This window comes from Cetorhinus maximus, chromosome 11 (genome assembly GCF_964194155.1).
Source record: "Cetorhinus maximus chromosome 11, sCetMax3.hap1.1, whole genome shotgun sequence".
NCBI lineage: Eukaryota > Metazoa > Chordata > Chondrichthyes > Lamniformes > Cetorhinidae > Cetorhinus > Cetorhinus maximus.
In genome coordinates, this window is record NC_135889.1 from 9,312,249 (window position 1) to 9,384,337 (window position 72,089).

General features: G+C 47.4%; 2 protein-coding genes across 2 annotated transcripts; both read left to right on the plus strand.

Moving 5' to 3' along the window:
• The first annotated feature begins 8,039 nt into the window (after positions 1–8,039).
• asb18 (ankyrin repeat and SOCS box containing 18) lies at positions 8,040–33,482 on the plus strand. Its single transcript, XM_078551512.1, has 5 exons — positions 8,040–8,286; positions 22,484–22,751; positions 26,521–27,025; positions 30,478–30,591; positions 32,380–33,482. Exons 1-5 carry the CDS (start codon positions 8,052–8,054, stop codon positions 32,563–32,565), a joined length of 1,308 nt encoding a protein of 435 aa, XP_078407638.1. The 5' UTR covers positions 8,040–8,051; the 3' UTR covers positions 32,566–33,482.
• An 11,076-nt stretch (positions 33,483–44,558) lies between these two features.
• gbx2 (gastrulation brain homeobox 2) lies at positions 44,559–47,600 on the plus strand. Its single transcript, XM_078551342.1, has 2 exons — positions 44,559–45,081; positions 46,448–47,600. The coding sequence occupies exons 1-2, from the start codon at positions 44,559–44,561 to the stop codon at positions 46,978–46,980; spliced, it is 1,056 nt and encodes a 351-aa protein (XP_078407468.1). The 3' UTR covers positions 46,981–47,600.
• Positions 47,601–72,089: the final 24,489 nt, after the last annotated feature.

A 72,089-nucleotide genomic window follows, 5' to 3' on the forward strand; every position in this document is an offset into this window, starting at 1 on the left:
TTAGGGTTTTACTGTTTCTAATGGGGACATTTAAACAATTTCCTCACTTTTCCTTCATGCGTTTTTCCTGTCTGTTTGATCGAAAGATCTCACATTTCTATAGTAGCGTGTTTAGGACGTCCAAAGCTGAAGACGTGTAGCCACTATTATCATGGAGGAAGTGCAGCAGCCAATTTGTGCACAGCAAGCTCCCACAGGCAGCAATATGGTATTTGGTGCTGTTGGTTGAAGCATAAAGGACACCAGGAAATATTCCCCTGGTCGATTTTGAAATGATGCTGTGGGGTCTTTAACATCCACCCAAAAGGACGGCACCTCCAACAGTGCAGCACCCCTATCAGTACTGCACTGGAGTGTCAGACTAGATTTTGGGCTCAAGTTTCTGGAGTGGGGCTTGAACCCACAACCGTCTGACTCTGAGGCAAAAATGTCCACCGGGCAGCCATGGCTGACACCTCTTGGCTCCCAAACCTTTAATCGCTCCGTTTTTCTAACCTGTCCCTAACTTTATCCACTGTTATGGTATTGTTGAGATTCATAACTTGCATGTTTGTGTCTTTGATAAATGTGGGTAAGATATCAGAGCGGTGAGCGAAGGAAGCACAGCTTTGAAATCTCCCCACCTCTCTCTCTCCTCCTTTAAGAAGCTCCTTAAAACCTACCAATCTTTTGGCCACCTGCCCTTATATTCTCCCCATGTGACTCGGTGCTATATTTTGCTCAATAACAACCCTGTGATGTGCCTTGGCATGTTTTACTATGTTAAAGGTGATACATAAATGCAAGTATTTGTTGTAGATCAAGAAGAATTTAAAATGATTAACAGGCGTGTGCTGAGAATTGCTGGTCAGTCAATCCGCTGGGAAACAGTAAACAAAGAATAACCCCTTTATTCGATAGGGGAGATGATGAGCTCTCATCTTCTGCTGAAATCCTCAGCTATGCCTTTGTTACCTCTAGACACGATATAATCAGAGACTGGGAATTCTATGACGAGCAACTCACCTCCTCCAGCCACTGTTATCATGGAGGAAATGCAGCAGCCAATTTGTGCACAGCAAACTCCCACAAGCAGCAATATGACAATGTATCTATTTGGTGCTGTTGGTTGAAGTATAAAGGACACCAGGAAATACTCCCCTGGTTAACTTTGAAATAGTGCTGGGGTCTTTAACATCCACCCAAAATGATGGCACCTCCGACAGTGCAGCACCCCCTCAGTACTGCACTGGAGTGTCAGACTAGATTTTGGGCTCAAATTTCTTGTGGGACTTGAACCCGCAACTGTCTGACTCTGAGGCAAAAATGTCCACCAGTCAGTCATGGCTTTGGGGACCAAAGCCTGTCCACCATCCAGAAGGGACAAGTCAGGAGTGTGGTGGAATACTCCCCACTTGCCTGGATAAGTGCAGCTCCCACAACACTCAAGAAGCTTGACACCATCCAGGACAAAGCAGTCCGCTTGATTGGCTCCCCATCCACAAACATTCACTCCCTCCACCACTGACGCACAATGGCAGTAGTGTGTAGTGTCTACAAGATGCACTGCAGGAACTCACCAAGGCTCATTAGACAGCACCTTCCAAAACCGCAACCTTTACCAACTAGAAGGACAAGGGCAGCAGATAGATGGGAACACCACCAACTGCAAGTTCCCCTCCAAGCCACTCACCATCCTGACTTGGAAATATATTGCCGTTCCTTCACTGTCACTGGCTCAAAATCCTGGAACTCCCTCCCTAACAGCACTGTGGGTGTACCTACACCACATGGACTGCAGCGGTTCAAGAAAGCAGCTCATCGCATCTTCTCAAGGGCAACTCTGTTTTTATTCATTCATGGGATGTGGGCTTCTCTGGCTAGACCAGCATTTATTGCCCGTCCCTAATTGCCCTTGAGAAGGTGGTAGTGAGTTGCCCTCTTGAACCGCTGCAGTCCATGTGCTGTAGGTACACCCACAGTGCTGTTAGGGAGGGAGTTCCAGGATTTTGACCCAGTGATAGTGAAGGAATAATGTCCAGTATGGCTTGTATCAGCAGTGTTTGAACACACTGCGGACACCATTTTGGAGGTAAAGTGGCACCCATAACACTAAAAACACAGGCATGAGTTAAATTCCACAGTCTACATAGTTATTATACTTCCATTGTGGCGGCACCTATATGACAGGAGCTGCAATGGTTCAAGAAGAGGGTCAATCACCTTCTCAAGGGCAACTAGGGATGGTCAGTAAATGCCAAACTTGCCTGAATGCCCGCATTGGGCTGGAAATTCCAAGGAGCAGCAAACACAGTCGGATTGCCAACCCGCTCCATTTTACTTACACTAGAATGCAGCTTGACCTTTCTTGCCCAACCTTTCAGCTCAGACTGGGTGAGAAAGGGGCAGTGCAGTGGGTTCCTGAGGCCGTCACTCAGGCACAGCAGAGTCGTTGGAAAGAAAGCCAAAACCCCTTTTTACATCACTAGCTGCTGTAAAACACCTAGGTTTCAAAGTCCAGCCTCTTTGAGAAGCCAGGAAAAGGCAAGTGTGTAAGGGACGCGGGTAGGATGGGGTAGGATGAGGGTAGGATGGGGGAAGTCGGATGGTCAGTGAGGGGAGGTGGTAGGATGGGTTGGGGGGTCAGGTGGTGAGTGGGGATGGCGGATGGTGAGTGGGGCTGTAAGGTGGATTGGAGGGGGTAGGATAGGGGGTTTGGGTGGTCAGTGGGGTGGTAGGGTGGGTTGGAGGGGGTAGGATAGAGGGTTTGGTGGTCAGTGGGGAGGTAGGATGGGTTGGAGGGGGTATGATAGGGGATTTGGGTGGTCAGTGGGGAGGTAGGGTGGGATGTAGGGCATAGAATAGGGGGTTTGGATGGTTTGTGGGGAGGTAGGGTGGGCTGGAGGGGATAGGATTCGGGGTTTGGGTGGTCAGTGAGGAGGTAGAGTGGGTTGGAGGGGGGTAGGATAGGTGGTTTGGGTGGTCAGTGGGGAGGTAGGGTGGGTTGGAGGGGGTAAGATAGGGGGTTTGGGTGGTCAGTGGGGAGGTAGGGTGGGCTGGAGGGGGTAGGATTGAGGGGTCAGATGGCCACCGTGGGGGCATTAGGTGGTCAGTCGGGCGGGGGGGCAGTTGGGTGATCAATGGGGATGTAGGATGGGTAGGAGGGGGTAGGATGAAGAGTCGGGTGGTCAGTGGAGGGCAGTCAGGTGGCCAGTGGGAGAGGCTTGGGTGGTCATTGTGGGGGAGGGGGCACTGTTGGGTGGTCAGCAGGGGGAGGATGGGTCAGGGAGGTCGGGTGGTCAGTGGGGGTTCAGGTCGTCAGTCAGGGGGTCAGGAGGGGAGTTAGGGGTGTGGGGGTAGTCAGGGGTTTGGGGTTGGGAGTGTAGTCAGAGGGGTGGTGGAGTCGTTGGGGGTTGGAGGGGTGGTTGGGGGCTGGTGGGTAGTCCAGGGTGGGGAGGTGGTAGTCAGGGAGGTGGGGGGTTGGTGTTAGAAGCGGTTTTAATTCTTCTAACTTTTCCTGACTAACTATTCTGGTAAGAGAGTTGGAAGCATCCGAAGTCCCCGATTTAAATTAGAGTTTGGGAGGGTTCTCAGTGTAGGGTAATTGCCCATCGGAAGTTTAAACCTCCCGTGCAATTCTCGTCCTTCCCTGGAGCCTCCCAGGGTGTGCCCCAGCATATCTTCTGGGGTACTACTCTGGTACATCCCCCTGCAGATCAGAGGCTATGGGCCATGTTTTAAAAATCGTGCAGATTATTAGTCACCAGCTCGTTAAGGATCCTCGTTAAGCACCCCTGCTGGAATGTTACCGGCTTAACTCCCAGCCCAAGGTGCTCCACTTCTCCCACTGTTTCTCAGTCCTGGGTTAGAAGTTGCCTGGAGCACAGACATAAACATGTTGAAGACACACACACTTAGTGTTCTATTTCCAGCCCCTTACCACACTGGTATCATGAGACTGGAAATATTATTCAATCTCTGCTGTCAGAGAGATTGAGGGGATCTGGGAATGGCTTGCATGGAAAAAACCACACAAACATTTGAGCGACAGTGCTGATCAAAGTCAGGCCTTGTGACCCACCTCCTGCTTCCAAGTTTGATTGTATCTGGTAAGGTCAGAAAGAAATAGAAGTACCTGTACACAAGCCCAGCTCTGGAGGTACAGGGGCTGCACAGTTCCGTGCTTTTGCGGTATGCTCTGGGGTTTTACTTGCAGCTGAAGTATTTGTTCACTGCCTTTGTCCCTTCGAGCTATGCTTGGCCAGCCTCCCTCCCATGCTCCAACCCACCAACCCTGGGCAGCAGTGTCCACACGTGAATCTGGACATCCTGAGAGCTGAGGGTGCGGGGCTTGGCGTAGGGGTCAGGCTAGAAGATTCACCCGGGATGCGCTCTGAAATATCGCTCACTAAGGAGCTTCCGATGCTCGTGGACTTACAGGAAGTGTCAGGGTGAACCTGCTCTATCGCTATGCATGTTGTTGCGTTTCCGATGTTCTGTCGTCTTGGCATGGTGCCCACCCGCTTGTGCCCAGTGAGTCGCCACATGGTTCATGCATCCTCTAACCTGGCCGCTCAAGTCTGGGGTGACGTCAGTAGAGGAACTGGTGCTTGTGGGGGTGACAGCTGTGCCTTTAGGCCTCCTCTGCCTCCCACTGGCTTGGGGTGTGAAGGCAGAGAGTAGTGTCTGGTGTGAGCGTCTGGTCATACAGAGTGTGTAGGGTGAGAGAGAAGTCAGAATAGACATGAGGTGCAAAGAAACCCTACATGACATCACCTCCTCCAGTATTGCCAGTAGCCAGGGCTATGACTCTCTCCCTGCCCACAATGGCTCGTGGCCTCTTCATTCTCTGATACCAGCCTGCACTCTTGAGTTTCATGCCACCTTCTCCTGCAAAAAAAAACTGAAGCATGTTAGAGTCTTGTGAGATGCTTGGAGTATGTGGCTGCCATGCTGGAGTATGTAGTGCGCAGTGGTTTAATTGTTCTGTGTTTGATTATGAGAGTCTGGTAGCTGATGCTCACTGGATTAGTTAAGCCTAGATGTTGACACAGAAAAGTAAACAGACACAGAGCTTCCATCTCATTGAAAAGGCTTCGGGCACCCTTAACAGACCCCCTTTAACAGTGCTGGCATTGGATTTCTATGGCAAAGCATTTTCATCTTGAATCAATTCAGTATAAGAAATAAGCCCACCACTTGTGATGCATAGGGATCTCAGTAGGAATGCTCCTCAACCTGAGTTTAACAATGGGCTGTTAAACAAGACGTGTTTCAACTCGATTTTAACAGTAACACAATCCCAATTGTAATTGTATATCTACAAAAGGGCACCAAAAGCCCATTTCAAAGTTTCTCTGGTCTTGGCGATTAAGCTACAGCTCATCTCACTGCTCACGAAAGATCACATCAAATCATTAATGAACCACAGGTAAGCAGAACTCCACACAGAGAAGTTAATTAGACATGGATGTTGAGAGAGGCACCAGTGAAAGTGGGTTAGGACAGACACCATCCCGGAGCAGATTTCAAACCTGTTGGTTTGCAGTCAGCAACTAGACCTCTGGAAAATTTAGTTCATCAGCTGCTGCCAGTATTTTGGAACTGTATCCCAATACAGTATTCCAGTATTGTATCTCAATGCCATATTCCAGTACAGTATCATAACACAGTACTGTATCCCAGAACCAAAACTCAGTACTGTATCCCAGTACTTTTTTTTTAATTGATTCATGGGATGTGGGCATCACTGGCTAGGCCAGCATTTATTGCCCATCCCTAATTGCCCTGTTCAGAGGGCATTTAAGAGTCAACCACTTTGCTGAAGTCACAGGGCAGCAGATTTCCTTCCCTAAGGGGCATTAGTGAATCAGCAATGGTTTTATAGTCATCATCAGATTTATCACTTTTAATTCCAGATTTTTATTGAATTCAAATTTCACCATCTGCCGTGGTGGGATTTGAACCCAGGTGCCAAGAGAATTACCCTGGATCTTTTAGAACACTAGTCCTATGACAATACCACTATGCCACCACCTCCCCCAGTACTTATCCTAGTACTGTATCTCAGTACCGTAACTCAGTACTGTAACATAGTACTGTATCCCAATACAGTATTCCAATACTGTATCCATGTACTGCATCCTGGTCCTATAGCTTGGCAATCTACCCAGTACAGTACTCTAATCCTGTATCTAGGACAGTATTCGAGTAGTGCATTTTATTCATTTAATCATGGGATGTTGGCATTCCTGGTTGGGCCAGTATTTATTGCCCATCCCTAATTGCCCTTGAGAAGGTGGTGGGAAGCTGCCTTCTTGAACTACTACAATCCATGTAGTGTAAGTACAACCACAGTGCTGTTAGGGAGAGAGTTCCAGGGTTATGATCCAGTAACAATGAAGGAACGGCGATATAATTCCAAGTCAGGATGGTGAGTGGCTTGGAGGGGAACTTGCATCTCCTGCCCTTGTCTCCATGCATCTGCTGCCCTTGTCCTTTTAGGTGGTTGAGGTCACGGGTTTGGAAGGTGCTATTGAAGGGGCCTTGGCTATCTGCTGCAGTGCATCTTGTATATGGTACACACTGCTGCCATTGTGCACCAGTGGAGGAGGGAGTGAATGTTTAAGGTGGTGGATAGGGTGCGGATCAAGCAGGCTGCTTTGTTCTGGATGTTGTTAAGTGTTGTTGGAGCTGCACTCAAGGCAACTGGGGAGTATTCCATCATAAGACTTGTATCTTGTAGATGGTGGAAAGGCTTTGGGGAGTTAGGAGGTGAGTTATTGCTGCAGAATTCCCGGCCTCTGACCTGCTCTTGTAGCCATTGCATTTATATGGTCCATGCAGTTCAGTTTCTGTTCAATGGTAACCTCCAGGATGTTGACAGTGGGGGTTTCAGCGATGGTAATGCCATTAAATGTCAAGGGAGATGGTTAAATTCTCTCTTGTTAGAAATGGTCATTGCCTGGCACTTGTATGACACGAATGTTATTTGCTGTTTATCAGCTCAAGCCTGAATATTGTCCAGGTCTTGCTGCAGTGGTAGGAGGTAGTGGCATAGTGGTATTGTCACTGGACTAGAATTCCAGAACCCAGGGAAATAGATACAGGATACAGACCCAGGAACCCAGGGACCTGGGTTCAAAACCCACCATGGTAGATGGTGAAATTTGAGTGGAATTAAAAGTCTGATGATGACCATGAAACCATTGCCGATTATCAGGAAAAATCCATCTGGTTCACTAATGTTCTTTAGAGAAGGAAATCTGCCATCCTTACCTGGTCTGGCCTACATGTGACTCCAGACCCACCAGCAATGTGGTTGACTCTTAAATGCCCTCTGAACAAGGACAATTAGGAATTGGTAATAAATGCTGGCCTAGCCAGCGACGCTCAAATCCCATGAACAAATTTTTTTAAAATGCAGACTGCTTCACTGTCTGAGGAATATCCTGGTTCTGCGTCCCAATGTGCTGTATTTTACATGAAAGCCTGGACAGTGAGTGACTATTAAGTGGGAAGGGGAGGACATTGTGTCAGAGCCAGACCACTTCCTCAGCCAACACCCACATCCAGCAGAAAATGGCTGGACAGTGGTCAAGGGTCTAAAGGTCAGTCTCACTAGGTAGATTTAAGACCAATCCCTGCACAACTGACAAAACACAGTTACCCTGTCAAAGTATTTGACCAGAGGAGCTGTCAACATATGAACACTTAACAGATAGAACCTTCTAGTAGCCTTCAGTAAAATCCACTTGACAGTTATAAATCAGTCAATGAAATAAGTCATGCACCATCTCCAACTCTGCCAATAATAACATCGTTGCTTAGCCTTAAAGTATTTATAGAGGCACAATGGATGGTGAGCTCAGTAACTGCTCAACATGGGCATATTTATAGAACAACAATAGCCCGTTGCTTAACCTTAAAGTATTTATAGAGGCACAATGGATGGTGAGCTCAGTAACTGCTCAACATGGGCATATTTATAGAACAACAATAGCCCGTGTTCTTGTGTATATATTAAAGCAGCCAGAGTTAAAATAAACTCCAGGCACAAAGCTCTCCAGGCAATGGACAGGGACATTGTGCAGCGATCGCAGATATTCCTGGACTTTGAACAGAACCAGCATTCTCATGCCAGGAAGCGCCGAGGTCCAGAGGCCTTCCACCAGGCACTGGCACACGGAGACCTGAGCCTCCTCAAGGTCATGGTCAGCGAGTATCGTGAAGATGTCAACCTGGTCTTCGAAATCTGCAGCAAGGAAATGGAGTGGCAGGCGGAACCGGTGGCCCTGGGGATTTCAGGTACCTGCTGTGTGTGTGTGGACCTCTTGATTTGGTAGCACTCAACGGTGAATGCACAACACAAGAGGTAGGCTTCTGACTTGCTGCCTGGGCATAATATTGGCGGTGTGGTTTGATCACCCATTGCAAAATTTTTTTAATCCATTCATGGAACGTGAGCATTTATTGAGCATCCCTAATTGTCCTTTTGGAGGTGTTGTGAGCCATCTTCTTGAACCGCTGCAGTCCATGTGGATTAGGTACACCCACGGTGCTGTTAGAAAGGGAGTTCCAGAATTTCGACCTAGCCACAGTGAAGGAACAGACAGATAGTTCCAAGTCAGGATGATGTATGACTTGGAGAGGAACTTGCAAATGGTGGTGTTCCCATGCATCTGCTGCCCTTGTTATCTAGATGTAGTGGTTGCGGGTTTGAGAGGTGCTGTCAAAGCAGGCTTGCCATGTTGCTGCAGTGCATCTTGTAGATGGTAAAACCTTCTGGCCATAGTGTGCTATTCATAAAATCTGGAATTAAAAGCTAGCCCCAGTAATGATGACCACGAAACCATTCTCGATTGTTGTAAAAACCCATCTGGTTCACTAATGTCCTTTAGAGAAGGAAATCTCTAACTTGCTCTGGTCTGGCCTACATGTAACTCCAGACCATCGTCAGTGTAATTGACCCTTAACTGCCCTGTGAAATGGCCTAGCAAGCCACTCAGTTCAAGGGCAATTAGGGATGGGCAACAAATGTTGATCTTGCTATCGACACCCACATCCCATGAAAGAATAAAACAATTGCCCATGCGCATCCCCTTAGTGCCTGCGTTCTGTGTGCCTTTGCCTGGACTGGTGCTCCTAGACAATGCCCTCCCAATAGCTGACAGAAGGCTCAATGGAGGAGACTGCAGATGGTCTTGCAGGATGACTTCAAGCAGCTCTGACCCTAGAAAGCGCAGCTTTGGAGAATCGCTGCAGCCTGGGCTGGCTGGAGGATGGGCAGCAGTAAGGGCAGAGGTGAAGAGAAAGCTAGGTTGATAGTTTTCGACCGATTGTATTTCATCAATCATGGATCAATAGTAGATCAATAGCATCATTGATAGTGTTATGCTTTTCCGCAGTGTTTTAGAATTTTATACTTCTTTGTGGACATGAATGGAAAGCCTGCGGGTTCAATTTGTAAGCAACAGACCCAACCATCTCCAGTGGATAAAGACTTAAAAACATAGGAATATAGGATTTAGGAGCAGGAGTAGGCCATTCGGCCCTTTGAATGACACTTGTACCTAGGAAACTCAAAACCATGGATAAATGTTATGGAATGTTGAATACATAAAGAAGTGAAAATCCAATGGGGCATTTCTGCCACATGAGGGTAGCTCCAGCAATACTTCATAAGCATTAACAGTGCAAAGTTATACAGCAATATTATGTTAGTTTATTTTGCACTGATCAGTTATTACTAAATCAGTAATGATTCCAAACAACAATTTGTGTTTATTTTGTGCCTTTATCCCAGTAAAACATCTCAAGGCGCTTCACAGGAGCGATTGCCAAGGTAAATTTGACACCAAACTGCATTTTACAGAGATAGTAGGACAGATAAGGTAGGTCTTATAGAGCACCTTAAAGAAGAAGAGAGAGGTGGAGAGGCAGAGATGTTTACGGATGGAATTCCAGATCTTAAGGCCTAGGCAGCTAAGGCCAATTCCACCAATTTGTAGAGCAATGAAAATCAGGGAGGTGCAAAGAAAAATAGGAATTGGAGGAGAACAGAGGTCCCAGAGGGATTTAGGCCTGGAGGAAATTACAGAGACATGGAGGGGCGATTTGAGAACGAGTTCAAGTTGAGGCATCGCTGGTCTGGAATGCAGTAAATGTCAGAGGTAATGGGTGAGTGGGGCGTAGTGCGAGTTAGAATACGGGCAGCAGCGTTTTGGATAAGCTCAAGTCTACGGAGGGTGCAAGGTGGGGATAACCATAGTCTATAATAACTATAATCAGTCACCATGGGCGGAATTTTCCCTTGCGGGGACTAAGTGTGGTGGCGGGCGGGTTTCGCGGCACATTTCCCACTCGGTGTCATGGCAGGAAATCACGGCCAATTTCACGCTCGGAAGCTCATTAATTATGCATCAGCGAGTAGCTCCCCGAGTCACACGGCAGGACAGGTACTGATTCGTCCGCTCTGCTGTTACCTAATGGGGTCAAAGTCCAGGCCACTGGAACACACACATTACTCTCAGCAGGCCAGCTGTGTGCGGGGAAACTCCTTGCTATGGCTCCAGCCCAGAAAAAAGCTGCTCCCTGGTTCAGCAATCACTCCCTCGAGGCCCTCATCCCATGGAGCCCACCCGGATGTCCTCTACCCGAGGGGTGGCTCCAAGAGGCCCACAAGCCTCGCCTCGCCGGCTTGGGAGGCAGTTCCAAGGGAGGTCAGTGCATCGGGCAACTGCCCTTAAAACACCACCCAGCACAGGAAGATGAATGATCGATCTCACCCGCTCCTCCAGGGCAAGCTAGCCTTCAGCTCACTCCAATCTCACACGCTGATAATGGCATCATGCACTCAAAGGGTCTCACTGCTCAGGGGTCTCACACAATATTAGCGGGCGACACATCAGCACTGATTGTCTCGCGGGCACTTTAACATCACCAACATCTCATCTAACAAGCTGCACAAACTCCATCTTCAGCCCTTATTGGGGAGGGCTCAGTACGCACACAGCAAGCATGCATGCCCCCAACCTCTTCTCCATCTCTTCTTATCATATTCCATCCATTATCTTCACGCAGGCCAAGCTCACCCACAACCGGAGGGTGATATCCCAGATGGGAGGAGGGACGGCAAACGTCCGGGATCTGCCCCAGTTTGAGGAGGATGCCACCGATTGGCAGGCGAAGACAAAGCTTGCTCCTGAGGTGAAGGTGAGATCGGCCTCTCCCAGAAAGCCAGTACGCATGAGCCCTCCATGAATTGATCACATCCTGATAATCACAATGAGTGACTTGCAATGTTGTATCCTGCCTGTTTATGACCTAAATCTATCTGCTCTCTCTTAGAGGCACCAGTACACCCAGCCAGAGCTCCAGACCAACCATATGCCCCAGCCCCCAGGACACCTCAGGGAAGGATGCTGAAGATGGAGCAGATGAAGAATCGTCACTGCATTCACCTTCACCCTCCACCAGCACAGACACAGGTGGGTCCTACTTATAGACTAGGCTTGAGGTCACATTCTGGGAAACACTTCACTGACACGTCTCCAGCCGGAGGCAGTGACAGCCCAGGTCTCTGACACTCGGAGGACGGCTGGGGAACAGGCACCCGTTGAGTCTGAGTCTGAGTCTGATGATGAGCCTCTGCAAGCGGCCACCTCTAACATGCTGGAGATGCAACGACAGGCGGTGGAAAATCAGGGAGAGTTGTGAGAGGTAGTCGACAGACTAGAGTGAAGGTGGAGGAGTCCATCCACGGTCTATCTGATGTCATGGCTCCTCCACCGATTCGTCCACTCTGTGGTTACCTAATGGGGTCAAAGTCCGGGCCACTGGAACACACACATGTGAGTGCCTCGAGGTCTCCATGGGAAGGGTAGAGACCACCTTGGAGACCTTGGTCCAGCAGATCCTGCCGGATTTGTGTTCAGAGCTGCACTCTATCGCTATAGGCATTGGTGGAATCCATCAGTGGCTAGGCAGGAGGGGGGTGGGGCACCTTTACCACCCCTCCAATTGCTCCTTCTCAGAGAGTCAGGCAGGGGTCCTCGGGCACCCACAGGGAAGAGGACCAGCAGGTGGAAACCCCGGGGCTATTCATCCAGGTACCTCCGAGAGAGTCCAGCCAATCCCAATCCCCTCTACCTGTGACTCCATCACCTCCATCTGTACAGGCCAAGGAGGGTGCACATGCCCCTCAGCAGGAGATCCAAAGCAGGCTGGGGCACAAACTCACAAATCAAGGTGACCGAGATGCAACCCTGATACTCGACATCTCAATCACACAGAGCTTGGGAGAGGTTTGGACACATTCATGAGATGGGCCACCTTACCACAGGCTCTCCTGCAAACTCTTATCCGGTATACTGATTAAACTCAATTTGCACTTCAGCAATGACTGGATGCCCTTTGGCCCGTTATCCATGCTAAACGGAGAGAGCACATTAGAGGCTTTCTTTGATGATCTGGCTGATATGCAGCAGCTGTGCTTCCCTAACAATTGCCTACATTTTCCGTTCCCACATTCCTCTCTGTTAATGCTCAAATGGAGCAACTGTATTGAGATGCCAATGACTCCTGCAGTCTCTCGTTAAAGCGCGCCAAACGACAGTGGCTCCAATTGCACTTCTCAGGGAAGTCTTCCTCTTTTCTCTCTGCCCTGACTCTATTTCGACGTTGTGACTCTAAGCAGTTTGAGGGTGCCCCCGAAAGAGCCCCTAGTCCAGCCGTGGGCTCCTCCCACACTGCCTCAGATCCCTCCCGAGCAGATTCTTTTCTAGTTTCGATTTTACACTGCGCAATAACTTCAGGCGGTGCTGCATTTCTACTTTGAGAACAGAATCGACCCTCCCCCTGTCAGTATTTGGATCCCTCCAATCTTCCTGGAACTCCACAGTATGCAGGAGGACCTCCCTCCGGTTATTCTCCAGCCTCCCTCAATAACCCATTGTCATTGTGATGGACACTCCAGCCCTCCACCCGAACCCATCACCATTGATGTCTCCATGCCCCATGTGGACCTCACCCCTCCCAATTTTGAGGCTGTGTGCAAGGTGACATACAGAGGAAAGCCCCCCAAGGACAGCTTTCAATCCATCCGCACCTTTTATTCCCTTTTCCCCCTTTACAGGCTGCAGATGTCTCCCCGAACCATGACCATCCCAACTACAGCCCAATAACAAGCCGGACAACCCTATTGCCACCGACTGTAAAACAATGACCACGTGCTGCACTCCAGCTGTGCCTTAACCCAATTGAGCACACAGGCCTTATCCCTCTCTGGAGTGGGACTATGATGTACGTGCTATGCATAGCCCTGAGTATGGCCCACAAAGCCCCAGGACTACCTTTAATCTCTCACCCGACCTCTTGGGCCCAGACCAGGGACTATGGTCTTTCAATAAACTCTCCCTTTCCCCTTCATGATGGATCATAACACAATCTACCTTCCCCCCAACCCCCACTCCATGAGTCTCTGTGCAACCCATCCCTCTTGTGTGCACTAACACAACCCCTTCACCCTTTGATTCCCATTCACCTTCTTCTATGTCTGTATTCTAGTCTTCCATATCAGGCTCCAGCTTCCCTACCCTTGGCCTCCTCTCTACCTACCATCATTTCCACCCTCCCATTGACCCCATGCCTCTATCATCCTTCACCCCCCCACCCAGTTACAACACTGGTCTCTGTCTCAGAGTGCAGTCCTGCCTGAGACACTAAGTACTAGCCTCCCAGAGTACAGAGACACCCACCATAAAGAGACATTCCCTACATCCCCACCTGAGACACTGGAGCAGCACCATTTCAGGTAGGCTTGAATGTCACATTAACCTCAAAGTCACAAGTGAAATGAGGCCACTTATATCTGGTCATTATTTAGACAGGTCTAATTTCCTGCTGGCGCAACATGTAATTGGGAGGGGGGGAACATGATTCCGGTTAGCACCATTTTTAATGAGCATTCATGACATGGTAATTTATGCAAATGAAGTTCCCACCATGGATCGTCAGGAGACCCGACCCACCATCAACCTGCATGAAAGTGGCGAGGGGAAAATTCCGAATTGATTTCCTGCCAGCGGGATTTCAGCTTCTGGCGTCTCTCCGAATTTTCCGCTCCCACCTGCCACCAAAGCCACCGCTGGCAGGACCGGAAAATTCTGCCCCATGTCATTCACTTCTGCATTAGAGGTAAAGCTGGAAAGGTCTATTTTTTTTCCCAAAAATATACTTTATTCATAAAATATCTGAAAGAACATGACAAAACATTTCTAAATGGCCATCACAAAAACTACAAACATTTTCAACTTTTACACATAGATCACGAGGTGCTTCAATACAATCAATGAATATTACAATCATTTCAACATGGTCATTACAGACAGTCAGACAGTGCAATGGGATTGGAGTTATCGACATACATCATGTTGCACTCTGAGGTGCTTCAAAACAATTATAATATAATTAGTATTCAATGCATACATTCATTGTGAGCTGTACAGCCTGAGGGTCTATACAATTCCCAGCCCCTCGGTGCACTATGGCAGAAAGGTCTTAGACAACGACCTTTCCCAATTGCACCTTTGTGGCAGCTGCCCCAAGCTTTAGTGCGTCCCTCAGCACGTAGTCCTGGACCTTGGAATGTGCCAGTCTGCAACACTCAGTCAGGGACAACTCTTTGCACTGGAAGACCAACAAGTTTCGGGCAGACCAAAGAGCATCTTTCACCGAGTTGATGATCCTCCAGCTGCAGCTGATGTTTGTCTCGGTGTATGTCCCTGGGAACAGCCCATAGAGCACAGAGTCCTGTGTCATAGAACTGCTCGGGATGAACCTCGACAGAAACCACTGCATCTCTCTCCAGACCTTCTTTACAAAGGCACATTCCACAAGGAGGTGAACAACGGTCTCATCCCCACCACAGCCAACTCGAGGGCAACATGCGGAGGGGGTGAGACTCCTGGCGTGTTGGAAGGATCTGATGGGGAGGACCTTTCTCACCACCAGCCAAGCTACGTCTTGGTGCTTGTTGGAAAGTTTTGGCGATGAGGCATTCTGCCAAATGACTTTGACAGTCTGCTCGGGGAACCATCCCTCAGGATCCACCCTCTCCTTTTCCCGCAGGGCCTCTAGAACATTACGTGCTGACCACTGCCCGATGGACTTGTGGTCAAAAGTGTTTCTCTGCATAAATTTTTCCACGAGGGACAGGTGGTACGGCACGGTCCAACTACTTGGAGCATTCCGCGGCAGCGTGGCCAGACTCATCCTTTGCAACACCGGGGACAGGTAGAACCTCAGCACGTAGTGACACTTGGTGTTTGCGTACCGAGGGTCTACTCACAGCTTGATGCAGATGCACACAAAGGTGGCCATCAGGATGAGGGCGATGTTGGGCACGTTTTATCCCCCTTTATCTAGAGGCTTGTACATCGCGTCCCTGCGGATACGATCCATTTCCGACCTCCAGATAAAGCGAAAGATGGCTTGGGTGATCACCATCGTGCAAGAGTGAGGAATGGGCCAGACTTGCACCATGTACAGCAACAGCGAGAGTGCCTCACACCTGATGACCAGGTTCTTACCTGCAATGGAGAGGGAGCGTCACTCCCACATGCCCAGTTTTCTTTCCAACACAGACACTCGCTCCTTCCAGTTTCTAATGCATGCCCCGGTCCCTCCAAACCATATCCCCAGCACCTTCAGGCCGTCTGACCTATTTTACCATGTGCACAGGTACATATACTTCAGCAGTGACCAGCAGAAGCAGAGGCTGCAAGAGTCGTAAACATTGGTAACCCTGTTAAGGTCTGGGCGTTATTAATTGCCATACACGCACCTACCAAAAACCCAGTGGCGCAGCTTAACAGGAAGGGCTCAGATTCCATCAAGTGATCGTGGTACTGTGTGTTCATTACATGTCAACCACATTTCCATCTTGTCTTCTAGTTTAGTGCCTCATTAGGTGCTTGCAAAGTATGAAATGGGCTTGGCGATGCACTGTGACTGGCAATTTTTCTAAACCTTCCATTACTGCATTCACATCACACGCAAAACCAGTTGCTATTAAATCAGTAGCACTTCCAGTTTGATTGGGAGTCATGAAAGGCAAAGTTAGGATCAACCGGGGAAAATTTCGAGAATATTTCCCCCAAGTTAATAACCTTTGAGCAGGTTCGATGCCTATGATGCCTCTCTTCAATGTTTGTTCCCTGTCTTGATGTGTTGAAGATGGCTGCAAAAGAAGCAGCAGAAGGATAAGGATCATCAAGAGAGCAAGGGCTAACTTACCATCAACAAAATCACTCTTCCCAAAGCCCATGGAGCACCTACATCAGGGGCTGGAAAATATGTATATCTGAAAAGCCTTTTTTTTTAAAACAAAAACTATTGTGAGCTGCAAATCAAATATTCAAACCAAAACACATGGCAGATGTCTCTGCTAGAATGTGCTTGTATAATAAATAAAATACGAGTGTTGAATTTATCTACCAATAGGAAAGAATTGAAAGTAAAATTGACCTAATTCTGAATTATTGCATTTTTTGCTAGTGTTTTATTTTATGTTTTCCTTTGAATCTCCAGTATATGCATGTTCAGGGTGCTTAGTATTTATTTTATTCTTTCATGGGATGTGGGCATCACTGGCAAGGCCAGCATTTGTTGCCCATCCCTAATTGCCCTTGAAATGAGTGGCTCGCTCAGACATTTCAGGGGGTAGTTAAGATCTGGAGTCACATATAGGCCAGACCAGGTAAAGACTGCAAATTTCCTCCAAAGGATATTAGTGAAGCAGATGGTTTTTTTATGACAATTGATTACAGTTTCACAGTCATCATTACTGAGACTCACTTTCAATTCCAGATTTTATTAATTGAATTTAATTTAAATTCTACCAACTGCTGGGATGGGATTTGAACCCATATCCCCAGAGCATTAGCCTGGGATCTCTGAATTACTAGGCTAGTGATATGACTGCTACACCACCATCCTCCCCTATGGGTTAGCCTTTTATCCCCAAAATAAAAACACCAATCTCATTTTTCTTGACAATATTTTGTTTAGGTTTTTTTCATGATAATGCAGATAAGATGTAAGAGAGTCACATGCAGCTGTGCAGCCACAGGTTGCTGTTCTGTGACCAAGATTGTCAGAAGCCAGTGCATTTATAGGAAGCATGTGTTGGAGAATCAGCACATCAGCTTGATAACCTGACACAGGCCCTAATCTCCATTCCACCTCTGACCCTGCTGGGAGCATGGAATCACTGACTATCCTGTTGTCTCTGACCGACAAGGAAATACTGTCAAGCCATTTAGCAAACCGTGAAGATAAAGTTAAAAGCAAAATACTGTGGATGCTGGAAACCTGAAATAAAAACAGAAAATGCATGATAAACTCAGCAGGTCTGACAGCATCTGTGGAGAGAGAAACAGAGTTAACCTTTGGAGTGAGCAACAGAGTTAACCTTTGGAGTGAGAAACAGAGTTAACCTTTGGAGTCTGTTTGGCTCTTCTTTCTCTCTCCACAGATGCTGCCAAACCTGCTGAGTTTTTCCAGCATTTTCTGTTTTTATATGAAGATAAAGTGTTGTGCGATGGGTTCATTTGGTGTCTCATTGGTGAGATCTTGAGACTTGTATGTTTGAACATGAACCATTTATTGGTAATCCTTAACTAAGTACATAACCCAGTTACTGCCACGTATGGTGCTGATCCCATGCAGGTTCCTTTTAGACTGATCTCTGAGTCTATTACCATGTGACTCTATACATCATACCGTGGGTGGTGTTATTCTCCAGCCCCACGTTAACCCTTGCTCTGCTGAGCACATTTATATTACAATCGCATGCAGGCACATACAGCATAAAGTAAGTCCTGCTTTCTGTACTCACTGTTCTCCACAGACCAGTGGAAATGGAAAGACTTGAAAGAACTGGTATTTATATGTTGCCTTTCACAACCTCAGGATGTACTTTTGAAGTGCTGTCGCAATGTGGGAAACAAAGCAGACAATTTTGTGCACAGCAAGCTCCCACAAACAGCAATGAAACCCTGGATCATCTTTCTTCAGTGATATTGGTTGAGAGCAAATATTGGCCAGGACATTTATCTCTATTATATTGTCGTATTTTTAAAAACTCCGCACAACAGGTTTCCTTATATTCCAGTTATTGACTAGATAGATAAAAGCACTTTTCAACAGGAATAAAACTGCTTGACAACTGACCAAATATAGTGGAACACGCTGGACCACCTGTCCTACCATCCCGAGATAAAGGGATGAAAGTTAAAGATAAGATTTTTTTTTAAAAAGTTAGCAAAAAATGTTTTTAAGCAATAAGCTGAGATACTCACTCTCTGGGCCTATGGGCTGAATGAGATAAATAGAAATAAATGGAAATCCGACCACCAAAACCTTTTGATGAAGTGATTTATTTTATTATCATTCGTCCATGGGCTTTCCCGCCACGGATTTAATCAGGATGGAGGCAGGAAGGTGGCGAGGTCCCCACTCATCTACCCATTCTCCCACCCGATTAAATGACCCCCTCCCCCATCCCACTCCACCCCCACCCCCACCAAACTCGCCAGGGGGGAGGAGGGCACAAGATTCAATCCATGAGGTCAGTGGGGGACATAATGCAGGCAGAGCCACAGGATCCCCCTCCTTGGAGGTCAAATCCCCACCCCCCTCCCCCCCAAGGGTGAGGGTGGTTAGATGTCAGCTTCCCCCACGACTTGCCCCTTGGTGCAAGGCATCGCCCCACCAGGTTTGGCCCAGATTGGTCCGAGGAGCTGTGGAGCTTGCCAACAAACAAACAGGCATTTTCACTCTCGCAGATTTTGCTTTTGCTCTTCATTCCGAAAAGGCCAATTCCCATTCAATAATATAAAAAAATAGCATTTTCATCGCTGAGACGGGATCTGGGTAGCTAAAGAGACATGCGCGTGTCATTGGGGTTTTAATGTGTTGTGAAGCAAAGGTGAAACTCTCTCTGGCAAGTTAAAAGGCCAATTGGCTTAACCTTGTAACCTATTCGACCATTTCCCCCCACCCCCTGCGTCCACCGCTTTTTAACAACAACAATTTCAACCGAATTCAAAGCGTCCCTGTAAACAGGGGGACAAAAGGAACATTTTAGACGCCGAACAATGACCACATCACCCGAACCTGCTGAGGATTTAACTTACAGAGATCAAAACTCCACATTGGCTAAAGGCTGGTTAAAGTTAGGCACTGACCCTTTCGCCCAAGTGCAAATATATTTGCTCGCTTATCAAAACCTGTTACACTGTCCCTTTTATTCCCTGTTTCCAGTGTTATCGGGTCTTCCCCCTGTGTCTTTTGTTAAGGGTGTGAATGCTCAACAGAGCCTCGATTTTCTTGCTGATTTATCCCCGGGGGCGGGATTTTTCCGGCCCCGTCGCGGTGGGGCGGACGGGCGGGCAGGCGGGGCAGTAAAATACGGCGAGCCGTTCAAAAGTCCATCGACTTCGGCGGGACCGTAAAATTCCATCCCAGGGGCTCAGGAACGCACTGATTCCAAACACAAGTGGCTTTCGAAGCCGTCGAAGTTCCACCCAAATACTGTAGGGGGAAGCACGGAGCAGGAATGGGGTGAAGTTAAAGGCACAGGCATCAGGAAGAATTAAAATGTAGATCGCGGGGAGGGGGGAAATAGGGTGCAAAGGTTGAAATCAGATCCTACATTTGACAAATCTACCTTTATTCTCAATTAAGTCTACAACTGTGTAACAATACTACTATATACACCACTGAGCCTTGTATCTCATTCATTTCCACTTTTTAATTGACCCATTTTATCAGCACTATTAATTTACACAAATTGGCTACCACATTTCCTAAATTGCAACAACGCCCGCAAGTCACAAGTTCTTCATTGGCTGTGGAGTGCTTTGGGGCATCCTGAGGTCCTGAAAGACGTATAGAAATGCAAGTTCACTCCTTCCTTCCCCCCCCCACATTTCACTGACTTTTAGGGTTGCCAACCCTCCAGGATTGGCCTGGAGTCCTCCAGGAAATGGAGATCAATCTCCAGGACACTGCTGTGTGCAACCCTGGAGAAATATCATCAGGATATTAAAATAGATTTTAAAAAAATTTTCTTTGGACATTTCTCTTTACCAGATATAAAAATATTGAAAATGGGGTAAAAAAAAAAAAACAGGCTGTTTGGTTGACGGTCAAGCATCATCCATTGGGTAATGAGTTTGCTTTCCAATTGGTGTAGGAAGGCAGTGCATCAGAAGGATGGTTGTGTTGGCCGACTAATGAATATAGCTTGGCAGCAAGTCATGTGATGAAACCTCCAGGAATACATTTAATCACGGTTGGCAACCCTACTGGCTTTTGAAACCCAAGTTACCAGGAGAAGGGACCTGGCCTAACAACTTCTACTCAGCCCTGGTCCAGATCAACAACTGAGAGCAGGCCAAAGCCTGTGGCCTACTCCTGGTCCAAACAGGAACCCATTCTGCGGAGAATCCGAGTCCAGATGGAATCACGGTCGAAAACATAATGGGCTAGAGCTTCCGATCTACTCCTGCTATATCCCTATGTAAAAACAGTGCACAGGCAAGTGCTAAAATTCCAGTATCGACCCTGCCGAACAGAAATCATTAGTCACACAAAATTCCAAAGCAAAATCTCAATTCCACCAGACTCTCAATTAACATTTCTCCAAAGCTCTGCACATTTGCCGGGTATCTCGTGTTTACAACAAGAGCAACAACTAGCATTGAAATAGTGTACGCATGACAGTTCATCCCAATTCGCTTCACAGGAGTGAATATCAAATTTGCCAATGAGCCCCAGGCAATGTTAGGGCATGTGGCTTAAAGTTTGTTCAAAGAGGTAGGTTTTCAGGAGGAGAGAGAAGCAGAGAAGTTTAGGGAAGAATTTCCAGAGCTTAAGGCTCTTAGGGCCATCTATCTTGAGGTGAAAGAGGTTGAAAACACAAGAGGCTAGAATTAGAGGACCACAGATATCTCAGAGGGGGGAAAGGGGTTTAAAAGAGGAGGAATTATCAAAATAGGAAAACCATTGCATTGTGGCCATATCATTGTCACTCTCTGACAGGCCAGGTAAATGCTGGTAATCTAGATTGTTTACATCAGCCATTGTAAAAATACATCTGTACCACATCTCACACCACAACACCCTTTGCTGTTTAGCAAGGAGCCTGTTGTAGTGTTAAATTGCAACGTAATTAATTTACTTAAAATTGGCGAGTGCCCCAGGGCTCTACATCATAATAATTAAAAAGTGTTCATGCTAATGAGCTGGAGGATTATTTGAGGCAGACACTTACACTAATCCTGGTGTGTTTAATTACCATTAGAGCTCACTATCCCATTTTTTATGAGTAAAACAGCAGATCCTCCCATTCACAAAACTAACTGAGCCAAGTACAGCATTAGAGAGGAACTGCCGACTGTAAATGCACAAACTTTATGAGGTAGCTTAAAACTCTTGCAGTTGTGAGATCAGCAACTATTAGTTGCCCATGCAAAAGCTAGTGGAAACCTGGGATTCTCTCCCTCTGCAAGCTGCTGAGGCTCAGGTGACTGGGGGGGTGGTGCATTTGCAGGGGGGCGGCACGGTGGGTTAATTGGAAACTTCGAAACTGAGATTTTTGTTGGGCTAAGGGTATTCAGGGTTCCGGGGCTAAGGCAGGTAAATGAAGTTAATACATAGATGTGCCACAACCTAACTGAATGGCGGAATAGGCATGAGGGGTTGAATGGTCCAGTCCTGGCCACTACAATGGCAACTCTTCCAGGATCAATCTCCAGCCTGTGCTGACTCAGCTAGGACTGGACTACTGGCACTCGAACGAGTTTCATTCTAATTGGGCGGAGCGCAGAGATCTTGGAGGATTATAGGCCTGGAAGAGGCTACCGAGATAAGGGAGGGGGCGAGGCCATGAAGGGATTTGAATGCAAGGGTGAGAGTTTTGAATCAAGGCATTACTGAACCAACCACAATGACTGTCACAAATCAATCAACCTGCTGACGGTCATTGTCCAAACTCACACATGGAGGCACTTGGGTGAGTCAATCATTGGGAGACGGTGGTGTAGTGGACTAGTAATCCAGAGGCCCAGGCTAATGCCTAGGGGCCATGAGTTCAAATCCCACCATGGCACCTGGCAGCAATTACATTCAATTGATAAATCTGACTCCAGAGTCACACAATGTGGTTGACTCTTAACTGCCCTCTGAAATGGCCTCGCAAGCCACTCAATTCAAGGGCAATTAGGGTTGGGGATGGGCAACAAAAGTTGGCCTTGCTGGTGAAGCCCACGTCCCATGAAAGAATAAACATTTTGAAAAAGAGGGCACCTGGTAGCTTGAAATAGTGAGTCCGCATCCTGCTGTGAGTAATCAGGTGAGTGAAGGCAGAGGTGCTATAGGGTTGGTGGCCACTCATTCTCATGAGCATTTACAGTCTCAATCTCTTGTTACGCTGCAGGTCTCTGGTCCCTGGAGTATAAGCAAGAGCTGACCAGCCCTCTGTGCATCGCTGCAAGCCATGGTTACACCGACTGCCTGCAGTACCTGCTCCAACGGGGAGCCAAGCCCAATATGATTGTGGGGACAAAGAGCGCGCTACACACGGCCTGCGAGAACGCGCACACGGACTGCACGGAAGTGCTGCTCGAACACGGGGCCAACCCCAGGCTGCTGACAGAGGAGGGACTGTCCCCCTTGCACCTCTGTGACACCGCACAGTCCTTCTGGTGAGTGACATTGGTCAGAGCTGGTCGCATCGCCATTATGCAATATGGCGGCAGATAAAGGGTTAAAAGAAAAAAAAACATTACATTTAAATGGCACCTTTCACTGCCTCAGGATGTCCCAAAGTCCTTTACAGCCAATGAAATGCTTTTGAAGTGTAGTGATTGTTGGAAGATAGGAAACACAGCAATCAATCTGAGCACAGCAAGTTCCTGCACCCACAGTGTGACCAGATAATCTGTTGGTTGAGAGATGAATGGTGGCCAGGACACTAGGGGGAATTTGCCAACTCTTTTTCGAAATAGTGCTACAGAATCTTTTGCGTGAGAGACCAGCTGGGACCTCAGTTCAACAGGTCATCTGAAAGGCAGGACTTCCAGCAGTGCAGCACTTTCTCAGTACTGTACTGGAAGAGTTGCCCAAGGTTTTGTGCCCTAGTCTCTGGAGTTAACCCTAACCACCTCCATAACTATAATTGCATGCATGGTATGGGTGAGCAGGATGTGGTTCAGTAAAACTTGTGGCTCAATGGAAAGATAGTTATTGGAAAATGCAACATTAAGACACAAAGTCACATGGGATTGGGTGGCACAGTGGGCTAGGGCACTGTTCTTTCACTTGTGGGATATAGGTTGGGTCAGTCCCAACCCAAAACCTAGTAAAAATATGTCCACAGCACAAATAATCTATATAATTCAGCATGAAATGGAAATTGCTATGTGTTCTTGATGTCTTTTGGTTTCCAGATGTTGGTAATAATCACACTTTAAGCTGGGAACGATCAGAACTCTTTATCTCTAACTTGCAATGCTGCCTTGTACAAAAGAAGGACTGGCTTAAACTGGTTCTGCTACATGTCACATCAGTCTCTAGTGCAGCCATGAAATGTGACCCCTTGGAACACTTACACCTAATAATTCCTATCTAATTAGCCCCTAGCTCTTTTACAGATATTTACAGATAATATAACAATATATAACAGAAATTCAACTCTGATAAAAGCAAAATACTGCGGATGCTGGTAATCGGAAACAAAAACAGAAAATGCTGGAAAAACTCAGCAGGTCTAACGGCATCTGTGGAGAGAAAGACACAGTCCATATGACTCTTCATCAGAGCTAAAGAGAAGTGAAAATGTGATGAAATTTATACTGTTTAAGGGGGGTGGAGCAGGTGGAGCTGGATAGAAGGCCTGTGATAGGTGGAGGCAAAGGAGAGATTGACAAAGATGTCAAGAACAAAAGGACAAAAGGGATGTTAATGCTAGTGGTGAGGGTTAAAGGAGGTGCTGATGGTATTATGCTTTTATCAGAGTTCAGCAACTTCAGACCATGAACTCTCGCCTCCATCCTCAACCCCTTTTTTATCCCTTTATTTCAATATTCATTTTTAAATTTTATTTTTTACCCACTTATTTTTATTTTCATTTTTATTCATTGTTTTATCCCCACCTTTTACCCAATTTTCGATCTTTTACCCCCCACCCCACCCCCGCTAGGGCCATCTGTCACTTGTTCATGTTGTTCTTTCCAGAGTGCTTACCCTTGTCCTGCTATTATCATATTCTGCTTTCTGACCTTAATGCCACCATCAGCACCTCCTTTAGCCCTCACCACTACCATCAACACCCCTTTGTCCTTTTGTCCATGACATCTTTGCCAATCTCTCCTTTGCCTCCACCTATCACTGGCCTTCTATCCAGCTTCACCTGCTTCACCACCCCCCCTTAAACAGTATAAATTTCATCACATTTTTACTTCTCTTTAACTCTGAAGAAGAGTCGTACGAACTCGAAATGTTAATTCTGTCTTTCTCTCCACAGATGCTGTTAGACCTGCTGAGTTTTTCCAGCATTTTCTGTTTTTGTTTCAGAAATCCCACTCTGCCTGGCTTGTGAATAGCAATAAATCCCTGGTGCAGTTGTATAATCATGGGGTTAATTATAACTCAGCAAAACAAATGAGTTTGGCTAGGGTGGGACATTAAAGTGTTAAAAATCTGAAACAGGAACACAGCCACCTTGAACTCACCCATTTCCTGTTTTATCAGAGATGGGGCGCGGGCGGGCAAACCAATCTGCTCTCAGGAGGATGTCAGTTGATGAAACCCTGTAAGAAACATAGACACAGGAGGAAGCCATTCATCCCCTCACACCTGTTCCACCGCTCACTGAGGTCATGGTTAATTTGTGACCTAACTCCAGGTATGCACCTTTGCACTATATCCTTTGGTTAACAAAAATCTATCGATCTCAGGTTTAAAATTATCAGTTGTTCTGACATTTACTGCCGTTTGCAGAAGACAGTTCCAAACTTGTACTACCCTTAGTTTGTCGAAGTGTTTCCTCATTTCACCCCTGCAAAGTCTGGCTCTGATTTTTATATTCTGCCCTCTAGCGCTGGACTCCTCAACCAGATAGTCTCTCGCTATATCCCGTACCTTTTCCCCTTAATACTTAAAAACTTTGACCAAATCACCCATTAACCTTTTAAATACCAATGAAAACAATCTCTCCTTGCAATTTAACCCAAGGAGTCCAAGTATCATTCTAGTTAAATCTGCACTGCACTCCCTACAGGACCTTTATAATCTTCCTAAGGCATGATCCCCAGACTTGCTCACAGTAACTCCGGGTATGGTCTAACCAGGGCTTTGTGTAGCAGAAGCATGACTCCAACACCCTTGTATTCTCGTCCTCTAGATATAAAGGCCAGCGTTCTATTCGCAGTTTTGATTACTTTCTGTACTTGTTCATGGCATTTTAATGATTAATGTCCCTGGACCCCCAAGTCTGATTGGACTTCCACTCTTTCTAACTTTTCACCATTCAGAAAGTAACCTGTTCTATTCTTTTTAGGTCCAAGGTGGATGAACTCATACTTGCCAACATTGAAATTCATTTGCCACAGTTTTTCCCACTCTCTTAACCTGTTCGTATCTCTTTGTAATTTCATGCTTCCATCTGCACTATTCACAATGCCACTGTGTCTCTTTCTATCCCATTACCTAGGTCATAAATAAATATGGTGAGTCGCTGAGGCCACAACATTACTCCGACTTTCGAAATTGGACCTGCCTCAGTCATGGAAGCAATGGAAGTATATGCGGCGCTTGTAGTTCATTCGTGCAGTTTAGATACAACGTAAACAATAACAACTTGTATCTCTATAGCATCACTGTCCCACAGAGTGTTATCAAACAAATGTGCTACTGAGTTGCATAAGGGAGATTGTGGTGTAGCAGTAATGTCACTGGACTAGTAACCTCTAAACTCAGGCTAATGCTGTAGTGATTTGGGTTCAAATCCCACCAGAACAGCTGGTGAAATTTAAGTTCTTTTTAAAAACTGGAATTGAAAGCTAGTCTCAGTAATGGTGACCATGGCAACTGTCATCAATTGTTGTAAAAAAAAAACCCTTCTGGTTCACTCATGACCTTTAAGGAAGGAAATCTGCCCTCCTTACCTGATCTGACCTCCATGTGACTCCAGACCCTCAGCAATGTGGTTAATTGCCATCTGGCGGTTCAAGGGTAATTTAGGAATGGGCAACAAATGCTGGCCTTGCCAGTGAACCCCACATCCCGTGAAAGAAAGCGCTAGGATAGGTGACCAAACAATTGGTCAACAAGGTAAGTTTTATGAAGCATCTTAAAGTAAGGAAGGTTTGGTTGGGGGGGTGGGGGGTGGGAGATTTTAGGCAGAAAATTCCAGAGCTTGGTAATATTGAAATATGGGAGTAATCCATTCTCAGTTTCCTACCCTCCATCTAGGTGTGCGAAACTGCTGCTGAAGTTTCGGGCAGATGTCAACCGGTTGACTGAGGAGGATCAGGAGAGTCCCTTGCATGTGGTGGCCAGACGGGGTCTGCACAATCATGTCCACCTCTTCCTAAGATACGGGGCCTCTGTGAACGTCATGAATGTCCACCTGGAATCACCGCTGGGCAGCGCCTGTGCAAGTGCGTGGCGACTGGAGAGCCAGGGGGACTATCTCCAAGTGTGCAAGGTCCTTATTATGAACGGTGCCAACGTGAACTCTGTAGACAACGAGAAGCGGAGTCCGCTCCACAAGGCTTCCAAGAATGCCAGCCTCCAGCTGGTCCAGCTCCTGCTGAGGCACAATGCGGATGTCAACGCCATTGACTACAACGGGTGCTCTCCTCTCGCCAACGTGATCCAGACTGCGCCTTTTAAAGAAGAGCTTAACCCTCAATGGACCGTCCAAACCTTGCTCAACCATGGGTCCCGCAGGGTGTGGCCAGCTGCCTTTCCCAAGGTAACAGTCAGCGCGGTGTTTACCAGAGAGCCATGCAATAGAGCCGACTCAGAAATGGGTGGCCATGATAGAGAAATTTAAATTAGAATGAGCGTAAAGGCTAATTTAGCCTATCAAAGGCCTCTCCCATAATTGTCTCATCATGGCATCTTCACAACAACAATTTCAATTTATATAAGTGCCTTTAACATAGTAAAGTGTCCCAAAGTGCTTTTCAGGCAAAATATCGAACAAAATTTGTCACCAAACTGCATACGAGTTTACAAAATAGGAGCAGGAGTAGGCCATTCGGCCCCTCGAGCCTCCTCCGCCATTCAATAAGATCATGGCTGATCTGTCTGCATTAGGAGATATTAGGTCAGGTGACTGAATGCTTGGCCAAAGAGATAGGTTGTAAGGAGTGTCTTAAAGGAGGGAAGCAGGGTAGAGAGGCAGAGAAGTTTAAGGAGAGAATTCCAGAGCTAAGGACCCAGGCAACTAAAAGCATAGCCACCACTGGTGGAGCAAATTCAAATGGAAGATGCTCAAGAGGCCAGAGTTAGAGGAGCATGGAGATCTCGGACGCTTGCAGGGGCTGGAAAAGATTACAGAGATAGGGAAGGGCGAGGCCATGAGAGATTTGCAAATAAGGGAGGGAATTTTAAGATTGAGGCATTGCCAGGCCAAGAAGTCAATGTAGGTCAGCAAGCATAGAGGCGATGGATCATCAGGACTTGGTGAGAGTTAGATACAGGCAGCAGTACATTTATTTCCAATACACTTCTCCCTATTATCTCGCATTGTAGATTAATCAGAACATTTTTCACTCTTTGATATTATCTCTGTGTCTCAAACTTTACTTTTCACGAATGAGCTAGATAGCTTGGCCCAGTTATCGGCAGTCTACAAGGAAAAGCCTCCATTTTAAGAGGCTGCAGTGCTTGAGTTTAACTCTTCTTATTCCTTGTTACTCCCAAGCACACTGGTTCATGCTGTGGTAACCAGCAGCCTCATACCATTGCTCACGTGCAATCTTCCTGGATAGAAAGGCCGCGACTCATCTTAAGTTTCTCTTAAGAGACCTCATCCAAACTAAAGTAACCAGTTGAGGATTGGTGAGAGAGCTCGGGCTCATCAAGGTAGCTCAGGGCCTGCTGTCAGCTCTAGACCAGAATATGAAGAGCGACCAGGAGAAATAATCCTGGCCTCCTTTCCTTCTCCCTAACAAGGGACGCTAGGGCCTCAACTAGTGCTTCAGCTAAGACTGAGCTACTCAGCATCATTCAAACCCTCTCCTCCCTCGCCCCTCTCCTCAAGTGATAGGCCACTGCTAATTCTGGGGATACACATCAAAGAAATACAGTCAAGGTTCCGAGCTCACTGAGATCCTGGGCTGGATTTGCCAGGGAGGCAGAGACAGGCCAGGAGGTGGGCAAGCCTGAAAATTTGTGCTGGAGCGCAGCATGCCGATTTCCCAATGCGTTGCCCCCTGCGCACGATTTTTCCAGAAGCGGCATCTCAGGGAAGAGGGCCGCCCACCGGGAAGGGTGGGGCATCAATTAAGCTCATTATTAATGCAATGGAGTGGGTCTACTTTCACACATCGGGAATTTCCCCAATGCCGCATGTGCCCCACACTGCGTCAGAGCCTCGTCCAGGAGGTGGTGAGGCGCAGTGGGTACTGCCCCTACCTCTGTGCCAGAAACTCCAGGTTCAAGTCCCACTCGGGGACTTGATGGTCCACGGAAGGTGTGTTCATAACGTGGCCAAACAGGTTGATTATCAGCCTTTAAATCCTTCCGATATGCCCATGTCAGGCGGTAGGAGCAGGATAGCCAAAACCGTGTGGTGGCTGCAGCACTGCAACTTCCCTAAGTTAAAAGGCTCCACAGGCAAGCTCTTGCCACAGGCTGTACTCCATGGCAAGTGCCCCCCTCGCTTCGAGGGATCGCTAGAGGGAAAGCGAGTTGCGTCCAAGCTGATGAGGTAGCTGCGACTGTGGGAGGACATGAGTGAAGCATCGGACGTTGAACATTTTGGTTAAAAGACGGAGAAGAGGCAAAGAGGAACCATGGATGGCGAGAGATGTGCGACTGAGGAAACCGAGCTGCCTTACTGGGGACGCCAAAAGAGAGGGGGTAATTGGGCCTGTGCTTAAGCGTGGTCACAATAAGGTGCCAGGGTATTTCTGTACTTAAGGAGCTGGTGATTGTGGCTGTATTGAGGGGTGGGGCCACCTGCTCAGAACTGGGCTGGAGCAGTGAAGAGGAGCAATGTACCCAGCAACACACACAGTAGCCTGGTGCAGAGGGAGGCAGAGGTACCGCCCTCTCCAGCGACCTCCAGCCGTGCTTCCTCAGTATGCCTGGCCGGCTGTCTCCTGTGACTCCACGGAAAAAAAAAACTTCTCTCTTGGCCCTCGCTATGACCCCCAGGGAGGTGTCGCTGAACCACAGCAGTGCCCTATCTCGATCGGCTCCCATGTTTATGTACTGAAAGTCTGCTCCCTCAGCGCTGACACTCTCAGGCTCGAGCTCCCTTTAAACAGGGCCCACCGCCACCAGCTCCCACCTCCTGATTGTGCCCGCCATCTGTAACTGGACGGACATCATAGAGGCGTCCCAGTAATTGGTTACCTCCCGAAAAATGATGACGCGCCCCACACACCGGCCTCCAGCGGGACCGGGACCAGAAGTGGTCCCAGCATCGGGAGCCCGGCAATCCTGTCAAAACCCAGTCCCATGCCTGGATAATAAAAGAAAGAAAGAGCTGCATTTCTACTGCACAACCTCAGGGCATCCAAAAGTACTCCTGAAGTGTAGTCACTGGAAATGCAGCAGCCAATTTGCACACAGCAAGCTCCCACAAACAGCTATGTGATTGTGATCAGATAATCTGTTTTTTACTTACGTTGGTTGTGGGATGAACATCAGCCAGGGCACGGGGGAGAATTTCATTGCTCTTCTCTTAAATATTGCCTCCGTTTAACATTGCACCCAATAGGCAGCAGCTCCAACAGTGCAGCACTCCCTCACTGCTGCACTGGGAGTGTTAACCTGGATTATGTACCCAAGTTCTTTAGATAGGGATTTGAACCTCCAACATTCTGATTCAGGGGCAAGAGGACTACCCATTCAGCCAGGGCTCCTTTGGGCAAGGATGAGATCAGGCCCTGTGATATTATCTGCCACAGTTAAGTCGTCAATATTCTCTGGCTCAGTTCACATACAAAGAATAACTGCCAGGGCAAGGCAATGAACTGTGACTGATGCCAGTGGAACCCAGGAAGCATAGTTAGAAGAGGGAGGGGTGGAAATCAGAGCTGCTTAGTATAGCACAGTGCCTTGTCCCATATCCCCTGGGTTAGCGAGGTATGAATAATGTCTGCAATTGTCCAAGTTTAGACAAGAAATTGATGAATCTGTGGCTTTAAGGTTGCACGAACCACTTTCAAGAGCTTGCTTCCACCCTAGGTGATGAAGAGTTGTGCTGCCTCTCCCAAGACCATCGAAGTCTTGTTCAATTCATATCAACAAATCCAAGTCACTGAGAAATGGATGGAGGTGGTCCCAGAGGAGATATTTCAGGTACCAACTCATGCAGAGCTCCCCAACTGGTTCTAGTGAAAAAAATCATGGCATTTTACAGCACAGAGGGAGGCCATTCTGCCCGTTGTTCCTGCAACAGCTCTCTCAAGGGACTGCCCAACTTACCTTTTACAAATGTATGCTAGTTACGTGCATAGAATTTACAGTACAGAAACTGACCCTTTGGTCTCACCTTTCTCTGTGGTTATGCTTACAAGCTTCCTTTCAGCCCATCAGCATATCCTTCTATCCCTTTCTCCCCCATGTGTTGGTTATCGAGCTTCTGCTCAAATACTATTCACCTCCACTACTCCTGGAGGCATTGAATTTCATATTCTCACCATACTCTGAATAAAGAGGTTTCCCCTGAATTTCCCATTGCATTTATTAGTGATTACCTTGATATTTACTTGCCTCTAGTTGCAGGCTCTCCTACCAGTGGAAGCGGCTTTGCCACATCGACCATATTCATTTGAAACCCCTCAAGCTCACCTCTCAGCCTCCTCATGAAAGCCATCCTTAACTTATCCATGTCTCTCCGGCACAGATTTAATCTCGTTCCAAATAATGGACTTTAGAAACTTACCCACCAGCAGAGTCATCTATCCTGGCCCAGTCTTTTTCCTCTTTTGCACTCCAGTTCTCGAGGATGACCTCTTATTGCCCTAGCTCCTATAGACATTTAATGAACCAATTAATTAATCGAGGCTCTCCCCCTTCCGTGCACTGTACCCCCACATAGGGAAGCCAAGGACAGTCTGCTTCCACATTGCTGTAAACTTCTCCTTCCTCTACCTCCCCCCTACCCACCCCCCTCCCCCCAGGCAGTTTCCTAAATTCCCTTTATGAGGAATCGTAGCCATTTTTATTTTGCTGTTGCACCAGAATGCATTTTATTTCCCTTCTCTCCGGTCAAACCCCTTTCAGGCTTTCTACCTCCAAGTGCCCACCTTGAACTGGATGGATGCAAAGAAACAGAATTGCAGGTTGCCCTTTGCTCTTTTGAGCATACCATTGAAATGAAGGAGGCTAATTAACAAATTTACTAATTAATTAAATTGACAGCCCCTTAAAGGGGGACTCTAATGACAGGCAAAACTTGAAAGGGAACTTACATAATTAAATTAAACTGTTGTTTCTGGGGCTGATGATGCACTCCAGCCTCTGCGGTGCCCACTGGTCATGTAAGGCCTCAAACGTGCCAGTGGGCACCAAGTGCCCCCTCTCCAGGGACATCCGGGCATTAACATAGCCATGGAAGAGGAGCAGACAGTCGGACCGGACAAGCAGGTTGCTCTGTATGAGGGCTGCACTGTCTTGGGGCTCGCACTGAGACACTGTATTAATGCTGCCCGCATTCTTCTCACACACGACCTTGAGGCAACAGAGTAGGGCAGTTTTTATTCACTGGCCTGGACTAGAAGCCAACTTAAGTCCTGCAAGTCGAAAGACAATGTGCTAACCAATTGCACGGCCTTCCTGTTTCACGTACAATCTGACTTTACCATCGTGAAATCTATTATTGGTGCCATATCAAACATGGTGAAATGGAGAAGGGTCTTAAGGCAGGCTGTTCCTGCCTGATCCTGCAAGTGAAACACCCAAAAACGTCCCTGACGCCCTTCAATAACTATCCAACCTTCTGTGTGTCTAATGTCTAATATCCCATTTGAAGTGAATGTAAGTCAGGTTTGCTGGGATGTGTGATAGGCCGAATGATGATTTCCGTTCTCTAAGGATGTGAGAGCGAATACTAACTCTGCTGGTGTTTCTTTTCTCTGTCCTTAGCTTCACCAGCCATTCTATGAGTCTCTCTTTGCTCTGGCCTGCAGTCCTCGCTCCTTGCAACACCTGTGCCGGTTCGCCGCCAGGAAGCTGTTCGGCAACCAATGCCACACCCTCATCCCCAGGCTGCCAATTCCAAAATGCTTGTGTGGATACCTACTCCTGGAGCCAGAAGGCCTGGTATATTAATCCTTCGCTCTCGTTCTCCCCTCATCCCTTTCACTGCAAAACATACCAAATGCAAAGAACATAGAGGACCATCTGGAGTCTCCAACATTGGAACTTGGACTAAAAGGGTGAAAATAGGAGGACAGGGTTGCACATATCTTTGACTTAATGGAAGACAGGTCCGTGGGAAGAGTATGGTGGTCAGAATATTTCTAATGGTGCAATCGTTATCAGTGGGCCCATCCCAAGTTTTCTGTGGTTTTGACGAATCTGATTTTTGCCCCCCAATTGTCATCCCCACCCACCCCCTAGCCTGACCTCCAACCCTCCTGAAGTTTGAATCTCTTGCTTGGGATCAGTTTCATTCCTGCTGGAAATACTGCGGCATCCAGCTCAAGTAGATGTGTGTCACATAACCCCATCCTCCAATACAGCACCAGGGGCACTAATATAGTGGCTCAGCAATAGAAGTCAATTAGTATGGCTGTAAGGAGAAATCACGGTGAATGTTTTCCCTGAAGCTGAGGTTAAAGTACTATTCAAGTTGATTTGGAGGAAGCTGTGCTCTGGGCGTTCAACTCGCCTGCTGTGGCTGGCATGGGAGGGCTTGATGTGGTCACTCAAGTGACACACCTTTTCATTCAAGTGGAAAGCCGGAAATGTTCTAACCTCAGCACGTTACTTTAGCAAACATGAATGTGCCATGCCAAATCTCACAGTGATGTAGTGACATGTTTGGGAGCGTGTATAATGTATGTGCTTTATGCAATGTCTGTGCATGTATGTAGCATGTGGTTAGGAACTGTCAAAACATCTGTATTGAAATTAATTTCCAATTTGCAATATATGTGTAGAATGTGTGATCACAAACACTGAGATTTTCAACCCATGTGTTGCCTTGGTAAATATAATAAGGGGGAAAGTACATTTTGTCTCCATGTGTATTTGTCTCATTTCTGCTGAATATTTCATTGTTCTTCCTAACCAAAGGGAAAACCTGCCCGATTATAATTTTGTCGTATTGCAAATGAGCTGCTCGGGATCCTCCAGTGACCAAGTTACGCCGTTCGAATGTCCCTTCCGCGGTATCCGTGCCTTGCACTGTCAGCCCTGCAGAGGGCGATGAAGTTACAGGAGTTAGAGTTGCTGCCAGATGACCCTGGAAAAGAAGCGCAGGACAGTGAATGCAGACTGGCACTTTGGTGCGATCAAAGATTTTTCACAACCTTTCTTTTTTTTAAAAAAAAGACAGATTTCCTCCATTCCTGTCATATTGCAATGGCCTGCGACAGTTATCAGGCTATGCATTTAAACCTATGACACTTAAAATCATGTAAACACTTAATTGAAACAAATTTCACTAGATCTTTGAAGAACCGATTGTCTAGGCAGCATATTCCTTATATAGATATGAAAAATATAGATATTTGTACCATATATACAATGTGGTTATACCACTGTTAAGAAATGGACATAAAGGATAGCTGTTAGCTTTTTGTTTTTATAAAGGATAGTGGTTTGGATTAGCTACAGGTTTTGGCTGGGTGGTGTGTGTGTGTGTGTGTGCCTCTTTGCTCCCCCTCCCTCACAGACACGGCTGACTAATACGAGGAAAAGGTAAAGGGTAAAATACTGCGGATGCTGGGAATCTGAAACAAAAAAAACAAAAAAAATGCTGGAAAAACTCAGCATCTGCACAGCTGTCAGACCTGCTGAGTTTTTCCAGCGATTTTGGTTTGGTTTTGTTTTTTGTCACTAACAGGAGGTGTTGGCTGTGCAATTCAAACATGAACCAGTGAGGAGAGGTGGGGGCGGGGGGGAGGTCACAATTTTTGTAAAAAGAAAAAAATCTGTCAAAGTGAGAGAAAAGCTAACGGGTCGAATTCCAATCCCCAGTCTGTATAAACCCTGTTGAAAGGCAGGTGCTGTGTACAATATAGACACGAGGCAGAGACCATAGGGGAGAACCGTGCCCCTCAGTCTAAATGGGGAGGGGAACGATTCTAAACTGGGTGAAAATTCCCTCCTCCAGCTCCTCGGTATTAAATGAGCGTTCGGACGGTTCAGGGAAATCACCGCCTTTGTCCCCTCCGCACACTCGTTTACCCGAAGTGACAAAACTTTACCCCTTAAATGTTTATTTCCCCCCCCCCTCCCCCACCTTATCTGATTTCGAACAGACCACTTTTTTGGGGGGAAAAAAAAAGGATTCCTGCCGGACCACAACTTTCCAAAACGAGCCGGGCAAATTAATCTTCGGGAAACAAGAAACATTAACAAGAGCATGTCTTTAATTGGCAAGGGGGTTGGGAAGGATAATGATACGAATCGACGGACAGTTTCGTATCAAAAAAAAAAGTAATTCTGTTTTACCCGCGCCATCTCATCTTTCTAATAATGCTTAACGCGCCAAGTAAGAAGCAAAACACTTTGTCAATTTAAAATGCATTAGCATTAATATAAATGCGTGGCATTCCACCGAATGCAGCAAATAGCAAATATTTTGAGAGAATTTTTGATGGGGAAAAAAAAAAGCATATTCTCCTTGAACATTTTCTAATGTTATCATAAATCATTAAGACTCCAGTTCCTATATTGATGCGTTTGGGATAATGATTTACAATTTCAGAAGTGTCTGGTATACTATTTGTCTAATGACTGTGCGATTAAATTCACTTTTTAAATGACCCATGACTCATTTCATAGTAATATATCGAGTCTATGTGTTTCAATCCGTCATATCTAATTGAATAACACTACGTTTAAAATGTCTTAGGCTGATGCTACCACAGCTTTTAAAAAGGTAATGCCCAACTTGGGAGTTTGCACTTTGCACAGCTTTAGAATTTGAATTAATTCCACGTCTGATACAACCTGGAACATCGAGAGGGTGGAGGTCGCAGGGGTGAGAGACCCTAGGACCCACTCCACGTGTCTTGCCAACTCTAGAGCCGATGGGACATGTTGTTCTGGAAGGAACCGGCTCTGGAAGTGAACGAAAGCCAGAGCCAACAAGGGAGAAACGTGAACCCACCTCGCAGAGACTGTGAAAGGAAAGATTGTTTATTAAATACTAAATCATTTCCTTTTCTTTAAAAAAAAGGGGGGACCAGGAACTACATATTCTAGACCCCCAGCCTCAAAATCTCCCTTAAATGTGAGGGTTCACTCGGCAGGAAGCGGGTCAGTCCGCACAGGCTCAAAGCCAGGATCCTTCGTGTGTCCCCCGTCACACAGGCAACCCCTTAACAAATAAAAAACATCATCCCGTTTAAACCTCCAATTGCTCATCCGTCCTGGGCAAATGCTCGTTGTATTTTCGATACTCGCTAGCCTGTCCCGCCAAAAGGTTTCATTTTCCCTCCAACTTTAATATCATCACTAATTGACTATAGTTGTCCTGTTTCCCCTCCTTACCCTCCCTCCCCTGCACTCACAGGGGGTGCAGGGATTGTGACCCGGGCGGCCAAGCTCTGGCCAAACTCAGCAAAGACAGGGAGAGAAATGAACACGGTTTCACGCCGTTGGAAGTCACGTTTGTTTGTCCTTTAGAAGTCTCGCCGATTAGAAAGTGTGATTTTTTTTTGGTCCGACAGAGAGCCACCACGACTCGGTTAACAAGGGGGCAGCCCCCGTCTATCCAGAAACGCTGCCTGATTATAAATCTTGGGAAGGGCCTGGGAGCAAAGTGTTCACTTTGAGGTGGAGGTTAGCAACGTGGAAGGTTTGGAAATGGGCTTCTTAATGTCCCGAAGGTGCTCACTCAGACAGCAGGGCGGATAACTGCGCCGCTCGGTGTGTTCCTTACAGGTTAATTCGGCATCCCTACAAGTAACAGGTGACCCTGAGTGACCTGGGCTGGGATGGGGGTGGGGGGGTGACTGGGGCTGGGGGGGGGGGGGGGGTGACTGGGGCTGGGAGGGGAGGTGACTGAGTTTGGGGGGGGGTGACTGGGGCTGGGAGGGGGGGGGTACTGGGGCTGGGGGGGGGTGACTGGGGCTGGGAGTGGTGACTGGGGCTGGGGAGGGGGGGTGACTGGGGCTGGGAGGGGGGGTGACTGGGGCTGGGAGGGGGGAGGGTGACTGGGGTTGGGAGGGGGTGACTGGGGCTGGGGGGTGACTGGGGCTGGGAGGGGGGAGGGTGACTGGGGTTGGGAGAGGGTGACTGGGGCTGGGGGGGTGACTGGGGCTGGGAGGGGGGTGACTGGAGTTGGGGGGGTGACTGGGGTTGGGGGGTGACTGGGGTTGGGAGGGGGGGTGACTGGGGCTAGGAGGGGGGGTGACTGGAGTTGGGGGGGTGACTGGGGTTGGGGGGTGACTGGGGCTGGGAGGGGGGATGACTGGGGCTGGTAGGGGGGTGACTGGGGCTGGGAAGGGGGGTGACTGGGGCTGGGGGGGGTGACTGGGGCTGGGAGGGGGGGTGACTGGGGCTGGGAGGGGTGGGGGTGAGGGACGGCTGACCCGCCTTACGAAACACGACCGGCGTCAAAAAGGTTCAACATGTGCAGGGGGGGATGGTGAGGAGGGAGTGTTCAACTTGCCAGAATGAGGGCGGAAGATGGAACAGCTGGGAAGAAATAGGAGCAGGAGAAGGCCATTCAGCCCTTCGAGCCCGCTCCGCCATCCAATGGGGATCATGACTGATCTTCTACAACCACTGCACTAACCTCCCCCCCCCACCCCGTATCCCTTGATATTTAATATGTAGAAATCTACCGATCTCAGTCTTGAACATGACTGAACTTCCACAGCCCTCTGGGGTAGAGAATTCCAAAGATTCACCACCCCTTGAGTGAAGAAATTGCTCCTTTTCTCAGCCCTAAAATAACCCCTAGTAAACCCATCGCTTCTTACTCTGAGAGAGAGGTTTGAGGTGGGAGTTGTTGGGAATTGTTAATTCGGCAGTACCCGTTGTGTTTCTACACATATAACACTGTCCATAGTCTCAAAACCCAGCCCTATTGGAGGCTGATCCATCGAACAAGGGTGTGGGTGTGTGATAGTGCACAAATTTATCATCAAATATTCACCGCGAAACAGGAGCGGTGTTTAAAATATGTTGAATTCACCATCGTGTCTCTGCAGTACTTTCATACTCGCACTTTGATACCCCTGGGATTTTTTTTTAACAACCAATGTGACATAGGATTGTTTTTGGAATTAGTAAATCCCTCTCATTGATTGCAAATGTTGGTTGTGAGTAACACTAAAGTTACCGCCGTGCGTTTCCCAACGGATTTGAGTGGGAACCGTAGCCTAAATTAAAATGAGGAATTCTCGCTGGCTGAAATGCTGGGAACATCCGCAAACGCGGGAGGGTGCGGACATCACATCTGTTCATAACACCTGTCCCCAGGTAGGGGGACTTACAATTGGCTTCACCCGGAGTGGTGATTTCAACAGCTTCGTTTTGTTAAAGGGCCCCCGCGTTTCTGGTGTCATGAAAACTCGATATTCTTAAACGAGGAGCATTTTATATTAAATTCCACCCCACAACCGCCGTTTAAAGGTTCTTTTTTTCTTCTTTCCAAAAAAAATAAAATAGGAGGGGGTCTGCTGCCGGGGTCGATGGCCCTGGTTTCTGTATTCTGCCCAATAAAATATCAGGGCTGGTGGGCGGTTTCAGTAAAACCTCACGTTTGGTTTAAGGGCAGCGAGATAAATGGAGTGGGATTCGATTGGTGTGCAACAAATTATTGACTTAATTGTATCTTAAATGTGTTTTTTTTTGGGAGGGCGGGGGGGCTGGTGGGTGGGTAGGTGGGTCTCTGAGTCTCCCCCCATCTCCGGATCCTCATCTTTTAACCTGGTAATTGTCCCTTTTACATCTGTTTGCCTGATCTGCATATCTCTGATCTTTCAGAAGAATAGAATTAGATAAAGGTAAACCCACAATTGCAAACCCCCAGGTTTAAAGGCTTCAAAGGGGACATGAAAGGCCGTGCGGCCGGCGGGTGAGGAGATTAAACAGGGCTCTTTATTTTTATATATTGCCCTGCTCCCTGGTACATCCACAGCTTTTGCGGCGGCTGCTTTCTTTCTACCTCGGACATGCCCTGTCCATCCACCCACAGCAGGGCGGACCCTTCCCCATAAGATCTAGTAAAAGCAGTAAGGACACCCTCTCTCTCTCTCTCTCTCTCTCTCCCCTCCGCCCACCACATTTAGTAGTTTACCGGTTATGTCATTGTGCCAATCTCTCCGCCAAATCAGGGTCCGTTTGATCAGTTCGATCCTCCCAGTCCCCCTCGTGAACCCGATCCCTTGGTGAGTTCTCTCACTGACTCGGAGTTTGGCTCCTTTTGGATATGGGCTGCCCCTTAACAAGTTCACCCAAACTTCAAACTATTATGGTCGACAAAACCAGTCAAGTTGGAGGCAAACCTGCACAGACCTGCACAGGGGGGCATTGGTAAACACACAGGAAGGTTCTCTCTGTCTTTGATCACACTGAAGGCCACTTTAGTGCGGCAAACTCTTACTTGGCTTTTTATTTACCTGCCTCCCAACTTTCAGAGCCCCCACCCAGGAATCCGCCGGATCTCCCGTGTCCCAACTGCAGGTGTAATATTGCACCGTTGAGTATCGAACAGGTCACCTCAACTCAAAGTCACCCGCAAATCTCCCCTCATTCAAACCCTGCGCCCACCTTCAGCGGCCAGTCTCTCTGGCCGTCGCTTTAGCCAACGTCCAACGTGCGATCGCGACCCTTTTTTAGTTAGAAACACAATAGGGGAGGTGAGGGGAGAGGGGGGAAGGAGGGAGAGGAAGGGAGGGGAGGGGAAGCAGAGGGGGAGAAGAGGAGGGGAGGAGAGGGGGAGAAGGGGAGGGGGTCGGGAATTATTCATTCACTCATTGGTAAAGACACTAGAGGTGGGAATTCTCACACAGCGAGAGCTATGCACCGCCTGAAACGGCATTTGGAAGCAGGTTCAATGGTAACTCTCAAAGGGGAATTGGATACCTACTTGGAAAAGGGCTCTGAGCAAGGGTCTGGGGAGCAGGCAGGAGTGTGGGGCGAATTGGATAGTTTTTTTTTCCCAAAGTGCCCACCAGAGACAGGATGGGCCGAGTGGCCTCCTCCTTTGCGCCGTACGGTCCTCCCGAGTGCGGGTTTATCTGTATCGGTTCAGGAGGGAGTCTGGGACAGGGTTACAGTGCGAGACAGCGGCTCCGTGGTGTTAATGAAGATGTACCGTTAAAGCCCATCCATTCAGGATAGTATGTTCAGAACAAAGGGGTCATTCACACACAACACACACACACACACACACATACACACACAAAGGAGCAAAACTTGTGTGTGTGCAAACTTTCATCCTTTGTGTGTTGAATACTCCGCACACAAATTCATCCAGGGCTCGGGTGCAGAGTGATTAAAAAGATTGTGGAATGAAAGAATCCCCCCAAAAATGGGGAGAGGGGAGAGAGAGAGAGAGAGACTGAGCTGTCTCAAAATAGCATTTGTAAGAATGGTTAGTGACAAAATAATGAGACGCCATAAGAACTCTGTCAACTCCCTGAATCCCACACATTGACAGCTCCGTTTTACCCATTCTGACTGATTACTCCGTGATCTGAATTACCGAGTGACTCCACCCCTGTCATTAGGGGCCTGTACCAGAATCACACCCGCTTGATCAACAGAACCTAGGCAGTCTGGGGCGATCTCAACGGGCTGGAGTCACTCTTGATCTTTTATTTCTTAAATTCTTTCGTTATTTAACGATCGCCGCTTCCAAGGAATAAACAGTCCGGATGTTTTCGTTTTTGAAGAATATTTACTCATTTCCAACTCCCCTTTGCTCTCTCTCTCTCTCTCTCTGCTGGTGCCCCCCAAGTCCCCTCCAGGAGTGGTGACCCGTTTACATTTTGAGGTTGGGTCTGGCAATTCGGTCATTAAACACCGCAGTCCCGGCTCCGGGAAATTCCTTAAATTAGCAAGGTTGGAAAGCAGCAATCCGGACGGAATTTTTGAAATTTCTTAATTACGTCCAGCATTTCTGGGAATATGGGAAATCGTATCGAATTTCACTCCCCAAAGGGCTGAGGGCCCGTCCTCATTAGAATGACATTTTCCCTCCAAATCAGGAGGAACCTGGGAGATTCTCGGAGGAAAGGAGTTGACTTTCTCTCTTTCATGTGATTCCACATTCCCTCTCTCTTCAATTCTCCGCTCCCTCCTTTCTCTGTTACACTCCTACCTTCTCTCTGTCTATTTTTTCCAAATCTCCACTTTCTCACATTTCTCCCTGTATTCCCATATACTCTCCTCCCATTGCAAACTCTCTCGTTTTCTCGATTCTCACTCCCCTTCCCTCTTTCAATCCTTATATCCTCTATTCTCACTCTCCTTCCTTCTCTCTATCCTCTTTTATTCTCTATTCTCACTCCCCTTCCCTCTCTCAATCCTTATATCCTCTATTCTCACTCTCCTTCCTTCTCTCTATCCTCTATTATTCTCGATTCTCACTCATACTCTCTCTCAAACCTTTTATTTTCTATTCGCTCTCTTTCCTTCTCTCTATCCTCTTATATTCTCTATTCTCACTCTCATTCCCTCTCTCAAACCTCTTTTATTTTCTATTCACTCTCCTTCCCTCTGAATCCTTTTTTTCTGTTCTCACTCTCCTTCCTTCTCTATCCTCTTTTATTCTCACTCTCCTTCCCTCTCTCTCTATCCTCTTTTATTCTCTATTCTCACTCTCCTCTCTATCTCTTTATTCTCTATTTTCATTCACCCTCCTCTCTGTCCGTTTTAATTCTCTATTCTCTCCTTCCTTCCTTCTCCGCCCTAATTCACTTTAAAAAGTCTTTACTCTCTCTCTCACACACACTTTCCTTCCTCCCACAGTTTTTTCCCTCACAGAGAAGCTTTCTCTCTCTCTCTCTCTCACGCATTCTTCCCTCACTTGCTTCGAGACATGATTTTCGCTCGTTTTAACATCCTTCATTCTGGATTAAATCGTGTAAACCTTCTTGAATAATTCCCAAAACGTTCATTCTACAATTTCTGTGGGGATTTTTTTTTTTTGTTCTGTTTTGGCTTTTCAGCTCAGGAAAGTACATGGTGTTGCATTTGCTTTGGGAGCCTCACGAGAGATTCGCAGAGAAAAGAGCAGCCCACATCGATTTAATGCCATCATGTTAGTGAATAACTCGTTTACATAATTGCTGGGCAGTGATTTCAAAGCTAGCCAGGGGCTGACTTGGAACCACATGGAGCCTATTCTGTCCTTCAGTTAAAAAATGCAATGAATAAAAGTTTAACTCAGTCCTTCAGTGGCCCGCGTCTCGCAAATTAGTGCGTCTGAAACCCAAACTACGCACAACAAGCTCTTTGTCATCCCAATATCCCGGACACTGGGGCGATTCTTCTCTTCCAGCCCTGACTGAATCAGCCTCAATGGCAATAGCTCGCCTTCCCCCCTTAAGTAAGGCCATTCCAGCACGTTATTTTTTCCCCCATGTGATAAAACTCACGGCATCCAGTCTGTGAATAGACGCAGGAATAAGCCAGGAACTCTGCCTTACATCATCAGACCTGGGAGCGAAACCATGGCAAACGCGCGCAACCCCGAGTCCAGCTGCTCTTATGCTGCAGTTTCGGGGGTTTTGGGGGTGGGGGGGGTGGTTAGTGCCGAAATGAAGGACATCCCTCTGGGTTGCCGCCGATCTGACAGATTGTGGGACCTTCCAGTTATTGACATGTACCTGGGACAAGTTAAACACGAGGGATTGGCACCCCCACAGCACCCCACCCCATTCCTTCCTGGGTTGGGAAGTTAATGGAGTGATCCAGAGATTTGGAAGCTGTCCATCGCACAGGTACAGCTCCCGAGGACTCCTCGATCAATGGTGCCCATTAATTAAGCAGCGATTTATGATCATTGTCCATTGAACTCAAAAGCGCAGCTGCCAGTCATGCACCATTTCTGAGCTCCCAGTTAGTTTCTGTGGTGCACATTTCATGCATTAATAAACACCTGATCAATAAGGCATCTTTAGATGGCATTATTTTGTCATTATTTGTTGCTGAAACAATTGCATCTGTGTCGAAAGAGTTGCCTCTTGTGCCAGACCCCGGATCCGTGAGTGACCCTCCCAGTAACTTGAGCCGCAGGCGCCTCCCTCCCGGGGCATGGCGGGAGTTGTCGTTTTTTGGGGGCCCCCAAAGGCTGGTGCGCATGTGTGTTCGAACTACAACTCCCGCCATGCTCTTCGCCTCCCTTCGCCCTTTAGCATGACATAATCCCACCAAGGCATTTGTTAAAGATTGTTAGAAGTTTGTTCTGAAGTCTTTTATTGCAGCATTAAGGATAGGCCAGATATCACTGTTTCCCGAGGAACAATGTGACATCCCATTAAAAATTACTCGTAGATAGTACATGAGCAATATACAGGACACACAACGTATATAATACTTTCTTTCACTCATGGGATGCGGGCGTCGCTGGTGAGGACACCATTTGTTACCCACCCCCAATTGCCCTTGAGAGCAGTTAAACATCAACCGTATTACTGTCTGGAGTCACATGCAGGTCAGACCAGGTAAGGAAGGCAGATTTCCGTCCCTAAAGGGCATTCATGAACCAGATGGGGTTTTTATGACAATTGATGATAGTTTCATGGTCACCATTACCAGAGTAACTTTCAGTTCCATTTCTAAACATAAATTGAACTTACATTACACCAGCTGCCGTGGTGGGATTTGAACCCATGCCCCACTAGTCCACATCTCTGGACTAGTAGCCCAGTGATATTACTGCTATGCCACCATCTACCCATTTATGTGTATATATATATATATAGACGTGTTTAAAAGGGAAATACTGGCAGAGCCATAGGGGAATGAATGAGGCTAATTGGGCAGCTTATTCAGAGAGCTGGCACAGACAAGGTGGGCCCATGACAGGTCATCGACCTGAAACATTAACTGTTTCTCTCTCCACAGGTGCTGCCTGGCCTGCTGAGTTTTTTCCAGCTTCTTTTTGTTCTTATTTCAGATTCCCAGCAGTGTTTTGCAGGTGTATTTGTGGTCTCCCGCTGTGTACTGCATCTTTCTGATGGAGCAAATTCTAAAACCCGTGACCACTACCATCTAGAAGGATAAGGGCAGCAGATAGATGGGAACACCGCCACCTCTGGAAGTTCCCCTCCAAGCCACACACCATCCTGACTTGGAAATATATGCCGTTCCTTCACTGTGTCTGGATCAAAATCCTGGAACTCCCTCCCTAACAGCACTGTGGGTGTATCTACACCACATGAGACTGCAGCGGTTCAAGAGGGCAGCTCACCCACCACCTTCTCAAGGGCAACTAGGGATGGGCAATGAATGCTGGCCTAGCCGGCGACGCCCACACCCTGTGAAAGAATTAAAGAAAACTTTATCCCCTCAGCAATCGTTAGGAAGTTTCCAGTGCTGTTCTAATTGAGAGGAATGTTTGCACCTTCTGTGCCGGAAGCAATGATTAATGTCCCAGGGAGTGAAGAGTGTGTGGGAGTGAAATTGGGGGAGAATTCCTAGAGTCCAAGGTGCGGGTAGGGTGCTTGGGTGGGAGGGGCCAAGGATAGATCAGAGGAGCCCCTTCCCTCCAGCAGGGCCAATCAGCGGGGAGAAGGCAGGGCCACGTGACCGAGGGAAGGTTGCAAGTTTAAAGAAAATGTGAATGAGAGAAAGACGAGCGTAATTTGAAGCTGCTGCGTGTAGGAGCCTTTGGCTGGGAAACACCTCAGCACCAGAGCCTATTCCACACTCGGCACTTGCAGAAGACCCCCCCCCCCTCCCTGCCCCACACCCCCCTCCTCCTCCTCCTCCTCCCCTCCCTCATTCCCCCCCCCCACCCCCTCCCCTCTCGGATCCGGAGAGCGATGTTGTTGTTATCCAGGGTAAATCGGAGCCTCACACCATCGGGGAACTGAGTTGAGTCCTGCATCTTGAGCATTGCAACTGTCTCTCCCCTGTCCTGTCGGTGCCCGCACTGTCACTGTCTCCAAGCCCTTTTGCTTTGTATGTTTGCCGACTTCAGCCCATTGACTGTGATGCAGCGACCACTGGGAACCAGCACTGCCTTCAGCATAGACTCCCTGATAGGCACCAGCCCCCAGCCCAGCACTGGGCACTTCGTCTACACTGGCTACCCTATGTTCATGCCCTACAGGCCGGTGGTGCTGCCCCCACCTGCCCTCCCCCAGGCATCTCTCCAGCACAGCCTGCACGCCGTGCCACCCCCACAGCACCACCACCAAGTGAGCAACCTCGCCGGCTCCCTCTCCAACGGCTTCTGCACCAGCCTGGGCCAGGGGATGGCGGTCACCACTCTTATGGCCACGCTGCCGGGCACGGGGGAAGGCAGCCGGAGCTTCCCGTCGTCCCAGCACCAGGAGCCGGCCAGGAAGTTCATGCAGGCCCTGGTAACCCTGGACAAGGCTGAAGGCGGCGTGCAGCAGGAGGGCGAGGAAGCCAAGGCGTTTCTGTGCAAGGACAGCTCGGCCGTTTCATTCCCAGTGTCCGAGGCGGTGCACGCAGTCATCGGTAAGTGAGCCGTGGCCAACATCAACATTCATAGCGCGATGGGCAATGTTTAAGGGCGCAGATTTGTCAACAGTCGATATCTATTAATAATAAGATCAAAGGCACAATTCAGCGCAGCCCGGCTGCACAGTTTCTCGTTATCTTTCTTTTTAAAAAAAAAAGTCCCAAGCGCTTGCATGACAAAACCAGCCGGCAACCCTCTCAAGTTGCCGAAATCACCCTAACATCTTTGGGAAAAAGTTCCACATTGTTATGCGCAGCTGACAAACGCTTGAGTTTGAGGGCAACTACAATCAGAAGCCGCTGCAGAACAACTCTGGAGGGCGAGAGGCAACACAAAACTGTCTCCCAGCTACCTGCCAACACAAATGGAAATAAGACCCTTTGAGGATCTCACTGATCGGATCTTTATTTAACACATGAATTGCTCGTCGGGGATGTGTTTGTGCGAGTGTCAGCTCCCTCCATACTGAAAATTCATTTCGAGCTATTTTAAACATGAATTGCAAATAGGGAATGTGTGTGTGTGTGTGTTTATGTCTGTGTGTATGTATGTGTGTGTGTGTGTGTGTATGTGTGTGTGTCGGTTGCCCCCATACCAAAAATTCATTTTGAACCATTTTACACTTGAATTGCAAACAGGGAATGTGTGTGTATGTCTGTGTGTGTGTGTGTGTGTATGTGTGTCGGTTGCCCCCATACTGAAAATTCATTTTGAACCATTTTACACTTGAATTGCAAACAGGGAATGTGTGTGTGTATGTATGTCTGTGTACGTGTGTGTGTATGTGTGTCGGTTGCCCCCATACTGAAAATTCATTTTGAACCATTTTACACTTGAAATGCTAATAAGGAATGTGTGTGTGTGTGTGTGTGAAGTATACCTGTCTGTGTGTGTGTGCATGTATGTGTGTATTGTGTGTGTGCGCGTGTGTGTGTATCTGTGTCAGTTGCCCCCATACTGAAAATTCATTTTGAACCATTTTAAACATGAACTGCGGAAAGGGAAATGTGTGTATGTATGTGTGTTTGTGTGTGTGTGTATGTATGTGTGTGTTTGTGTGTGTGCGCGAATTGCCCCCATACTGAAAATTCATTTTGAACCATTTTAACAACCTGTCTTTATTAACTAATTCCAATAAATTTAAAAATTCATCACAAATAGCTCATTTAAATTCGGCGAACGAATAAGTGAAAGTGATGAATAACAAAACAGAATGTTCTGAACTCCAGAAAGAATTATTTTTTAAATAATTAGTTGTAATCTAATTAGGGGTATGTATCATCGATTCGTTTTGGATTTAAAATTCTGTTATCCTTTCTCTCTCTCTCTCTCTCTCTCTCCATCTCCCCCCTCTCTCTCCAGGTGCTGTCACCTCCAGTAGGAGCCAAGGAAAGGAAGAATCGAAAGGGGACGATGATTCTAAGAGTAAAGAGGAGAGTTTTTCCATGGACAGTGACCTCGATTACAGTTCGGATGAGAACATTACAGCGCCGGCGGTTCACAAGGGAGAGGAGCCGTGCCCGGGGTTGGAAGAGGGCGGACACACAAACACCACCAACCCAACCAACACGGCGGCGGGGGGCAAGAACCGGAGGAGGAGGACGGCTTTCACAAGCGAACAGCTGCTGGAGCTGGAGAAGGAGTTTCACTGTAAGAAGTACCTGTCGCTGACCGAGCGGTCCCAGATCGCTCACTCCCTCAAGCTGAGCGAAGTCCAGGTGAAGATTTGGTTCCAGAACAGGAGGGCCAAGTGGAAGCGGGTGAAGGCGGGCAACGCCAACTCCAAATCTGGGGAACCGTCCAGAAATCCCAAGATTGTCGTGCCCATTCCTGTGCACGTCAGCAGATTTGCCATCAGAAGTCAGCATCAGCAACTGGAGCAGCCGAGACCTTAAAAGAGAGAGAGAGAGAGAAAAAGACAATTAACAAAAAAAAACATTGCTTCTGAACAATTTAAAAATAACACACGCATACACATAAAGGACAAAAAAAATCTTTTTTGAGCGAAAAACGAAGACTTGCCAATGAACAGACTCCTATTTATTATAAATAAATAATTATACTTGTTTGTATATAAGTACTGAGAAAAAAAATGCATCAGCTATATACAGTATTTTGACTGTTTTGTGGAACTAAACCTGTACAGTGAGAATTGCACGAACTTTTACATTCCCGGAGCGAAAAGGGATCTCGATACTAACGCTCACATTTAACTCATCTCTTACATTGGTATTTGACCACTTTGCATTGTACCATCATATGTCAGAAGGTAAATTCCGTAAAGTATTGCTATTTAATATCTTTTTTTTAAAAAAAGGAAAAAAAATGTACCCGCAGACACTGCCATTCTGATAGATTTTTTTTAATATATATATTACTTTTTCCTGGCGTAATTTACTTTTCAAATTGCGGTTCCTGTTTTAAACCGGGAGGGGAATGTGGCTATATATATATATATATATATATATATAAACCCCAATGGTGTTAATTTATTTTACATTGTCTTTTTGGGGAAGAAAGTGGGGCACATTTCTTATAACGGATGAAAATTCTCCTCCAAAGAAGCACAGAAAGGAATGAGTTGGTGAATAAACCCGGGCCACAGTTCCATAAATAATTCACTCCAGCTCCTGCCAAGTTTTTCCGTCCTTACTACAGTTAAAGGTTTAAGGTACATTTTTTTTGGGGGGTGGGGGGTGGGAGGATTGGGCAAAAAAGAGTTGGGTCATTTTCTCCGGGATGGGCAGCCGATTTTGATTTTTAAAACCATTTCTGTGGGTGAAGAGGGGTAAGTGGGTGGGTGGGTGGAGAGGGGAGGCCACAGACTCGCGAGAAATGACTCTTCGGTGATGTTTTAGCGTCGGGACATTTCACGGAAAATAGGGAATCGAGCTGATGTGAACGCCGGTCTATCCGACCCAGCCAAAATCGCCACCCCCACCACCCTTGGGCTTGGCAAATCGCACTTATTTCCCCCCCCAAGTGTAAAACTCAGATCGTGAATATAACACCGTAGGTTTCTGGGTCAAATTGTATCGAGTAATATGAGAGCTAAAACATTATTGGGGCAATTCCTTGTGTTACGGGAATCGATTTAACACCAGGTTAAAAAAATAAATAAATAAAACGGGAGCAGTTAATCAGAAGGACACTTGGTGAGACATTTTGCTTTGCTTTTTGAAATCGCCGTCGATTGAATCCTCCCTTCAATCGAAAAAGAAAATGCAGTTGCATTTCCAACAACTGGCGGAATTTTCCATCGCCTTTCCTCCCCACGCCACACAAAATAACCCCAGATGAGTTGTCAACCCTTGCCTGTTGTCAGGGGAGGGGTGGGGTGGAGAAGGGGGGGGGGACACAAGTTCAAAAATGAGGATTGAGTTCCCCATCCCAGGCCAACTTACGCCAAGGGGTGATTTTTTGTTTTGCAAGGCATGTTGAAGAATTCCAATTTACAGTGTAGCGAGTTTTTTTTTGGGGGGTGGGGGGGGGTGCATTTATTGGGTGAGTTTGGAACTATTTTTTTTCCAACCTTGATTATTTCTCTCGAGATAAAATAGGGCAAAAAAAAATGAATATATACACACACACACACACGAGAGAGAGAGAAAACCCCAGCGATCACACTTGCCTAAAGAATTCGCCCCTGTGGCTTAATCAAACAATACGGAAGGTCAAAACGATTGATGGCAAATAATCTCCCACCCGGCCACAGATCATCCATTTCCCGCCCACCACCACCACCAAAAAAAATATAAAGCCTCTACATGCATCCCCACCCACCCCCCACCCCCCCAAACACACACACTTTTACACTCCAAAATATTCACAGCGATGGTGACAGTGCTGTATTGTTGCTGACCCTGACCCAAAATAAACGATACACGTTGGGATGTAGCGAGTGCAAGACAAACAACAGGGCATTTGATCGCTGTCACTGTGGCCATCATCAGCGTTTTAATTTGGCTGCCTAATGAGTCAGATCGTGGGGAGAGATAAAAATTGTCAATCGCCGTGGCTTTTAATGAATTTTTTCGCAAATTGTAATCAAGCCTGAACGTCTCAACCCAGTGATTAATGGGCCCCAGGAGAAATGGTAGCACCTCGCTTTTCATTACATCTCATACACGCTGCACTAAATTAACAGCAACTTGTCTACGCTTAAAATTAAGTCCAAATGATTAATTTTGATGGGGAGGTTAAAGAATAGCTCGTCCTAATAGTTACTGGCCCGCAATACTTCCTGAAATGGATAGAGCTCCGAGCTCAATATCATCCCCCTCCCCCTTGTATAACTTGCCCATTTACATCCAATAAATCAGGGAGGGGGTCCGCATTTGTTGGTCAAAAACTATTAAAAATGAGAACACTTGAGAATGCACACGGTGACTGAACTATTTTTGTGTGTGTTTGTGTGTGTGTGTTGGTGGGTAGGGGGGAAGGTGGATTAATATACAAGTAAATTATTCTGCTTGCGCTTTGAACAGAGTCCACTCCCCTCCCCTGAAAATGTTTTAATCGTTTATTTTTTTTTCCTCAGGACTAGAGTTCACATCCGATCAGAGGGTCAGTGGTCAGTTTAAAACCGTTCTTTATATCACAATTAGCTCCTTACGTGGAACTAGGACTGGGGTGGGGGGGGGAGGTGCAGGAGTTGGCAACGATTTCGAGATTGAATATGACTAAACAACAGTCATCTGTTGGGAGTGTAAAAAAATCAGTCCAAATTCTAGAAAGCTCCAAATCCTGTCGCGTCCTCTCTTTGCAATGGTCAAAACAGCGAGTTATCCAACTCTCTCGCTCCCCAGTATTTATTAATATCCCCTTTTATGCGGGTAAGGGTAGCCGGATTTAATAGTGATCAAACGTCAACAATGTGCATAATCGTTAACCAAGAGAGAAAAATGCCCAAAGGATATAAAGAGACGAAATTGTGTATAGTTAAACCCCGCATGGCAATGCCCAAGAATTGCTTGACGCTGGGAATAAACAACTATTCGAAGGAAAGCAACCATACGCTTATTTACATAAGAATTCATTGAGAGACATATTAACCAATGTTGGATAGGTGTTTCACTTTGCCAAGTTATTTGTAATGTTCTTGAGGTTGATTAGCGCCTAGCCTATGACTGCAACACCTCTTCCCTTTCGAGGCCTCCCACTCCCGCCTCTACCCCCCTTCCCTTCCCAACACCCCCGACAGGGAAGTTCAGTCGGTATTTCCCAAATTGTCAAAGGGCAGCAAGTAGCGGAATCTAACTTCAGGAAGGATATATCTCCTTCAGTTATCCACAATGCAGACCCCTCTCATCCTGCTCTCAGTTAATTCCCAGATACGGTCCCAAAAATACCAACTAAAAATGAACAATTACAGACACCTTGATTTAAAAAAAAATTGCGGTAAAATTCGCAAATTACCAGAAATTGGTGCCAGAAATTAACATTTGAGAAGGAAAATGTGAGCGTACCTGATGTTAATATTGCACAGAGTGGGTGGGAACAAGGGAGAGTCATTTAATTTCTCGAATTACACCTCTTCTCAAGTGCAAAACGATCTGAACGTGAAGATATAGCGCTCAGTCTGATATGCTTTAGTAGAATAACTCTTACTTTGCCTCGGAAGTTCCCATGTCCTATGGTCAGGCGTTAATAGAAGATGTCTAACTGAGACTTGGCATCAGTCGGGTGCAATGCAAAGGAGTTTTAATATATGTGCGGGTGATATTCACTCTTAAAATGAAGCTAGATAGAACCTAATAAAAACCTATTAGATAGGTAATAACGGAGATCTGCTCTCCACCTCGTGCTGAATCGTGTCTGAAATAACTGCACTACTCTCGAATGATCATAAAACTGGAGCCTGGCTTTCTATATCGGGACACTTCATCCGAGAGGGACCTAGAAACCGGTGCGGGGTACACTGTAATCCTTCGACAGGCTAAACTACATAACTCCTTAAAAGTCCTCTAAGTACAAAAAAAAAACTGTATCAAAATGATCAAGTACTAATTTGTATCAAAATGATCTAGAGCTAATTTGTATCAAATCGCCACTTAAGAGTCCTGGGCTGCAGGGACGGCTGGAAATCACTGTATGTAGGTGAATGACAACTGGCCTTTGTTAGTGTGTAAAATGCAAGGTTAGCAATGAGCAATTCACAGGGAACAAACTCCCGATATTGCAAGTGTTTATTTCAACCACAGTCAGGTATCTGCAACCTCACAGCTGGCCGCCCAGAAGTGTGAGAAATAGAATAACTTCTTTCCGAAACATCCTCGGTGCCGTGGCAAGCGGTGTAAGGTTTATTAGTTGGGATTGAGGGGGCACTTTGCTTGGAACTACAGGTCTGCAATCCCTCATTTACCCGAAGTGCGAACGCCCTCGTTAACTTCTGGTTCATGCTTTGGCATGGGAGTGCGGTATGTACCGCGCCTGGACATTTAATACCTACAAGAATGATAGCTCAGATGAACACTGGAGCTCTGCTGTTGTTCAAAGAATGGATGTAAAAACGCTGGAGAGAGCAGGACCAGATGTTCAAATGCAAGTTACTGTAAGTACGCTGACTATAGATGGGGAATGACTGTAATATAGACACTGACTGTTATAGATTCTGTTCCTGATATTATACAACATACAACACACATTTCCCCTAGCGCCCTGTTACAGACACTCAGTGACTGCTGCAGATGTTCATCAGTAATGCCTTCAGCCCACACTGATAGTTAAAGATAGAGATTGCCTGTTGCAGATGTTCACTGCCTTACTGATCCGAATCGCTGAGGATGTGTCTTAACCGTAACACATATTGAGCGGTACAGATGCACGAGGTTATCGAAATTGACAGTCACAGATGTACACTGACTGGGACCGACATAAACAAGTTATTGTTAATTTACAGTAAGTGCCACACTGACTGCTACACTGTTAAAGATTACACTGATACTGGTTCACACTCTGTTACAGGTGCACTTTGATTTATTATTACTCACCGATTATTATTGATGTACAGTTACAGATGGGCAATGTTCTGATGTACACTGTTTATTACTAAGATGCGCAGTAACTGTTACAGTTGCAAGGTATTATTGAAACACGCTATTAGAGATATACGCTAAATCTTAAAGTTGTACACTGCTTCACGTGTAAACCGATGATTACAGGTGTACACTGGCTGTTACAAGTGTATATTGACTGTTACTCATGTACACTCACAGTTTGACAAGTGCACTGACTGTTACTAATGTACACTACCATTACAAGTGTATGCTTTTTGTGACAGATGTACACTGAACGTTTCACGTGTTCACCGGCAGCTGCTTATGTACACTGAATGTTATTGATGCCTGGTACTAACGAACACTGATTGTTGAAGGTGTACTTTGTTGCTGATGAACACTTCTTTTTATTCGTTCATAGGATGTGGGTGTCGCTGGCTAGGCCAGCGTTTATTGCCCGTCCCTAATTGCCCTTGTTCAGAGGACATTTAAGAGCCAACCACATTGTTGTGGGTCTGGAATCACACGTAAGCCAGACCAGGTAAGGATGACAGATTTCCTTCCCAAATATGAACCAAATGGGAATTAATGAGTGTTACTAATGTACACTGACTGTTACTGATGTACATTGACTATTGAAGGAGTACACTAATTGTTGTTGATGTTCACTGCCTATCACTAATGAACACTGTCTGTTGTGGATATACCTTGACTGCTACTTATGTACATTGGCTGTTACATGGGTACAATGATTATTGTTGATGTACACTCACTGTTACCAATGTACACCAAATGTTACTGCTGTACAGTGATGTTTGACACGCATACTGACTGTTAATGATGTGCATTTACTGTTACAGGTATACGCTGTTATTGATGTAAACTGACTGACTAATTTCTCCTGACTGTTTCATGTGTACGCAGGTTGTTACAGGTATACATTGGCTATTCCAGGTCTGACTGTTACAAGTGTATACTAGTGTATTCGGTGTTATGTTACTGATGTACACTGAATGCCAAAGGTGTACATTGACTGTTACTGGTGTACATTGACTGTTACTGGTGTACACTGTTACTGATGTACACTGACTGTTACTTAGTCATACTGTTACTTATGTACACTAACTGTAACTCATATATATTGACTATTAATGATGCACATGGACTATTACAGGTGTAGACTGAATGTTACTTTATAAGCTGACTGTTAATGATGTACACTGAATATTACAGGTGTGCACTGAACATTACAGGTGTAAACTGACTGTTACTGATATAGTTACAGACGAATACTGAATGTTACTGATGAACATTGATTTTACTTCTGTACTCTGACTGTGACAGATGAACACTGACTGTTTCAGGTGTACATTGACAGGTGCACTGATTGTTAAAGATTTACATTGACTGTTGCATGTGTACATTGACTCTTACATGTGTACACTCACCCTTACAGGTCTGAACAGACTGTTACAGATGTACACTGTGAGTTAATGATTTACACTAAGCATTTCAGATGTATACTGACTGTTAATAATCTACACTGACAGTTAGTGGTGTGCACTGAATGTTACAGATATAGATTGTAGTATGAGCGCATTGACTCATATAGGTGCACACTGAATTTTGCTGATCAGTATCAGTGTACATTGACTGTTACTGGTGCACTTTGACTGGAACAGGTGTACACTGGTATCAGTGCACACTGTTAAAGGTGTATACTGGTTGTTACAGGTACATGCTGATAGTTACTGATGTACAATTATTTATTTAGCAAATGCAAATCCCCAGAGCAATCGCCTCCTCATTTTCTGAATTTAAGGTGATTAGACCATCACTTAAGTCTGTAGATGGTACACACCTCAGTAAAGTGCAGCATTGTTTGTGCCTCTCCACAAGTGCATATGGAGTTTATACTGAGGCCCCAGCAGTGGAGAGTGGCTGCACAGGGTCCCTGACTTGTCCTGAACCTGTTTAGCAAGGACGCCTCCTGCCATGGTAGATCAAAGCCTGCTATTCGACAAGTGGGGTTTGTCACTAGACGCCTATTAGTGACTTCCTGCGTTTCCTATTCCTTGGTCCAAAGGATGTCTGTTGGTAGACCTTGCTCAGGGAGATTACTCCACATGGGACACTGAGATGGAAGGTGAGCAGTAGATGGATTGAATATATCATTGTGGGGTGGTAAGTGAGGTGCATCATGGATGTTTTCAACCAGCTTGTGGGGTTTCGTCAGTCAGCAGATGGGTGGGGGAGCGATGTTTGTGAAGACAGGAAGCCAGGGGAGGGGTGTTAAGCTGAGAGTTTCAGTTATGATGCGCACTGTTGCAACAATTGTGGGTCAACAAGGTGTGTGTGTAATGACCTTTGCCAGACAGGTGTACAGTACTCTGCTGTGGAGTATGATAGGGCAAGTGCTGAGGTCTGGAGTGTTGTGACAGCAGCAGCCCACATAGACCCAGCAAGTTTGGTTAACAGGTTGTTTCTGCTTTTGACCTTTGCTGCTGTTTTCTTCAGATGTTCCCAGGAGAACAGAGTCCTATCTAGAGTGACTCCCAAGTATGTTGGGTTGGGATAATGCTTTAGTCTCTGGTCATACATGTGGAAATGCAGCTCTTGTTTGGCACTGGCATTGTGGAGGTGGAACACACTGGATTTGGTATGAGAGAGATTTAACCTGAGACATTATGTGCTGCTGTAGTCAAGCAACTTTGTAATGTCTCTGTTAAGGATCTGGTCCAGAGTATAGAAGGATGGGGCTTGGGTGGCACAGCAGATGTCATCAGCATAGATAAACTTACTTGCAGGACGTGGTTGTTGGCAGGTGATTTGTATAGACATTGAAGAAGGTTGGGGCTGGCACTGAGCCCTGTGGTAGTCCATTGGCCTGTCATCTCCATGCACTTCTCCCTTGCCCAAAGTGGACTCTGAATCATTTGTTGCAAAGGAGTGTTTCAACTGATTAAAGATAAACATTAACTGTTACAGATGTACACTTACTGGTCTTGATGAACACTGACTGTTTCAGGTATATGCTGACTGTTAATGGTGTACATTGATTGTTGGTTTTGTGCCCTGACCTCTAAAGGTGTATATGATGGACATGTATATTGACTGAATATGATTTATACTTAGGGTTTCAGGTTTATGCTGACCATTAACATTGTACACTAACCATTACTGGTCTTCACTGATTGTTACTGATGTATGCCAACTCTTACTGGTGGACACTGACCAGAAATTATGTACACTGCCTGTTATTAGTGTACATTGATTGTTACTGATGTACACTAGAATTTGCAAGTATACACTACATATGCACTGACTGTTAATGGTGCACACAGAATGTTACAGGTGTAAACTGACTGTTTCAGATGAACACTGTTTCAGGCATACATGGGCTGTTACAAGTGTACATGGACTATTATGGATGATCAATGACTGTTTCAGATGTACACTGTGTATTTCAGATGTACACTGACTGTTAATGATGTATCCTAAATATTTCAGGTGTACGCTGACTGCTAGCAATGTACACTGGTTGTTACTGATGTACACTGACTGTTACCTATGTACACTTGAGTATTTTAGGTGTACACTGACTGTCCCAGGTATATATTGACTGTTGCAAATGTACAGTGATAGTTACTGATGTGCTCTGACTTTTACAGATATACACTGACTGTTAATGATTTTGAAGGTGCTGTCTTTTGGATGAGAAGTTAAACCCACTTAGATGGATGGGGAAGATCCCATGGCGCTATTTTGAAGGTGAACAGCGGAGGCATGCCTGGTGTCTTGGCCAATATTTCTCCCTCAATCAATATCACAAAACAGATGATCTGATCATTATCACATCGCTGTTGTGGGAATTTGCTGTGTGCAAATTAGCAGGGGCATTTCCTAGAACAGTGACAACATTTCAAAAATACTTCATAAGATGTAAAGCACTTTGAGACTTCCAGTGTTCGTGAAAAATGTTTTATAAATGCAAATCTTGCTTCTTCCTTTTACATTGACTGTTGATGAGATACACTGAATGTTACAAATATACATCGACTGTTACAGGTGTACACTGTCTGTTACTGATGTACACTGACTATTTCAGTATTGTTCATAGTATTGTGCCATTGTTACCCACTAACCAGTACTAACTGATATAAACACACTTAATACATTGGCTCATGAAAGATATGGCTTTGAACTGGACAGAAAACAATCTAAAAGTTGATAATCGTAGAATGGTTACAGCACAAGAGGCGGCCATTCAGCCCTTTGCATCTGTGCTGGCTCTCCACAAGAGCAATTTAGCTAGTCCCACTCTCCACCCTTTTCCCCATAGCCCTGCAACTTTTTCTCTTCCGATAATTACCCAATTCTCTTTTGAAAGCCATGATTGAACCTGCCCCCACCACACTCCCAGGTAGTGCATTCCAGATCATAACCAGTTGCTATATAAAAAAGCTTTTCCTGATGCCTCTGGTTCTTATAACAATCACTTTAAATCTGTCCCCTCTGGTTCTTCATCCTTTCATCAATGGGAACAGTTGCTCTCTTATTACTGTGTCCAGAGCCCTCATGCTTTTGAACATCTCCATCAAATCTCCTCTCAGCCTTATCTTTGCTAAGAAGAACAATCCCAGCTTCTCCAATCTAGCAGAACAAGAGAGCTTGAAGTTATAATAATCTTCCAGTAGAATAAAGATGGTGATACAGTGACTGGTGAACTAATCTTAGTACTGCCTCCCAGGGCAAACTAGAATGGAAAGGGTCAAAAATAGACAGGAATGGGTCAAAATTTGGAATTGGCGCCTAACCCCACCAGCACAAGGTGCATGTAATGGTCACACCGCTGAGGTGGAATCTATAAGCCGGCCTCATTAGTGAGTCTACATCCCAAGGGCAGTTTGTAAACAAGAGAGCTGAATCTACATACAAGACGATTCTGTCCACAAGAGACTCGGCAAAGAGTCTAATCCATGGTTATAGGATGGGGATGGAGGAAAAAGGATTTTGAAAATGTGACCAGCTTCTACAGGACACACAACATGGTCAGGGACATGGGGTGGTGCCAAGAGCTGAACTCTCTCACCTTTTGTGCTCTCATTTCCACCCCCACTAAAGCCCCCACCCCCCAACCCTGGGAGTGCATTGACTGTGACTCACTCTAATCGGCTTTGGGACTTAATTCTGCCCTGCTGCCTTTGTCCCAGAGACAGCGCTGCCTTTGTGATGTGACCGCCACTTGTTTAAAGAGCCCCTTCCCCTCTAGTTTGTGTCTGTGAGTATGTGAGGCATTGCTTGAATTACAATGGATCAAGCGGGATTACACTAAACTGATCCCCATTAATAGCTGGAATCAATCTGCATGATGTTCTACGTCTGATGTGCAGACTCACTTAAGGGAGGGGGGGAGAAAAAAAAAACGGAGTTGCTTTGTCAGGACACAGGCGCACCTTTCAAACTGAGTTTGATGGGGGAGCCTCTGCTCCCTGTACACGAAGTTCAGGAATTCTGCTGCAGCATTTACCTGGCAAATGTTGTGACTGTAGTTGTAACCCTTAACATTTTATGGTGTGTGCGCGGTTCGAGGAGGCCATCGAGGTTTGATCCACCTCCTCTGAGAATCTTAATGGTTTACTTTCAGGGATAATGGTCCTACAGTTAGAGGCAGTGTTGTAAAACCAGTGAATATAGGAACAGGAAGAGGCCATTCATCCCCTCCAGCCCATTCAGCTATTTAGTTGCATCGTGGCTGATCTGTGCCTTGAACCCATTTACCTGCCTTTGCTTCGTCTTCTTTGACACCCTTATCCAACATTGATCAGTCCTGCGGTCCTGAAATTGCGGTCCTGAAAGTCCAAATGGACACGCCACCCAGAGCATTTTGGGGGAGAGAGTTACAGATTCCCACTCTCCTTTCCGTGGAAAAGCGTTTCCCGGTGGGCCTCCTAAGTGACTGTGTTCTAATTTAAAGATTCTCTCTTCTTTTCGATTTCCCCCGCCAGAGGAACTAATTTCCCTGCGTGTACCCAATTGGATCATTTTAAACCCCTCCATTAGATTATCCCTTAACTCAAGGGAACATTCGGTTTATTCAACCTGGCCTCGTAAATTAACCCTTTAAGATTTGACAGACTTCAAGAGGACATAGACAGGTTGGGGGAATGGGTGGACACACGACAGATAAAATTTAATGCAGAAAAGTGCAAAGTGTTACATTTTGGTAGGAAGAATGAGAAGAGGCAATATAAAACAAAGGGCACTGTTCGAAAGGGGTGCAAGAGCAGGGGGACCTGGGGGTATTATTTTTTATAAATTCACCGGATGTGGGTTTCGCTGGCTGGGCCAGCATTTATTGCCCATCCCTAGTTGCCATTGAGAAGGTGGTGGTGAGCCGCCTTCTTGAACCGCTGCAGTCCATGTGGTGTAGGTACACCCACCATGCTGTTAGGGATCAATCGTTGAAGCAGGACAGGTTGAGAAAGTGGTTAATAAAGCAAACGGGATCCTGGGCTTTATAAATAGAGACATAGGGCACAAAAGCAAGGAGGTCATGATGAACCTTTAGAAAACTCTGGTTCGGCCTCAATTCTGGACATTGCGCTTTCGGAAGGATGTACACGCTTTAGAGAGGGTGCAGAAATGACTTATGAGATTGGTTCCAGGGAGGAGGGACTTCATTTAGGTAGATAATTGGAGAATCTGGGTCCATTCTTTATGGAGAAGAGAAGGTTGCAAGATTTGATAGAGGTGTTCAAAATCATGAGGGGTCTGGACAGAATAGAGGGGGAAACATTTTTTTACACAGCAAGTAGTTAGGATCCTGAATGTATTGAGATTGTGGTACAGGTGAATTCAATTGTGGCTATCAAAAGGAAATTGGATAATTATCTGAAGGGGAAAAGTATTCAGGACCAGGAGGATAGGGACTAGGTGAATTGTTCTTGCAGAGCCAGCAACAGGTTGAATGGCCTCTTTCTGCACTGTAACTATTCTGTGATTCTATGACACTAAGTCCTGGAATCAATCTCACTCAGGAAGTTTCCCAAACTGTATTGAGAATGGATTTCCCAACTCGACATTGGCACCAATTCTCAAGTCTGGCAGCATCTGTGGAGAAAGAAACAAAATTAACATTTCGAGTTCAGTATGACTCTTCTGAAAAATGCCTTATAATGGATGCAAAGTATTGATGCTGTTTCCCTCACCACAGATGCTGCCAGACCCACTGAGCTTTTCCAGCACTTCTTGTAATGATAGTGTCATGGTCAGCATTGACTTCAATTCCAGATTTTATTAATTGAATTTAAATTCCACCATCTGCCATGTCCAGTGACATTACCATCATACCACTGCCTCCCCGAGAGATCCTCAATAAGATCATGGCTGAATTGCCAAATTAACTCCACATTTCTGCCTGATTCACATTCCCCTTGATTCCTCTAGAGTCCAAAAATTTAGCGATCTGAGCCTGGATATACTCAATGACTGAGTAACCACAACCCTCTGAGGTAGGGAATTCCAAAGGTTTACAACAGTCTAAGTGAATAAATTGCTTCTTGTTTCAGTCCAAAGCTCTCCCACAATAAGCAGATAGTTCCAACGAAAGGCCACACATGATGTAGAGGCACCAACAACTGCACTGGTGAAAATAGTCGTTACAAGGGCCCAGGAGAGGGAGGTGCACAAGGTGCAAAACTGGGGACCAGAGAGCTAAAGGCGTGCCTGGGCTCAGTGTTGTAACTGGAGTTATCCTTATTTTCCAGACTGAGCAGCCAGGGCTTCAGACCCGAAAGATTGGATTAGGAACTGTCAGGGCAGTTCCGGTTTTCTTGTTGAAAACTGGTCAACCACAAAGCCACCTGAAGGTCTTTTGCACTCTCAGCAGCTGTCAGGTTTTTATAAAAAACCTGCCAGTTGCTGAGATGGGGAACTGACAGCAGAGCAGTGATTGGAGCAACAGAAGGCGCAGAAAAGACAGAGCTGCTCCTCCAATCCCAGATTCTACCTCTCCCACTTGTGCACTTGCCCCAAAATTCATCTGCTAATCTTCAGGGATGGACAGGTGAGGTGTACCCCAACAGAAGTGCCATTCTGTAGATCTACTCTGCAAACAGCAGTGTCCTCGTAACCTGATGTAGTTCAAATGGGAATAGTTGTGCACTGTACAAAAATATATCCACCCGGTCCATTGATGCAGCCCCCACTGCGTCCATCCAATGGGGGTTGAGGCCGCTGTTTGCTGACATGATCCGCTGGGTATATTGCAAGTTCTTCCTTTCGCTCTTTGAGTTCTGCTGATTTGCTTGTCAAGCTGGTTTAGCAGTGGCTCTGTGTGGAGTGTTCCTCTCTCCCTCGTGTGCATTGGTCTGTAAAAGTCATCCAGCAATGCACTTCATTTTATTTATGAAAAAGAAATGGACGAGTTATAGTGCTGAAACAGATCTGAAGGTGTGGGTGTATTGCTGAGAGCCTCCTTTTGAACCTCTCACGTTACCTTCCCTTGAAACTCTTTCAAGTTATCAACAGTCACAGATTGCAACTCTTTCGAGTACAATCACAGTTCTTGGTTTCCGGGAGTGGGACATGAACCCACAACCCTCTGATTCAAAGGCAAGGGTGCTATGAACTGAGCCACAGCTGACACCAAGTTGCAAAGATCTGCTGAACGCAATCTCTTGGGGACCAATAACACAAGATAAGACTGTGCATTCTGTGCTCAGGTTAGTCATTGCTCCAGCTCCTCCAATCACAACTCTCCTCCCTCCTGCTTTTTTGCTGCTCCCCCCACAGGCAGGATCCGTGATTGGAGGAGCAGCAGGGGGAAGGAGAGAGGGAACCTGTGATTGGAGGAGCCGGAGCAGTTATTCCGGCCGTTCCCGTTGACCGGGCAGGAATCTTTCAGCTGCACATCTTCCAGGAGGCCAAGCAGCAGAAAGAGAAAATGAGAGAACAGGAGGAAGTGTCTGTCGGTAACAAGGCCAGAGCAGAGGCGGAGCTGTCACTCAGCCTCACACCAGGCCCGACCTGGCTGTTGTCCAGTCCGTAGCACGAGCCACTCCCAGGGATCTGGAAGTTCGCTTATAGTGATACTGAGTTATCTTGAGTGGGGTGAGTGAGTGAGGTCAGTGTGTCTGGGGAGGGAGCTTAGGTAGCAGCAAGTGAATGGGACCATCCCCTTTCTTCCCCCTCTCCAACAATTTTTTTTTAATATTCATTCATGGGATGTGGGCAACACTGGCTAGGCCAGCATTTATTGCCCCATCCCTAATTGACCTTGTCCAGAGAACATTGCTGTGGGTCTGGAGTCACATGTAGGCCAGGCCAGATAAGCACAGCAGATTTCCTCCCCTAAAGGGCATTAGTGAACCAGATGGGTTTTTATAACAATTGTCAATGGTTTCATGGTCACCATCAGGCTTTTAATTGCAGATTTTTTTAAAATTAAAATTTCACCATCTGCCATTCGAACCCTGGTCCCCAGACCATTACCTTGGGCCTCTAGATTACTAGTCTAGCGACAATACCACTATGCCATCAGCTACCCAATGAAACAATGTGAGCTGCAGTATGGAGATGATCTGTATTTCTATACAGAACAGGTAGTTGAGGTATATAAATCAAAACCTGAAAGGTTTTCTTGCAATCTGGTTTGCAAGTATTGAATTTTTCCCCCAAATATGAGTTTACTGTCACAGTGCACATATGGTGCAATGTACAGAACATGTTAATGAACAGTCAGCAAAACCAGTGTTATCGTCTGTACAGAGTTATAAATAACTAATGGGATATTTTCCCGTCAAATTAACAATATTGTGTGATGCTATTAAAATAAAATTTGTACTCTCTGGTTTGTTTAATAGTCGGGCACACACAAACTAGCACTGCATTTAATCATTACTGCTCTTAATATTAGTGACCCATGCTGCATAAATATCGGACAATACTTATAACCAGATGCCAACAATGGGCGTTATCAGTTTACTAGGATCTTTCTGTGATTGGTGAACAGATTGGTGGATCTTGAAAGAGGAAAAATAACATGCATGATTGAAGGGGACGGTTAAGCCCAGGGGTGCGGGTGGGGTAAGGGGCCCAAAAACTTGAGGAGCACTGGGGCCCAGGATTTCTTTCCCTGGCCCTGATCGATACTGGCACTGCCATCTCTGACACTCAGAACCAGCAGTAGGTAAGGCAGAGCCTTTGAGGTGCCAGCGATCTCAAATTTCCTTTGATAACATTCATGTGAAATGCCTTGGGATGTTTTACTGCATTAAAGGTGCTATATAAATGCAAGTTGTTGTTATTGCCGTTGACCTAATTAAGAGCATTAACCAATCCACAAACTTGTATTTGAGGTAGACAGTATATGACAATATCCTATAATAACGCCACATAAGGGACAAATGACAATGTGCTGTATAAATCCAACATTATTGGTGAATCAAGAGTGGAGATAATTGAAAGTTTGAGTGTTTTAAGTTAGGAGTTTGACTGGGTAATGACCATTTTTAAAATAGATGAACCCGTCGCATAGCAGGTTCAGGAAATATGGAGGATTTGTGTGAATATAAAGATGCAGACTTGGCATAGCGGAGCATCATTAAAGGTTAGTGATCTGTGGAAAAAGACTTATCCTTTGGGTGAATTAGTCCCTCATCCTTAAAGCTGACTTTCTGCTGATGCTGAAGGAGGGTAGAATCCAAGTTGTGGGTCAGTGATTGTTCTCGGTGGCCAAGGGTCTTAGAAAGGAACATGGAAGATCAAAAGAATTAAATAAAACAGCATCAAGAATTAAAGGAAAAGAAGGGAAAAGGGAATACAGAACCCGTGAGAGATGGAAATGACAGGAGGGTTAAATTTGGTAATTTGAAGATTGGGTTGTTGAGGAACAAAAGTCTGACAGGAAGAGACTACCTAGGCTGCCCTGTCTTGACTAAGATACAATGTTGTGAGTGAGGCATAAAACCTGAGGAAAATTATAGAGGAACGATTTGGAAAATTCCTCACCTTTCCTTCCAGGAGATCACTGCATAACATATATTACTTCGTACTTACCTCTTGTAGGACACCTTAGCCAGGAAACAGGCCAGCTCTCTTATTCCCAGTACACACCTTTCCAAGTCCCAGCTGCACAAATAGAGCTTAAAACCATGGAGAACCACACTCATCCTGTCATCGTTCAGCCCATTCATCCAGTTTTCAACGTCCTCCCTGACTCTGTGAGCTGTCACATTAAGCCCTGTCGAATGGTTTCTGAAAGCTGAGATATATTTCATCGTCAATGTTACCTTCATCCACTAACTGTTATATTCTGAAATAAATATACCAATAAAATCATGGTACAATGTGTCTTTCCTAAATCCACGATTGTTCAGATCCATTGGCTCTACCCAGTCCTGAATTGTTTCACTTTAATGGCCTCCAATATTTTTTGCATTGTAGATGTCAAGCTAACAGGCCCCTAATTCCAAGCATCATATGTTACTTTATTATCAGCCTCTTGTGCCCAATGAGCGTTGAAAAATTACTGCAACAATTCCCCCACTTGCCAGCCTCATTTCTTTTAGTGCTTGCAGGACCATTATGAATTTCCAATCACTTCTGGTTCTTAATGGCCATCTAATGGATGGCCACTGTTTTTATCACGAACATAACAACAACTTGCATTTATAAAGCACCTCTAACGTCGTGAAACGTCCCAAGATGCTCCACTGGAGAGTTATCGACCAAAATTTGTCGCTGAGCCACCGCAGGGGACAGGGGGGGTGGGGGGGTCCGAAAGCGGTGGGGAACACTTTAAAGGAGGAAAGAGAGGCAGAAAGCTAAAGGCAAGGGATTCCAGAGTTTAGGAGCTAGGCAAATGCAGGCAGGGCCACCAATGGTGGAGTGCTGAAAATCCAGGAAAACTCTTAGTTCTCTATCTGGCCCTTAAAAGTCAGAAAAGACTTTGGCCAGAATGTTACGTTCCCCCACTGCCAGTTTTGTAGGCGGGGGCAGGGGGGATGTGGGGGTGGGAGTGGTGGTGGGGGTAGGTGGGGGTGGTGGGGGGAGGTGGGGGTAGGTGGAGGTGGTGGGGGGAGGTGGAGGTGTTGGGGGGGAGGTGGTGGCGGGGAGGTGGTGGGGGAGGGGGAGGTGGTGGGGGGAGGTGGGGGTGGTGGGGGGAGGGGGAGGTGGTGGGGGGAGGTGGTGGGGGAGGGGGAGGTGGTGGGGGGAGGTGGGGGTGCTGGGGGGAGGTGGAGGTGTTGGGGGGGAGGTGGTGGTGGGGAGGTGGTGGGGGGAGGTGGGGGTGGTGGGGGGAGGTGGTGGGGGAGGGGGAGGTGGTGGGGGGAGGTGGGGGTGGTGGGGGAGGTGGGGGTGGCGAGGGGAGGTGGTGGGGGGAGGTGGGGGTGTGGGGGTGGTGGGTAGTGGGGGGAAGTGGTGGGGGTGAGGTGGTGGGGGGGAAGTGGCGGGGGAAGGTGGTGGGGGGTAGGTGGTGGGGGAGAGGTGGTGGGGGAGAGGTGGTGGGGGGAGGTGGTAGGGGGAGGTGGAGGTGGTGGGGGAGGTGGTGGGGGGGAGGCGGTGGGGGCAGGTGGGAGTGGGGGGAGGTGGAGGTGGTGGGGGAGAGGTGGGGGTGGGGGGAGGTGGAGGGGGTGGGGGGAGGTGGTGGTTAGAGGTGGTGGGGGGTAGGTTGTAGGTGGGAGGTGGTGGGGGGGAGGTGGTGGGGGAGAGGTGGTGGCCGTTAAATCCTATGGATAGCCTTCCCACTGGGCTCTCACCTTTCCCGACTTCTCTGCAATTTTACAGTGGGATGGGTGAGGCCTAGGCCGAGTCCCCCACCCCTCCCGCCTTTGCCCCAGTTGAGCTCTTTATCTGGCCAATTAATGACCACTTAAAGGCTGTTTCCCATCGGCCTTAATTTTCAGGCTGGCGGGAGGAGTTCAGGGTTGGGTGGGGGAGTGTTGGGGGATGGGGAAGCCTGAAAAATGACCCTACTCAGGCCTTGGGCAGGAAGCTGGGAGCACCTCCATCAACAGCCTTCATTTTAACATTGGACCCTACCCCACCCCCGCAAAAGGCCTGCCCATTGTGGCTGCTTCCTCCCACCAACATCCCCACCCCAATCTGCCTGCCACAACCCCTCCACCACCCCCCAGGCCTCACCTCGCCTCCTCTTGCCCTGAGGCCCCCAAAACCTACCTGGTCCTGGACCAATTTGGTTGGCCGGTAGCTTTCTGAGGTGTGACGTCCTGCCAAGTGAGGGGTGGGAGTCCCGCCTCCAGTCAGATAACACTCCTTGGAGCGTGAAATGGTTGCGGCACAGTGCTGACTCATCGGATGGTGGGTAGGGAAACTCAGCCATCCAAAAAAACCCTGGCCAACCATATGTTTATGTTCCTTTATTGTCAGCCATGGCTCAGTTGGTAGCAGTCTCCATTCTGAGTCAGAAGATTGTGGGGTTGAAGTCCCACTCCAGAGACTTGAACACGTTATCGAGGCTGACACCCCACTGCAGTACTGAGGGGATGCTGCACTGTCGGACGTGCCATCTTTCAGATCAGACGTTAAACCGAGTCCCTGTGTGCCCTCTCAGGTAGAAGATCCTGTGACATGGGGCAGAATTGTCCGTGCCCGCTGGCGTCAGGTGTTTTTGGTGAGCGGACAACATAGCGAGAAGGCCAAAAATTAGTTTCACTACGTCGCGAAACCAGTTAGCGATTGTCCGCTCAGCCCGTCGATGGCGGGATGCGTTTCCCACCATCAGAAGTCGGGAAGTTCAGTGTAATACATCTGCATTTCATTATAAGCGCAGCCCGCTGGAATCTCCCCCCTCCCCCCACCCGCGGGATTGTCTGCCCACACGCTGACGTGTTTCACAATGGCATATAAAAGGCGGGTGCTTGGTGGGCTGCACTTTGAGGAAAGTCGGAGGTGAGTGCACAGTAACCTTGTGCAGAGCTCGCCAGGGTCGCCAAGCTTGAGACATGTTAGACGGGGTGGGGGAGGATGGTCAAGGGCTGCCCTGCGGTTCAGCGCTTTGGACGGTGGTGGGAGGGGGAGCGCAAGGGCTACCCTGTGGTTGTAGGTAGTGCACAAGCACGTACGGGGTGCAGGTTGAGGAGGGAGGTAAGCGGCCATGCATTAGGGACATCTTGTATAAAGTGACCATTCCTCTGCAGCTGAGACAGTTCAGGCACAGCCACATTGATATGATTGGAGTTGGGCCTCTAGCTTCTCTGTCCACTCAAGCAACACAGAGGCATGAAAGTGCCACCAAGTGCTCCAGAGCTTTTCACCCCTCGGGCACAGACTGCAAACCAATGAGCATTTTAGTGGACTGTAGAACAGTTGGATGACTGGGCACGATGTACAATCTCCTCACTAAAGCTGGTCATGGAGCAGTCACTGGAGGAGGCGCTCACAGCCCCTTGCAATATCATCATCCCGATTTGGACCAGTCTTCCCCATGGTTCAAGCTAACAGTGCAGCCTTGCAGTGCGGGTTAGGAGAATGCCTGTGCCTGAGCTGAGAGCACAGCCTGCAGTCCAATGGGCAAAGCTGCTGCCAATCGGTCAGGTGGAGTGGGACGGAGGTGGGTGGGGTTTCGGGCAGCCATGCAGCGCAGTATTCTCTGGCCATCCAAGTGGTGGCCAGCACTCTCTGGGATGCATTAAGGGGCCTTCACACTTAACCAGGACAGATCCTTAGGACAACCATGCTAACCACGTGTCTCTCTCTTTCATCCTGCAGGAGGAGTACATCAGGAGCATGGAGCCTGGTGAACTGGCTGTATGCCTGATGACCTACAGAGAGCGAAGACGATGGAGGAGAGAGTCACTGAGGCTCCTGGCTGAGCAGAGGCAGGAGCAGCAACCTCAGGCAGAAGGGTCGGCTGGGGATCCCGCACACGCCGCCGAAGAGCCACAGTGAGCCCTTGCTGGTCAGCGCCTAGCAACACCCAGGGTCTATAGACGCCGCCTTTCATTCCTGTAGCAGACCGAGAACCAGTGTCGCCGAAGACAGCGCATGTCTAGGGAACTGTCACATCATTCACATCTGCCACCTGCTGCAGGATTTGGCACCACGGGGACACGGTGGGTATCTACTACCAGCGGCTGTGAAAGTGATTGAGGTGCTCAATTTCTACGCCAGTGGCTCCTTTCAGGGCTCCACAGGTGACCTCTGTGGGTTATCACAAGCCTCCTCCCACAAATGCATCCATGAGGTCACCGATGCCATCTTCACGAGGGCACAAAACTTTGTGCATTTCACCCGGGGCCAGTGCTGCCAGGATGCCAGAGCGATTGGATTTGCCCAGATCTCGGGTTCCCCACAGGGTCAGGTTGAGATCGACTGCATTCACCTGGTGCTCAGATCTCCATCACAACACGGGGTGAACTACATCAACCACAAGGGATTCCACTCGCTGAATGTGCAGCTGGTGTGCGACCACCACAAACACATCCTGCAGGTCTGTGCACGGTTTCCAGGGAGTGTGCACAACTCCTACATCTTCAATCAGCCACAGATCCCTGACGTATTCCAGGGTCCACAGATGCTGCAGGGTTGGCTCCTCGGGGACAAGGGCTACCCACAGAGGCCATGGCTGATGATACCCGTGCGGTGGCCTCAGACTGCAGCAGAGCGACGGTATAATGAGGCTCATGCTGCAACTCGCAACTTGGTGGAGCAAACCATCGGGATGCTGAAGATGCGGTTCCGGTGCCTGGACCGGTCTGGTGGAGCCCTGCAATACAGTCCACAGAGGGTGCCTTGCATCATCGTTGTCTGCTGTGCCCTTTACAACCTGGCACTGCAACGGGGAGAGGAGCTGGTTGAGGAGGAGCTTGAGGAACCAGATGTCTCCTCCAATGAAGAGAACGTTAACAGGGATGAGGGTGAGGAAGCCCTTGAAGGCGACGATGATGGCGATGAGGCAATTGCACTGGCCCTCATAGCTGCTAGATTTATGGAGGATGATGACGACATGTAGTGAGGAGACACCAGAGATCCTCACATTGCATCTGTGAACATTTGATCCCAGCAGCGCCAATACCTTCTGTGAGAATGCTCCTGTCATGGAGACGCAGTGGAGGCCCTAATAGTCTCTCGATTGCAGGAGGATGATGACAACATGCAGTGAGGACACTCCATAAATCTTCACATAGACTCTGACTCCTGTCTGGCCGAGGGCAGCTCGCTCGCGCTTTGTGATCGGGGTCATATCATAGAGACGCAGCCATGAAACTTTAGAAGCACCTGATCCTTTGTCTGCCTTCATCTGAGCCTTTCAGGAGCACAGCATCACTGGTCACAGATGCTGAAGAGATGGGGTCCAGTCCCACCTTAAAGGTGCTAAGAGCACAGAGAGAATGACGGAACTCTGTGACACCTGCCCACGACATTCTGGCAGCAATGACCAGCACCATCGAGGTGCAGGCATCAGTAATGTGTCCAGAGAGTGTGAGGCTGGACCATCACTTTGGTCTGAAGGCTGCACAAAGAACAGGGAAGAGGCCCTGGACAGAGACACCTGCCTTTATCTTGTGCAGAAAGGCATCACATCTGAGTGACACAAACACTGCTCATCAGAGCAAGGAGCCATAGACAGGGAGATATTCCTGGGCGTTTATTGACAATAGTGAACAGTATGTACAAGTGATTAACACCCATGCCCAGGCTTTGCAACTACATCTTCTTAACTGTCCTAACTCTGCCGCTACGTCTTGGTGCTCCCCGGACATCCACAGTGGAGGTGGAGGCAGCCTGCTGACTGCTACACCCTGTCTGCGATGACCTTGGTGGGCATTCTCTAGAGGGCCGAGACCTGGAGGGCCCCGGCCTGCTCTCAGGGTCCTGCTGTGAGGCTCTCCTTGGCCTGTGGAGCTGGAGCTGCTGAGGTCACAGGAAGAGGGGATTCGGATGGGCCGGACACTCTCGGGGTCACTTGGAGAAGGGGAAGCTGGAGTGAGTTCGAGCTGCCCTGCACCCCTCTCGCGTACACACTGTTGGAGGCCAACTATGGCGTTAGCGATGGAGTTGAGCCCATGCAGCAGTGCAGGAGCGACGTCCTGGAACAAGGTCTCCATGGCGGCCGCCATCCTACCAGTGTTGACCTCAGTGCGTTGGCATGTCGGTGCTATCACCTCAGCCTGAAGGCGGACGGACTCCTCCATCGTGCTTTGCAATCTGAGGAGTGCAGCGGACATCCCTTCCTGACATTCCCGAGCTTGCCTTTGCAGCTCCAGCAACTGTGACATGACCGAGTCCAGAGACTCGTCACCTGACTCGGACTCAGCAGATTTCTGGCCTCCAGCAATCCCCCGAGTGCCGGGGACCTGGGAAGTCCCTGCCTCCGCCTGCTGTGGATCAGACAGTGCGATGTGCTCACCAGATTGTGATCCCGAGGCTACTCTAAAGCTAGGTCCCACCGAGGTGTGTGTCTCTGCGCTGGTGGAGGGTGTGGGTGGGAGCTGTGACAGGACTTCAGGGAGGGTGCCTCCAGATTCCTCTCCAGAGGTTTCTTCGGGGCTTGACTGGAGGCCCTGGGTCGTGAACTCTGTCGGCTGTTTCCCAGATGTGCCTGCAAAAGCAAGGGGAGATAATTAGTGCATGGCAGTGGCCTGTGAAACAGGACACATCACTCACAGCATGGATGTCTGATGGATGTTGCATAGCTGGATCCTCACTTGGTAGAGCAGCGCCGAGCTCACCATCAGCACAGGAACGGTCCAGATCCTCGCCGGCCAGCTGGATGGCTCTGTTTTCAAAGTCTGTGAGAACCTTGATTTCAGGCATTCCTTCACCAGTCTGCGACCTCTCCCTGTTGTTGTGTGTCAGCTTGTCCTGCATGAATAGAGATGGAGACAGTGTAAGCAGGACGCCTGCCAGGCCAGATGAGAAGGCATGTGTGGGTGGTGAGTGGTGCCATGGACGGGATGAGGACAATGACGATGTGTGTGAGAGAATGAATGGTGATGCCCCATTAACTGGCAGTGAGTGAGATCCCTGTGGATGTGTGATGGGTTTGTGAGTCTGTGAGTTGAGAGTGATGAGAAGAGTGACTTACCCTGGCGGAATGGAGGAGATCATTCATCCCCTTGTGGCACTGGGTGGCTTTCCTCTTTTGAAGGGCATTGGCACTGACCACCGCTGCCCCTGCCTTCCAAGCCGGATTGGTGATGCTGCTGCCCAACCTGCGGCCAGAGTGGGTGGAGAGGGCAACACGCGAGCCTCCACTGCATCCAAAAGGCACTCGAGGGACGTGCCACCAAATCATGGGTGTTGTGTGGAGGGGGTGGTGGCTGCAGTCTTTTTGCCTTTCGGGGCCATCCTGTCTTCCATGTGGCAGTCCTGGGCTGGAAGCACTGAGATGTGTGCGCATGGCTGCACTTTAAATGTGGCACCCGGCATGATGAAGCTGTGAGGTGATGGCATGGCGGGCGAATGAGAGCCTGCCCACCATGTAAACGGCATGTTTCCCTGGAATGCATAATGAATGCGGCGGGTTAGAGATGATGCGGCGTGAAAACCCACCTTTGCGGCTGGCGGGTAAAACATCATTTTCCCCGCCCCGCTACCACACTTAGTGCAAATCTGGGATGATTCCTCCCATTATTTCAAAGAAGAGCAGGGGCGTTCTCAGTTGGCCTGGCAGTGTGGCTGACTTATTCATGCTAGAAGCTACATATATTCACACATAGGGCCCTGTCCATTGCAGACAGAAGGAGCATATACACGCATTGTGTCCTTTTCAACTAAACAAAAGCTTGGGAGACAGCCATTCCCTGGTTCATTCCCCAGGACAATGCCTTGATGAATCAGATTGACCTGCCTGGTTTGAATTTGAACAAAAGCTTAGCAGTTAACGGTTCCTGGTACATTCTCCATGGCAACACTTCGACCAAGGAGAGTCCACTTGCCAACCACTCTCTTCTCATGCAGTACAAATTGTTGTTCCCTTTACTATTGGTATTCTTATGAACTGTCCTGGTGAGTAGAAGAGAGAAACCTTCAACAGCATGTTTCTTTTTTCAGCAATGCTATGAAAATACCAAATCAGAACACTAGGGTTGTATCAGTTAATGGGAACATGTATCTAAACTTTATGCGTAGTCCCCGAGATTCCATGGTAGCAACGATGTACCTCATGGCGAGAAACAGTTTGGATGCGGCTGTTCTAGAGTATTTGATCATCTATGTATCTTGTGACCATTAGATGTATACCCCTGACTCGTCAATGGCCTGGGAATGTCAATGGTATTATTGAAGAAACACAGCACCCAGTATTGTGGCTGAAGGACACACTTCAGTAAAAATACAAAAGTTCCAGATCTCAACTAGCCACGACACGGTAGTTGCACAGTTAAGATGTGAGGAGTGGCACAAAGGCACAATCAGTCCCTGGCGCTACTTCTCATATACTTCCCGGTCACTGGTGACACAGCGGCATTTGCCGATAGCTCTTGGCTAGATCTCCACCTAATCCTGTCAACCAGGGACGATAGTTGACCAAAGGAGATTGTAGATAGTTTCAAACGTTGGGCCCACGCTCCAAAAAAAGTGTTGGGCAGCTCCTCTGACGGCTTAGCTGATACGCACTTTGTGGTGATGATTTGTGATTGAGGTTTGTTTGACATAACAGATCTGGGCTAGGTCAGTAGGTGAGTGTTATCATTAATTTCAGCGCCCTGGAGTTAGACGGCATGTAGACACAAGCAGGCCTCCCGTTCCTGAACGCTATCCAATAACTCCTGCTGGACGTCCAAGTGTCTGGGTGACAACAACAACAAGAGCTTGCATTTATATAGCGCCTTCAATGCAGCTAAACATTCTAACATGCTTCACAGACTCAGACACATAAGGAGACGTTTAGATAGTTGAGCAACAGCTCGGTTGATGAGGGAGGTTTTACTGAGTGTCTTAAAGGTGGTAGAGCGGCAGAGAGATTGAGGGAGGGAATTTCAGACCTTAGGTCCTAGAAGGCTGAAGACATGGACCGTCAATGTGGAATGATTAAAATC

What these genes read in the sequence shown, in the direction of transcription:
- asb18 (XM_078551512.1), top strand. Translation starts at nt 8,052, where the DNA reads ATGGACAGGGACATTGTGCAGCGATCGCAGATATTCCTGGACTTTGAA. An exon ending in GGCCAGCTGCCTTTCCCAAG is followed by an intron (nt 27,026 to 30,477) that starts GTAACAGTCAGC and finishes CTTCCACCCTAG; the next exon opens with GTGATGAAGAGTTGTGCTGC. An exon ending in TCCCAGAGGAGATATTTCAG is followed by an intron (nt 30,592 to 32,379) that starts GTACCAACTCAT and finishes CTCTGTCCTTAG; the next exon opens with CTTCACCAGCCATTCTATGA.
- gbx2 (XM_078551342.1), top strand. Translation starts at nt 44,559, where the DNA reads ATGTTTGCCGACTTCAGCCCATTGACTGTGATGCAGCGACCACTGGGA. An exon ending in GGCGGTGCACGCAGTCATCG is followed by an intron (nt 45,082 to 46,447) that starts GTAAGTGAGCCG and finishes CTCTCTCTCCAG; the next exon opens with GTGCTGTCACCTCCAGTAGG.